The sequence below is a fragment of the Palaemon carinicauda genome, unplaced genomic scaffold (genome assembly GCF_036898095.1).
Source record: "Palaemon carinicauda isolate YSFRI2023 unplaced genomic scaffold, ASM3689809v2 scaffold763, whole genome shotgun sequence".
Classification (NCBI taxonomy): Eukaryota; Metazoa; Arthropoda; class Malacostraca; order Decapoda; family Palaemonidae; genus Palaemon; species Palaemon carinicauda.
The window spans coordinates 9,416-75,000 of record NW_027172053.1 but is presented as its reverse complement, the minus strand read 5'-3'; the positions used below and the strand labels follow the sequence as shown (position 1 = coordinate 75,000).

At 38.3% G+C, this 65,585-nt stretch overlaps 1 long non-coding RNA gene across 3 annotated transcripts; it reads left to right on the top strand.

The window, feature by feature from the left end:
* The first annotated feature begins 5,169 nt into the window (after nt 1-5,169).
* LOC137637457 (uncharacterized) lies at nt 5,170-63,853 on the top strand. Of its 3 annotated transcripts, XR_011043643.1 has the most exons (7): nt 5,170-5,223; nt 24,429-24,594; nt 33,769-33,895; nt 48,535-48,704; nt 51,881-52,046; nt 53,516-63,633; nt 63,758-63,853. It is a non-coding gene; the product is annotated as an uncharacterized lncRNA (long non-coding RNA). The 3 variants fall into 3 exon arrangements; XR_011043641.1 differs by having other exon boundaries at nt 53,516-63,853; XR_011043642.1 differs by lacking the exon at nt 48,535-48,704 and having other exon boundaries at nt 53,516-63,853.
* Nucleotides 63,854-65,585: the final 1,732 nt, after the last annotated feature.

The window sequence follows — 65,585 nt, the reverse complement described above, 5'->3', positions numbered from 1 at the left end:
TAGGGACCTTTGGCTAAGGATAAAAGGGAGTATGGATTCGACTCCTTATCTTGGAGGTTCTCCGACCGTATTCCTTAAAGGATATTTTAAATACCACGGAGATATCTACATTCTGAAAGCCTTGCTGCATTTAAGGACCCCCTTTTCAACTGTATTGTGAAGGATATTGATGGTGTTCTTCCTCCTGATTACAGAAGTTGCTGCCGAAGCTGCAGCCTTGTTTTTGAGACGCCTCCTGTACCCTGATTGAGTGCTCTTCCTATGTGCTGTAGACAGTGTGATTTACTGTACCGTTTTCGTCTCTACACATCGAGACATTCCTGCTGCTCCTGTGAGGGCATCCTGGTTCTGCCTTCATCTTGAAACCTCCGGAGTCGTGAAAATGCTTGATTCTGTTGACAGTACTGACGTGGGTGTCAGTGTTGAAGAACCCGTATGGGAAGTGCTGGAGCAAGAGCGTAGAAGAAATCTGCAGTAAATATGGGATGGAAGTGGAAGAAATAAGAAGTTGGGGGAAAAGGACCCTGAAAAAAGAAATCAAGAAAAGAATTATAGAAAAAATAGAAGAAACTATTGAAGAAAAAAAGAAAATAATGAAAAAAATTAAGATTTATTAAAGGAAATGGCCTTATGCCTTATATCAGAGAAATGTATCTGGATAAGGCATCCCTTGTGATGAAAGCAAGATTAAATATGCTCAACTTAAAAGCAAATTTCAGGGGAAAATATGATGACAATTTGTGTGATTTATGCAAAGAGGAAGAAGACACCACCGAACATTTATTTTTATGCCCAAAGTTAGAACAGCTAAAGAATGTAGAAATAAGTTTAGGTATGCTTAAAAATCCTAGCAGAGATCTGGCTGCATTTATAGATAGGGCAATGAATATAAAAGAAGAGTTTAGGAAGCCCAAACTGATTACCACAACAGGTTGCCAAAACTGATGATAGCAAGGTGTTATCGTATCCAATTTCAAAGTATAAGGGAATAAAAGTAAAGATTGTGAACCTCATTATGATATTAATTTATTTAAGGCACAGATGATATAAACTTAATAATAAGAATAAGCTTAGAGGCTTTGCACCTATCTATAAAGAGATAGTGCCCGCAAACTTATTTTGCGGAGTGAGCAATAAGGAACCAGGAACCAGGAACCAGGCTGCAGACCTCCTCGTGATTTCCAGAGCAGTGGATATGACAGCAGTTTGTGATGAATGGTGGAGCATTCCTCTATAGTTTATTTCGAGCAACCACCTTTGATGTTGAGTCAATAGATACGTGATAACTAATTTAAGTATTTATGTATGTTTAGATTTTTTGAATTGTATAAGCTAGGATTAAGGTCATTTCCCCCTTTTATATAGAATAACTGAAATAATAATACCAATTCCTTAATATCGCAAGAGGGTCTGTCCCTCTCTTTTGTTCTTCTCCTGTACTTCTCTTTCTCCCTATTTCTTTAATCTTTCCCATCCCGAGTACATGCCTTTGAGCTATAAATTGGATTGTATCCAGGGGTACTCTTCCTTTCCCCATATTCCCCACTTCCCTACTATTATTATTATTATTATTATTATTATTATTATTATTATTATTATTATTATTATTATTATTATTATTATTATTATTATTATATCTCCCTCTTGAAGATTTTCTGGGCTTTCTAGAAATAGGTTGTTTTCCTTCCTCCTCCTAATAATTACTGTCTCTTGTTCTATCATATGAATGAGAATGTTTTTAGGTAATTTTTTTTTGTACACCCTAATGTTTTTTTTATATATTTGTTTGTTTAACGTAATATTTCTTGGTTTATAATAAATGTTCAAGTTTTGATAAGTAATTTTTGTTATCCTCAGAGTGTTTTCATTGTGGTTTTCACTGTTTGGAGATCTTGTCCCTTGGCTTTAAGTTCTAACTTTAGTGGCACTGATCATAAAAAGAAAAAGAGCATGTTTCTTTTGCAGCTTATGATTCTTTTACATGGTTGTTTAAAGTTCATAACAATAGGCTATATATAAATAAATAATATATATATATATATATATATATATAAATATATATATATATATATATATATATATAAATATATATATATATATAAATATATATATATATATATATAAATATATATATATATATATATATAAATATATATATATATATATATATAAATATATATATATATATATATATAAATATATATATATATAAATATATATATATATATATATATATAAATATATATATATATATATATATAAATATATATATATATATATAAATATATATATATATATATATATAAATATATATATATAAATATATATATATATATAAATATATATATATATATATATATATATATATAATGTATGTATGTATAAACAAATGCATAAGTTTATAGTCCACAGCCGGATAAAATCTTCAGACATGTCTTTAAATATGTCTAGGGTTTAACCAATTTTCATCATTTTTTTTGCATTTTAATAAAACCAACGTCACCTTATCAAAAATAAAATGCCTACATTTTCTATGGGTTCAATAGCAGCCATGTATATATAACCTTACCAGTTAATGTATATCTAGATCAAAATTAAATTTGAATAACCAACACTCAACTGACCTTTGATCTTCACACCTTCAAGGCTCGTAGGGAAATGCTCTGAAAACCATGGAATTTCCCTCAGCCAATCAGAGGTCTTCAACAGAACCCCTTTGTAAGCCAGTCTCTCATTGGCTTAAACTTTCATTCTTTGGCTAAGGTGTCTAGAAGCTGTCCTCCTATTGGTTAGACACTTCCAGTCAATTTTGATTCCAGGGGTATTACCACAACAAATTATCTTGCGTAGAGTGACATATCAAACAATATATTTGACATAAACTAATAATAAATAAATGAATTAATACGCCAAACTAGAAATTTGTTAAAAAGCAGAATTTAGATTTATAATAAAACGTGAAATTTAAAGAAAAATTGACCTTGGCAAACAAGTAAACAAGGTGGTTGGTTCTTCCAATTGTCATTGCCTAAAACTAGAGAACACTATTTTGATTTTGGAGTGTCCTCCAAGAAAAGTTGCTTACCATAACTAAAGAGTCTCTTCTACCCTTACCAAGAGGAAAGTAGCCACTGAACAATTACATTGCAGTGGTTAAAGGCTTGATTATTGTAATTCTCTGTACTATGAATTGTCCAATACACTACTAAAAAAGCTACAAAATGTGCAAAACCGGGCGGCTAGACTGATAAAAGGCATTAAACTACGGGAGAGAATAACTCCTGCATTGATTTCTTATTTTTATAGTATAGGCCTATTTCATTCACTTCATTTTTTATGTATTTCGATGTATTTGTTATAATTCTTGTCCTTTTAACTGAATTTCATTGATTTAACGTAATCATAACTATTGATATGTTTTATGTTCAATTTTGAGAAATGTTCCCGAAAGCTTAGCAAATATCTTACAATTATTTTCTAAAATATTATTATAATAAATATAAAATTAAGATAAATAAATATTTATTATTCATTCATAGTTGGTGAAAGAGGATAGAAATAAACATTTTCAACATTTTATGTATCGCAATCGCAATATATATATATATATATATGTACATATATATATATATATATATATGTATATATATATGTATATATATATATATATGTACATATATATATATATATATATGTACATATAATATATATATATATATGTACATATATATATATATATATATGTGTGTATATATATATATATGTACATATATATATATGTACATATATATATATATATATATGTACACATATATATATATATATATATGTACATATATATATATATATACACACATATATATATATATATATGTACATATATATATATATATATATGTACATATATATATATATATATATGTACATATATATATATATATACATATATATATACATATATATATATATATGTACATATATATATATATATATGTACATATATATATATATATGTACATATATATATATATATATATGTACATATATATATATATATATATATGTACATATATATATATATATGTACATATATATATATATATATGTATATATATATATATATATGTACATATATATATATATATGTACATATATATATATATATATATGTACATATATATATATATATATATGTACATATATATATATATATATGTACATATATATATATATATATGTACATATATATATATATATATGTGTGTGTGTGTATATATATATATATATGTACATATATATATATATGTACATATATATATATATATATATGTACATATATATATATATATATGTACATATATATATATATATATATGTGTGTGTGTATATATATATATATATATGTACATATATATATATATATATGTATATATATATATATATTTATATGTACATATATATATATATATACATATATATATATATATATATATACATATATATATATATATATATATAATGTCAATAGACATTCATATGACTGTGTAAAATGTTACTCCAGGAAAAATAAGATATATTTTTCAATAGTGGGACTTCTCGTTATTATTTTGTGACGTTGTTGCTGTTTGTAGAAGGATTTATTGTTAATTTGTTCTCATCATTTATATATTTCCTCATTTCCTTTTCTTACTGGGCTATTTTTCCCTGTAGGAGCCTTTGAGCTTATAGCAGCTTGCTTTTCCAACTAAGGTTGTAGCTTGGCTATTGATAATGATAATAATTACTGTAGATCTACGAAAGCCGAGAGGTTTTGCGATTGCGATACATAAAATGTTGAAAATGTTTATTTTTATCCTCTTTCAAACATTTATTTATCTTAACTTTATATTTATTATAATAATATTTTAGAAAATAATTGTAAAATAATAATAGTTTAGTTTTAATATCATTTGTTTCCAATCGCAGTAATCTACGAAAGCCAAGACTTTTGCGATTGCGATAAATAAAATGTTGAAACTATTTTCTATCATCTTTAAAAAATTAAAAATAAATAATAAACATTTATATATTATAATTCTGGATTTTTTCTAACAATATTTTAGAAAAAATTTGTAATATCTTAACAGGATATTTATAATATCAAATTGTATCCAATCGCAGTAGTGTTTACTTTTAGTGTCGTGAGATTTAAACTTGTGTCCTGCAATCGGTTGGATTTTATAGGTAAGTTTAAAATTTAATAAACATTTTGTAAATAGTAAGTGATCACAATGAAGCCTTAATGGTAGAGGTCATATTATTGAACATAATTGAGCCTAAAATTGATATAATAAATGAAATATGATCGAAACTTTCGAAGACTCACATTTTCTCTGAACTTGATGGCCGCCATGAGAGGGGGATGAATAGTTAATATTTTAGTTAATTTATCGCAATAATTACTGTTATTTATTGAAATATATGTCATATTCTTGGTCGGCACCACCAATTTGAGTTTTATGTCTGAAGATGGAGATTAGAATATACTTTAATTAGCGTTCAATGTGATATTGAAAATGCTACTTGGCACCATTTTGTTGTCGGTCTTTTTGAAACTCGTAACTTTTTAGTGTTAAAATATCGAGAGACACGATGTTTATTTGACGTGAAATGTTACATTTATATTATCTTTGTTTTTCTTTTTTAATTGTAAGGCAAAACTATAATTTTATCGATGAAGTGAAATTGCTAGACCACGAGAGCATAAGAACACCTTGTGGGAGGTTTGGCGTTCTAGCCTAATATGAGCCTTTGTAGTTTGTAAAAACAGATCGGTTGTAAAATATCTTAAGTTATGAATGGAAAATCACATTGTACTGCCTTTGGCTTTGTCTAAAGACGGATTTGACCTCCTGCATACATAGGAAATAGGAATTTCCTTCCTATTTTCTAAGCTGAGTAAGCCGTGGCCGTCGTACTACAAAACCTCTGCCTTTCGTTCTGTGAGACCTAAGGTGGCCACTAGATTAGAAATCATGGACACTTGAAATTTCGGTGTTATTTTAGTTTGTTACAGGGTGGTAATTTTGTATATTATTCCATGCTAATGTAACCTAGGAAAAAAACTACTGTTTCTTACAGAAAAAATTACGATCTCTTCAAAAATGACACTCGTTTCCGTCGCAATGAATAGAGTCCTTTCAATACACGTCATCAAACTTCCGGTCCGCCATCTTGGAGGACATACAAAGACGCGTTCAGTGAATAGCTATGGTTGAACTGTTGAATATTTAGCCATTTCATCACATTCACACAATGCCCATTTTTTGCGCTATTGTTGGCTGTGGGAATCGAGGACGAAGAGATGACAAGAGTTTCTACCGCATACCGGCAGTTATTCAGAATCAGGACAAAGATACAGAAGAATTATCGGAGCCTTTGTAGATCAGCGGCCAGGTCCTCCCGCGGACATAGAAAACGGGAATTTCTTCCCGTTTTCTAACCCTTCGTAAGACGTGGCCGTTGTTCTACAACAGAATGTTCTGCCAAAACTCTAGAATAGAACACTGCCTAACCTGAATGTGCCCACCTAACCTTACCTACAACTCGTGTCTCTCCTTAACGGGGGGGCTAACGCCCCCCTGCGACCCCCCGTACATAGCCGTATAATTATTCTTAAACACCTAAACGGGGGGGCTAACGCCCCCCTGCGACCCCCCTTACACTTGCCTATTCTTAATCGGCCGACATCATGCATACATGTGGCCGCGATCACACAAACCAGAAACGGAGAGGGTTGTACTTACATTATTTCCTGTTCAGCTTGCGGGTTTATTCGTAACCTCTACAACGGCGCCCCACACTTATTCCGCACACACGTCGCGACAGAAGTTGTACCAATCAACTAGTGTGTGAGAGGCAAACTTTTTGTACATAGGGAGAATCTGGTTCTGAGAAAAACCATAAATAAAACTTGCTAATATAACGAACACATCTTCGTACGGTAGCTTTGATCGTGAAAAAAAGCTACCGTGGTTAGGGGCGATCTTCTTTCGGCAATAACTATATGAACAACGCCAAAAAAACTTAGATTTTCCACTATTCGCCGATTTTCCATCATACTTGTAGCGCATTTCACCGATATGACATTTTGCACAAATGCCGGAAAAGTCGCCTAAAAGTCCCATTTTATATAAATATTTTGAAAACTCAGCACTTGTTGTAAAGTTCATAATCCTCAACATACTAGGATTGACTGAATTGAAAAAAGATTCACAAGTATCTACACACTGGTTAGTTGCCATCGCGCCACGTTGGTAAAGAATGAGCATTTCCGACCCTCGATGGGTGCTCCCGTTTCCGTATTTGAATTTTAGAAAAAATGAGTTATGATTGGGTGAAAAAGTTAATCCCCAGGTCAAGTGGGGTCCCATTGGGTCGTTTCAAATTGCCGCGGCCGATTAATAATTCAGAATTCCGCCGCTATGGCGCTGTTGATTCGATCAGAACGTCATCTATAGGGAATTCTAGGAACTATGGGAGCGAGAAACTGCGTGGCAAGGTACAGAGCTCGTTCGACTTATAAATTTCACGTCGAATTAGATGGTTTTCAAAATCTTTGTATATCGGTATAGTAAGTACTTACCCTGGATATTTATAACATTCTGAACAGTTAATATTCTATACAAGTTTCCGATAAAGTTGAAAATAAGGCGGCCGCTATCATACATGCAGTTGTCCGCCATCCTACACACATCCCGAATTATCCAAGTGCAGACGTGACTTGTGGTTGACCAGAATATCACGGGCTGATCTACGTGAATTTTCATATCAGGTCAGTCTCGGCTAGGCCCTAAAAGTATCATTATCCCTGTGTAAACATGCTATATCCGATCGCATGGGTGACTTCAAAAGTATCATCGTCAGTTTAGTGTGTACTGTGTGTGGGGGAGGAGGCATCTCAATTTTTAACCATCAAAAGGGGCATCTCAGATTTTCAAAACAAAAATTAAAAGCGCCCATATTGGCTATATTAACAAAGGCTACTTACCTAGGTCTCTCTTTTGCCAAATGCTCATGCCTATATATAATTAAGTGTATATTTATATTTATTTTAATTTGTGTATTAAATTGTGCAGACATACAGGCCTATGTGATGAATAAACATTGATTATAAATAATAATAATAATATCTGAAAGCTGGTTTAATCCGAAGGGGTCTTCAGCTTATATATGAAACATCGAAAAAATAATTAAACTTGCGCATTTAATTGCAAGGAGGCAAAACGATCATCCAAGAGCATTACAATAGAGTTTGTCCGTCATATGTTTATATGTATATGAGAAATTATAGCATTTGTAAACAAACAAAAACACAATGGTTAGGCATGAACTGATAAAGATTTGACATTATAATGCAAAACTTTTACATACATTTTGACAATCAAAAATTATAATGCACAAGGTTAGGCTAAATGATCAATATTAGCATTATAATTATAAACACTCTCTTCATCAGCCCAGTGTTTATCTAATTTTGGACTTAAAAGCATTAAAGGGAAAGACAACAAATTATGGAAGCAGAATATTCAATGGAAATGTATGCCCACTCATGTTCTGGGTTGGCTGACAGTACCAAGTAGTTCACCATATCAATGTATGAAATACAGTACTGGGAAAATCCTCAATATTTTGACTGAATGAATTCTGCATCTGGTATGGATCTAGGCCATCAATTAGATCGAGTTTCTGCTTATCATCACCTGACAATTGTTTGACAAAGTCGCTCTCATTGTCCATATTCGCTGTAGCAGCCCCCATGTTTTGGCTTTGTATGCCCTCCAGCATGGCCGCCGGCGATTCCCAGTGACGTCATTGAAAGCACTCTATAGTTTCAGAAATATATATACATCTATATCCTACAATAATGGGGACCCCCAGTGGGAACTCAGGGTTTAAGGTGGGGAAAACATACTTGGGAAACGAAATATAATTGTTTTCCTATAGTAAATAACGTGAATTAAGCGATTTTGATGTTCATTTCAATGGGAAACAAACAGATCAACCAATTCGGATAACTTTAAGATGCACGGTGTCACTTCTCTTACGAACGAACGATAACATTAGCAATGTTACCAATATACACAGTGTTACCAACGTTGACGTATGGTACACAGAGTTACCAACGGCACGTTGACATTACTAGAGATAGTAATGATAGATATTTCCATAATTTAAGTAATTTCTCCATATAAGTTTTACTCAATATATAAAATGTACAAAAAGGGCACAGAACCTAACAAACCCACCTAACCTAGCCTAGTAGTATGACAGGTCACAAAATAACATTTGATCTACATCTGACGTTGGCAGCACTGGTTACTGTATTTTTCATGACACAATCTTTGTAACGGCGCCTCCAAAGTTTATCCAGATATACTGTTTTGTATTTTCCTCCAGTTATTATAATTTCAAGAAGGTAATGTATAGAGAAGAAAAGGCTTGTTTTACGTTTATATATCGATTCGCCCCCCCTGCGACCCCCTCTTAAGGACACTACCTAACACATCCATCAAACCAAATCCAAAGTGATGGTACTGCTGTATACATTGTTATACTATCACCATTATAATATACTCCATAAATTAATGAAGCTTACCTTAACCTGTTGGTTGATGAAGATGTACTGCTGTATACATTGTTATACTATCACCATTATAATATACTCCATAAATTAATGAAGCTTACCTTAACCTGTTGGTTGATGAAGATGTACTGCTGTATACATTGTTATACTATCACCATTATAATATACTCCATAAATTAATGAAGCTTACCTTAACCTGTTGGTTGATGAAGATGTACTGCTGTATACATTGTTATACTATCACCATTATAATATACTCCATAAATTAATGAAGCTTACCTTAACCTGTTGGTTGATAAAGATGTGCTGCTGTTTTGAGGAAAACGTGAAGCCGTTGCGAAGGTTCCCTGACATGCAGGACAATTTTTATTTTGTAAAATTAAATTGTGTCTCTGGCACAAATCCACTAGTTTTTCAATATAACCCCGAATAAGTAAGAACAATTTCATTGTAACTTAGGAAACAGTCAGGACAAGAAGATGGAATTTAAACTTCTTGTGCAATATCAGATGACGTGCTTGCTACGGCCTCGATGTCTAGGAACGAAATAAAATGGCTGGGTAAGAAAATGTATTGTCGCACTGTGATGGGTGAGAAAATGTATTGTCGCACTGTGATTGGCCAAACGTGAAGACGTCATTGGGAAAGAAAATGTATTGTCGCACTGTGATTGGCCAAACGTGAAGACGTCATTGGGAAAGAAAATGTATTGTCGCACTGTGATTGGCCAAACGTGAAGACGTCATTGGGAAAGAAAATGTATTGTCGCACTGTGATTGGCCAAACGTGAAGACGTCATTGGGAAATATTCATGATGATGGTGAAAGAGGAAATAGAAAACCACATAAGAATGAATGAAGAAGACAATGAATGTCAAGCAGGATTTAAAGGGGGAGGCAGGATAGAGGACAATATCTTTATATTACAGTATTGTGTGGAAGAGAGCTATAGTAACAAGAAACCTCTAATAGTAACTGCGATAGACTTTAGCAAAGCATTTGACTCTGTAAAAAGGGAGGTATTAATAGAAGTTTTAAAAGAATATAAAATTAACACCAAAATCATAAGTGCAATTGCAAATATTTATCAAGGAGATACTACGGGCATTGACTTAGGAGAAGGTATAGAACAAGAAATGGAAGTTACAAGTGGAATTAAACAAGGTTGCACAGGATCAACTTCACTTTTTAAACTGATTACGTATATTATCATGAAGAAAATAGAAGAGGAAGGAAACGGTTTCAGAAATCAGTTAATAAAGATAGAATCATTATTTTTTGAAGATGATGCCTTAATAATTGCACAGGATATACATAATGCTAAGCGTAACATTCAGATATTAGTAGAAACTAGTAAAAAATGTGGGTTGGAAATTAATAAAGAGAAGAGTAATATTATGATTTACAATATGAAAGAAAAGCCAGATAACATAGAGGGAATCAAAGTAGTAGAAAGTTTGACATACTTAGGAATAAAGCTAGACAATAGTAGGAATATATTTAAAACTCAGAAAAGGGTAATGATAGAAAAGGCACAAAAATTAGCTAATCTAACATATTCAGTTATAGAGAAAAGTTGCAATAAAGTGATGATAGGAAAAACGTTCTGGAAAAGTATTGCTTTACCATCTATTTTGTATGGAACAAATGTTATAAATCTAACAGAAACTGAAATAGAGAAACTACAAAGAATAGAGAATGGGGTATATAGGAAGATTTTAGGTGCCACTAAAAGCACAGCTAATACTGCTCTAAGAGGGGAGATAGGTGCATCTTCTATGAAAGCAAGGGTGATGGATGGGAAGCTGCAGTACTTAAATCGTACCCTGAATGGAAAGAAGGAAGTACTGAAAATAATTATCCAGGATATTCAAGAAAAAGAAGGAAGATAGTGGAAACAACCTGCAAAGTATTTGGAAGAATTAAGTTTAGGTATAAGACAAATAAGAAGAATGAACAAGGCAGAAATAAAAACGGACACCAGAAAGTGGGATACTGAAAAGTGGAAAGAAGAAATAGAAAGTAAAGTGAGCCTAGAAATATATAGAACGTGGAAGAAAGAAATTAAGGAAGAGTTAATTTATGACAATACATTTGCTTCAGTGATATTTTTTAGAGCAAGAACTAATACGTTAAAACTAAATATTGTAAATAGACACAATGGAGGGAATATAAACTGTAATTTTTGTGAAAATGAGGAGGAAGATTTGATACATTTTTTGTTATTTTGCCAGGAATATAGAAAAGAAAGGAATAAAGTAATTGAGCTACAACAACCATACGAGGAAGACCCAAAGAAAATAGTAGGATTATTTTTATTTAGTGAAACAAATATAGAAAAGAAAAAAGAAGTATTAAACATAATGTGGAAGAAAAGACAAAGCAGTACAAGAAGATAAGCGTTAGAGGCGCCGTTGTAAAGGCTATGCCTCACCCCGGAACCTGAACCTGAAGAAAATGTATTGTCGCACTGTGATTGGCCAAACGTGAAGACGTCATTGGGAAAGAAAATGTATTGTCGCACTGTGATTGGCCAAACGTGAAGACGTCATTGGGAAAGAAAATGTATTGTCGCACTGTGATTGGCCAAACGTGAAGACGTCATAGTGGAATAGTTTGTCTGCGGATTATAGTAGTTACAGGGCTCATTTGAGCAAAAATAAGACACAGTCAACAATAACAACAGACTTAGAAAAATCTGGGAGGAAGACAAGAGTAGCGTGAGTTTGATCTTCGATATTTCGACTATTATTGATTTTCACTAAATTATCTCACTGGTATACCATTATATACATACATTCTTACATATTCTAGTAAAAATAAATTGAATATCAGTGATATCTTCATGCGGCCCTCTCCTAGACATTAACCAAGGAAAAATATAATATTTTAAGGTATTTATAAAGTATGTTACTGTTAGGGGTATAGAAAAATTGTTGACTGATTGCCGTTGTGCCAGAGTTTATAATAAGTCGAGAGGATGTCCTAACCTAAGGCACGCCCACCTAACCCTATATTGATTGCCAAGTATTTTAGCTTAGTGGATACTCCCTACCTAACCCTACTTCATTTGCCTTGTGTCCTTTATCATAAGGGATTGCTGAAAATGGTAAATATTGGAAATGATAGAAAAAGACATGAATGAGTAGCAAGGGTAGAATGTAAATTGTGTGGGGGCAGAAACTGAAGACCTCTGTCATTTCATTCTTTACTGTCCAGACCTTAGCGACGAGAAAAGGAAAATAATAGAACTACAGGGTTGTTGTGGCCGGTGTGACGGTCTGAACGATCCCCCGCATTCTCCTTGATAATCTGCGCATGCGCGAACATTACCGTTTGCCAGTGCATACGAGGTTGATGATTTATTTTCCTGTAATGTTAGCGTGCGCAGCTCAACATTACCGCTTGTCAGTACATACGTGCTTGATGTTTTATTTTCATGCGAGCGAAGCGAGCTAATGGCGGAAAAGAACCATTATACAATGTCAAGGAGAATTCTGAGACCGGGGGATCGTTCAGACTGTCACACCGGTGTGGTAATGTCCCTGACTGGTAAACTGGAAAGGGAAAACTGAACTGATACTTTAATTTCAAGCCAAATACATGAACCATATGTTTTTCCTGCTCTATCTTGTGTTTTATGCATTTCTGACGTTGATTATTGGGGCAAACCACCCATTCATGAGGTTTTAGACCCCCCTTGTACAAATACAATTACAGTGAACACCAGTCAGAAACTGGGTTTTTTTGGGGTGAGAAAAGGCCAAAAATGAGGGATTTGCAGCAATAAATTTAGTCAGAAATACAAAATAAACGCAAGATAACCAGTTGGAAAAATATATGGTTCATGTAAGTGGATGAAAATTAAAGTACAGTGTATTACAATTTTCTGATTCACTTAACGTCCTTCTAATGGTTTTTGGTTCGCCTTGGCTCACTTTGGTTGCAAATAAATTTAATCTCGCTGCTCCTATGTTCTGGCAAGCGGTACGTAGATGTGCTGTGTGCACCACTCCCCTTGGGGTCACTTTCAGTGATTTTTTTTTTTTACTTTCACATGAGCAACAAAAGCTATACACTGAACGGAGAGCATTTTCATCCTAAGCAATTGCCGATATAGATTAGATTACACTAAATTTCGAAATAGATTTTACTTTCCTCTTGGAGATGGGTTTTCATGATGGTAGTACAGTATAGTTGAAACTGAAAGTTAGGGTGGAAAAAATTGGCTGTTGTATACTGTAACAACATCCGGGAACTTCTGCATAAATATTTGGAAGCTAGTAATTAGTTAACCCTTTTACCCCTAGGCTCTTTGGAAATTTCCAATCCTTAACCCCCAAAGGGTTATTTTTTCCCCCAGCACATTTTGCAGTATATTTTTTTAAAATTGCTCTTACAGCCTTAATTTTTGTCATAGGGAGGTCAGGTTGGTCTCATTCTCTTGGAAAATGCCTGAATTTTCTCAAAAAATTATCAAAAATATGAAAAAAAAAATTTATAGCTTTTCTTTTTGCAAGGACGTACCGGTACGTCCATGGAGGTAAAGGGATGAGTTTTGTGAAATGTACCAGTACGTCCTTTGGGGGTAAAAGGGTTAAAAAACCAGGTAATGATTATGTTATTGTAAATACACAGAAAACTCCCCTAACTGCTTGGAACCAATGGCCTTGGGGTGAAAAATCTACCAAACACTTTAATCGATGGATACATAAGTTATCATAGCCCAGACCCCATTAGATATAGTGAAAAAGGCCAAGCTAGCCAGTACTCATCCATTACTTACAATGAATTCCAGATTCCTAAGTAATTAAAATATCTTATATTAACCCTGAAAACAATGAAACGTGTATTTTTAAACAAATGACTTAGTCGGTGGATATATATATATAGCTTACGTCGCTGACATCACGACAGAAAATTCAAAACTCGCGGCAATCGCAGATTGGGTAGCTAGGTGTACTACTAGCGCCACCACTCGCCAGGTAACTGGAACCATTCCAGGAGTCCTCAGATCTTCTCTGCCGCCATTGCTGGCGACATCATTGGAACATTCGGTCGTTATAACCTTCGATTTTTGCAGTATCTTTGGTGAGGTACTTTTTTTTTCGGTTAATTGGCTTTCGCTTGATTGGATTTACTTACGGATTTTCTTGAACCTCTTTTGATTTGAATTATTTTGACCTTTGCTTGATTGATCTCTCTGGAATTTTCCAAAATGGCTGACCCTTCCCCAGTTTATAGAAAGTGTGTGAAAGGCTGTAAAACCCGCCTTCCTAAGGCCTCTATTGATCCCCACTCTTATTTGTACTAAATGTAGAGGTAAGATTTGTCAATTAGGGGATCGATGTGATGAATGTGTGTTGTTATCTGAGAGCGAGTGGCTGGATTTCGATCGGTACACTCGTAAGTTAGAGAGAGATAGAGTCAGAAGTTCTTCTCGATCTAGAGAATTTTCTTCTCCCCATGTCCCTGAACCTATTCCTTCCCCTGTAGTGGTAGTTCATGAACCTCCTACTGTTACCGATGAGCCTTCACTTAAGGATATGATGAGTGCTATTCAAGCCCTTGGTGTTAGGGTTGAATCGCTTGCTACGGACAGAAACCAGCTTATGTCCGATGTGAATATGCTTAAAAGTGCCAGTGTTAGTGCCAAAAGTGCTGGGAATGTGTTCATTGCTGTGGAGGGTGCGTCTGCTCGTACCTGTCGTTCACCTAGCCTAAGACCTCTTTCAAGCTCCCCAACCCCTGGGAGAAGGAATGTCGATCGGCAAAAAGGAACGAGAGGCGTAACCGCACGAGCAGACGTCCCCTTGAGCATTTCTGTTGACGTTTCATGAAACGCTCACCCTCACCATGGGAAAGGTGATGTTAAGTTTACCTCATCTTCAGATGACATTTTAGTCAGAAAAAAAGATTGTTGGGAGACTGGATGCAGTCCAAGAGAAATCTAGGCAAGTCGGCCTTTTCCTTCCCCCAGCTAGACTAGCTTTCAGGTCAAGTGTGTGGTACGAGACAGGAGAAGTTCTTGGCTTGGGAGTAACTGCCTCTGCCCAGGGGGACTTCTTAAGCCTAGTAGACTCTTCTCGTCAATTAGCCATGAGACGTACTAAAATTTTCTGGACGACTTCGAAACTCGATCATCTTCTCAAGGGCGTCTTCAGAGCCTTCAAAGTTTTCTACTTTCTCGACTGGACTCTGGGAGCCTTGGGTAAGAAAGTTTCTTCTTTTAAGAACAATGATAGTGTTATTCAGATTACTGTATGTCTTGCATGGACAAAGCTGTGAGAGATGGCTCTTAACGAATTAGCAGCTCTTTTTACGGCTGGAGTTCTCAAGAAAAGAGCTCAGATGTGTTCTTTCCTTTCCATGGGGGTCACCCCTTGTCAGAGGTCTGAATTACTGTTTGCGCCGCTCTCTCATTCTCTGTTCCCACAAGATCTTGTGAAAGAGGTTGCTGCATCTTTAGCCCAGAAAAACACCCATGACTTGGTCTCCAAGACAGCTCGGAAAGTACTTCCAACTTACTTTTCTAGCTGTAAACCAAAGGTTGATACTCCTTTGTCTAGATTTATTCCTCCCTTTCGAGGTAGACCCGTCAGTAGGGTTACCTCCAGACCTGATGGGAGAAGAGGAAAAAGGAGGGGATCAAGATCAGGTCGAAGCATAGTCTGCTTTCGACTTCAGACACCAGTAGGGTCCAAACTGAAGAACTTCTGGCAGGCTTGGGAGAGAAGGGGAGCGGACCAGTGGTCGGTTCTTTTGCTGAAGGAGGGATACAAGGTTCCTTTTGTAAAGAAACCCCCTTTAGCTCAAGATTCAGTAACCTCTCTCCCAGATACCGAGAGGACTCAAAGAGACAGCCATTGCTTCTACAAGTGTCCCTCTTGTTGGAAAAAGGGGTCGTAGAGAGAGTACAGGACTTACAGTCTCCAGGGTTTTACAACCGCCTTTTCCTGGTTCCAAAGAACTCGGGGGGGGGGGGGGGTGTTGACCAGTCCTAGATCTAAGCGTTCTCAACGATTTCATTCAGAAAACAAAATTCTCGATGGAGACTTCCAAAACTGTGCTAGCATCAGTAAGGAAAGGCGACTGGATGATTTCTTCAGACCTCTAGGACGCCTATTTTCATATCCCTATACATCTGAGCTTCAAATGTTACCTGAGGTTCGTTTACGGGAAGGAAGTCTTCCAGTTTCGGGCCTTGTGTTTCGGCCTCAGCACCGCTCCTCTTATTTTTACAAAGCTCATGCTAAATGTGGCTAGCTTCCTGCATTCGACAGGTATCAGAGCCTCCCTGTATCTCAACGACTGGTTACTCAGGGCGTCTTCCTTCAATCGCTGTCTGGAGGATCTCAGAATGACATTGATATTAGCAAAGGAACTGGGTCTTCTTTTCAACACAGAGAAGTCCCAACTGATCCCATCCCAGAAGATTCTTTATTTGGGGATGGAGATTCAGAGTCTAGTTTTTCAGACTTTTCCATCACCCACAAGGATAGAACAAGCCCTCCTAAAGATTTGTCTTTTTCTAGAGGAAAGAAATTGTTCAGTGAGACAATGGATGAGTCTGCTGGGAACACTCTCCTCACTGGAGCAGTTCGTCTCCCTAGGAAGACTAAATCTCTGCCCTCTTCAATTTCACCTCAACCACTATTGGGACAAGGAGAAGGGCTTAGAGACAGAAAGTATTCCACTTCCAGACTCTGTCAAGAGTTGCCCACAGTGGTGGAACGACACAACCAAACTTCAGGAGGGCCTCTCGCTAGTGCAAAGGAACCCAGACCTTGTGTTGTGTTCCGACGCTTCGGACTCTGGGTGGGGAAAACTATTAGCAGTCCTATTGGCCCTTCAAGGTTTCGAAAGGTTGATTCTGAAAAAAGTAGTGCAAGTAAACGCAGACAACACCACAGTGTTGGCCTACATTTCCAAACAAGGCGGGACCCACTCGAAGTCCCTTTACGAGACTGCAAGGGAGCTTCTAGTTTGGGCGAAGGAAAGGAACGTCGCCTTACTCGCAAGGTTCATCCAAGGAGAGAGGAACGTGATGGCAGACGGCCTCAGCAGAAGAAACCTAGTCATTCCCACGGAATGGACACTGCATCAGGAGGTTTGCAAGAAACTTTGGCAGATTTGGGGTCGTCCGTCCATAGACCTATTTGCAACCTCGAGAACGAAGAGGCTTCAAACGTACTGCTCTCCAGTATCAGATCTAGAAGCAGTCCACATCGACGCTTTCCTGCTGTACTGGTCTCGCCTAGATTTGTACGCGTTCCCCCCCTTCAAAGTCTTGTACAAAGTCTTACAGAAGTTTGTCTCTCACGAGAGAACCAGATTGACTCAAGTTGCTCCCCTCTGGCCATCAAGAGAATGGTTCACCTAGGTACTTCAATGGATGGTGGATATACTAAGAAGCCTACCAATGCGGATAGATCTTCTCAGACAACCGCACTTGAAAAGGTTCCATCAAAACCTCCAAGCTCAACGTCTTAACTGCCTTCAGACTATCGAAAAACTCAAAAGAGCTAGAGGCTTTTTGAAGGAGGCAGCTCGAGCTATCGCTAGAGCAAGGAGGACCTCTACCATCAAGGTCTACCAGTCAAAAAGAGGTTTTTTGAGATTGGTGCAAAGTCAACTCTGTTTCCTCGTCCAGTACCTCTCTGACCCAAATCGCTGATTTCCTTTTACACCTTAAGAGAAAACGCAAGTTTTCCTCCTCTACCACGGTGTCAATGACCTTAGATGTCAGGATGCCTGAAAACTTTAAATCAATCAATCAATCTTCCTCTACCGTTAAAGGTTATAGGAGCATGCTAGCGGCCATTTTCAGGCACAGGAATTTCAGACCTCTCTAACAACAAAGACCTTCTCAAGTCCTTTGAGACTTCTAAGGAGCGTCAACTAGAACCACCAGCTTGGAATCTGGAGGATGTTGTTCTGAATTTTCTTATGAGTGATAAGTTTGAGCCCTTACACTTAGCCTCTTTTAAAGATCTCACCTTAAAGATGCTTTTCTTAGTAAATCTGGCATCAGCTAAAAGAATCAGTGAGGTTCATGCATTTAGCAAAAATATTGGCTTCAGTAATAGTAAGGCTATATGCTCCTTACAGCTTGGTTTCCTGGCCAAGAATGAGCGTCCTTCCCATCCACGGTCGAAGTCTTTCGAGATTCCGAACCTTTCAGATGTGGTTGGTGAAGAAATGGAGGAGGTCCTGTGCCCTGTAAGAGCACTTAAATTTTATCTAGACAAAACAAAAAAATTACGAGGCAAATCTGAAGCTCTATGGTGTTCGGTCAAGAAGCCCTCCTTACCGATGTCAAAGAACGCCTTATCATATTTTATCAGGCTCTTGATTAGAGAGGCTCACACTCACTGCTGTGAGGCAGACCTTAAACTGCTGAAAGTGAAGACACACGAAGTCAGAGCTGTGGCAACTTCTGTGGGTTTCAAGCAAAATCGATCCTTACAGAGCATTATGGACACAACCTTTTGGAGGAGTAAATCTGTGTTCGCTTCACATTATTTAAAATGTGTCCAGACTCTTTACGAGGACTGTTACACTTTGGGACCATTCGTAGCAGCGAGTGCAGTATTGGGTTAAAGTTCTACCACTACATTCCCCTAATCCTAATACCTTTTTTCTTCTCTTGAAACTATTGTGTTTTTGGTTGTTTGTGGAGACTGGTCGACAGTCTTCCGCAATCATTGATTTTAGCACGCGGTCAACTTGTTTCTTGAGAGTGCCCAGAACAAGGGTATTGGTTGAGGTCCTGTCATAGTGAGGTATTTACACCGTTTTTGACAGCCCCTAGAGGTCTTTCAGCCCCCTGAGTGGATCGCTGGATCTCATAAGGACAGCGGACTAATGAGGCAGAGAATCATAAAAGTCGGCTTCCTTATCAGGTACGAAACCTTAAGTTTGTTTTTATAAAACTCTTGAGTAATATTCCAAAAATGTTTTAGCTGGTCTCTAACCCTCCACCAAGGGTGTTAATCAGCTATATATATATATATCCACCGGCTAAGTCAGAAGTTTTAAAATGATATTTTCATTATAAGATAAATTTTTGAACATACCCGGTGGATATATATAATTAACTCCCTCCCTTCCTCCCCTCTAGAGACCTATGGGCATGGAAGATCTGAGGACTCCTGGAATGGTTCCAGTTACCTGGAGAGTGGTGGCGCTAGTAGTACACCTAGCTACCCAATCTGCGATTGCCGCAAGTTTTGAATTTCTGCTGTGACGTCAGAGACGTAAGCTATATGTATATCCACCGGGTAAGTATGTTCAAAAATTTATTTTATAATGAAAATATCATTTTCCTCCGTCAAAATCCGTTAACATCCCTCAAATCCCTCATGCAACCGCCTTGTGGAGGTTGTGTGGTTAGATGGTTAACAACCCTCACAGGGTGGTACTTGGAATCATTCCCGTTTTCTGTTCCTCAGATTATCTCTGCCGGCCGGATCGACAACATCGTTGGTCCGCCATTTAGAGTTTTTCGGATCGCTTTCCCTTCATCGCCTTTTTGGACTTCGTTTTTGGTGAAGTACACTGTGTTGGGATTTGTCACTATACACAGTCAAATGTCTGCAGTATGCTTCGCTACTTGATTGTAATTCCAACTAGAATCTCCAAGCAAACCTGCATTCAACAGTCTTCACCAGGCTGACCAGTAATGTAGACATGTGCAGGATTATTATTATTATTATTATTATTAAATGCTAAGCTACAACCCTAGTTGGAAAAGCAGGATGCTATAAGCCCAGGGGCCCCAACAGGGAAAATAGCTCAGTGAGGAAAGGAAACAAGGTAAAATAAAATATTTTAAGAATAGTAACAACATTTGAATAAATATTTCCTATATAAACAATAAAAACTTCAACAAAACAAGAGAAAGAGAAACTAGATACAACAGTGTGCCTGAGTGTACCCTCAAGCAAGAGAACTCTTACCCAAGACAGTGGAAGGCCATGGTACAGAGGCTATAGCACTACCCAAGATTAGAGAACAATGGTTTGATTTTGGAGTGTCCTTCTCCTAGAAGAGCTGCTTACCATAGCTAAAGAGTCTCTTCTACCCTTACCAAGAGGAAAGTAGCCACTGAACAATTACATTGCCGTAGTTAACCCCTGGGGTGAAGAAGAATTGTTTAGTAATCTCAGTGTTGTCAGGTGTATGAGGACAGAGGAGAATCTGTAAAGAATAGGCCAGACTATTCGGTGTCTGTGTAGGCAAAGGGAAAGAACCGTAACCAGAGAGAAGGATCCAATATGGTACTGTCTGGCCAGTCAAAGGACCCCCTCACTCTAGCGGTAGTATCTCAACGGGCGGCTGGTGCCCTGGCCAACCTACTACCTACAATATGCAATATTACACCTTTTCTAGTACCTCTACTTGTCTCCCTATTGGAGTTAGTGTCTTGCTGTCATTACGTGTTAAAAGGCATAACAGATCAAGGTATTTTGGGGGCTACTTAAGGGCTATTAAAAAAAACTTAATAAACAAATTTGAAACTTGCTTAAGTATTTTTCATAACATCCAAACCATAAAGCTTTTTTTTTTTTTTTTTTTTTTTTTTTTTTCTGACACAATCCATAATTCTTTGCAACGTCGACCCACGATGGCCCTTCAAAGCAGATTACTCAGTGATGAAGGTTCTATAAGCAAGGGTGTGAATGCTCCAGGTGACTTTCACAACCTCCTGCAAGACGTGACCCTTATTGGACAAGTAGCAGAAGGTTGAGGGCATTGTTACCTGGTTTCAGTCTGCATGAATGAAAAGGTATGAATGGCTCTTTTTCTTTTCTTCATCCTCCCCTCTTATGAGGAAAGCAGCAGCCTGGGTCCTCTGCACAAGCTGACCTCAACCACTGCGGGTAAAGCACACTCCCTTGTGTACCTAGTATTGTGTCAATACTGTTGTGTCCCCATTCCCTGGCGAAGTGGTAGTGGGAAAGTCTTGGTCCAACAGTTTTCCCTTCAAAGTCTCAGAATAACTTTCACCTTGACAGTCACTGCTTATCTCAACACACAGCTTACATAGGCCGCAGACCTTGCATAGCAAGGTTTAGCGAGGTGTAGGAACTACTTATATTTGGTACCAACATATTCGATACAAGGAGCCCCCATGTAAAGCCAAAAAGCCGGATTGGCAGGGACGTCCACCCTCCTAATTGGTGAGTCACCCCTAATAAATAGCGTAGGTTTGAATTTCAGTTACGGAACAAATGATAAGTTCGTAGATGATTTGTATTTTTCCTAACGATACAAACCTATAGCTATTTATACAAACTTACTTGCCAACCCTATCGCCCTTGAAGTCTTACCTCCAAGCAAAGTGAGCCAAATCACAGGTGTGAGTGGTAGCAATCTACCCCCCACTAACTAGCGGGATGGGTAGTTAACCCTCACTAAAATTTTAATGGTTCATCCTTTCAGTTTCACAGAAAGTAATACCTCTAATAAATAGCTAAAGGTTTGTATCGTTAGGAAAAATACAAATTATCTACGGATTTGTCATGTATGCGGCCCACTCTTCACTTGACTATAATGCCACCTGGCCGTATATACCATTGAATAAGAGGAATTACTGTTGCAGCATCTCTGTGGAGTTTTGATTAGTGGCGCTGCAGAAAAGAGTGTGAACAAGTAGCATATGTCACAGTGGTTTTTAATCTATTGGTGCACAAACCAGAAATGCACCACCCTGGAGCTTGTGATCCATTGTCGTGTGATCAGCCTTTTATTCTCCACCAGGAGTAGACTCTTGCACCCGTAAAAGCACATGCTAGGAGAAAACGACGTATTGATGATAAGCCTCCCAGAAGAGCATAGACGCACTTCTCCATCATGCGCACATCCAGTCCCTTTCCTCACACCATTGGAAGATCCTGGATGTGCAAGCAAGAGGCACCCATCAGAACTTCATATCTTCACTTAGCAGTTAGGGGAGGACAGTTTTAAGTGTATGAGGGACACAGCTCACCCTATATGCTCTAGGGCAAGGGCACAGATGCTATTATCCCCACTGAAAGCACCAAGGTTCAGGGGAAAGTACAGACACACTCCCATTAAAAAAGTTTATCGCTCAGATAAGCAGATTACCCCAGAGAGAGTGGCACATAAAGGGGGTGTCCAGTAATCCTTGTAATCCTATTGTTCTGATAACTACATAATTCTGTTAAATTATTAATATTGTTGTAATTTTTCTAGTTTTCTTAAAATATTTCATCTTAATTTTATATTACTTCTATGTTGTTTTTAACTCTTCTAGAAGGCTAAAATTATTGGCTTACAGTACAAAATGCACTCATTGCACAATCTTCACGATGTTTACAACGACCCCGAACCTCTTGGAAGAGGCACCAAGATTGGTAATTGCTAATCCACATCTCCACCCCTTCATTTTAGAGGCAAAAAGGTGAGGGATAGGAAAGCCATGTATTCCTGAAGGAAGAACACGTGTCTGTCTCCAAGAGACACGCTTTTTCGACTTGTGGTACAACGGCCCCACCTCAATCAGTGGCTGAAAAGCAACCGAGGCTTGCCTCCTTAGGGCACTGAATCGCAGGAGCCTGTCGAGTAATGCCCTTGGAGCCAACTTTGAACGAGCCTAAGGAAGAGTAGTCATCTTTCGCTGGGATGGAAGCCTTTTGTATGGAAGCAGCCGCAATGTCAGCCTTGCAGGCGACTTCCTGGATTGACCAGTGGTCCGGTACTATGTCTTATTTTGTGATATCTGGGGATCTAATTGATCCTAAAATGCTCTATATGAGTTAGTTCTTTAGGGGCTGAAAGCAGTGGAGTTTTTAGTGCACCAGTGGGCCTACCTGTGGAGAAACTGGATACTAAAATGCAGGTACGCAGGTATTGTCAAAGTCGCGAGACAAGTTGCATCCAGGTAAACCCAGTATTCTGGAGAAGTACAGTACTCCACTTGAAGTGGAGGAGTGGGATAAGGCGAGTTGGGTCTCCTCCTACAGGAGACCCGCTACCTTTTAGCAGCCCCATCCCACGGCTACGGCTGCAGAACCGATGCAGTTGCAGGAGAGAGTGAGACAACGCTGTAATGGCCCTTGAACCCACAAAGGACCAGTAGAGGTGGTCCAGACCTTTTGCCGAAGACCTCCCAAAAACGGGAGGATGAGGCAGGATATAATGCTCCCCCTGCCTCCTACAGGCAACTACCATTGGCGCTACTGCCAGCACCTTGTTCATTTCTGCTACAGGCGTTTCCAGCTTTCGCCGAAATCATACCCAATACTAAAGGACTTGGTTTTGTATAGCTAGGAAAAATACTAATTAATTTTAGAATTTGTGATATTAAATGTGCAGAATGCATAATATTTTCAACCTTGGAGTCAGAGGACATATGGTACACTGAAGTTATCTGAATAATTTAGAATTTTGTGTTTTTGTATGTATCAAGAGTAAAAATAACCATAACACAAAAAACGTTAAAAGCCTTGTAACAATTATTGTGTTTTAAAGAATTGTGGAAATAAATTTTGACGTGAATTTAAAACCACCTGTGACATCCACAAAGTTTTTCTTTTACTATATTTTGACATATATATCTGGTAGAGACATCATGGCTATAATTTGTCCACTTCGATATGGTTACTCATAACAGTATTTTGTTCTTTGAGATCTCATTATCATTCAGTAATAAATATTTTTCCTGTATAAACAGCTAGTATGTTAATTACAATACAATATACAGTATTGTAAATTGTACTTCATCTATGTTTTGATTTATGCATTAAAGTTTTACTTATATACTTTTCATTCTTTAGGGAGGCAATCATGGCAATGCTTCTACAGTTCATCATCACAATCGGGCCGGATGTTCGTGTCGTAATCAAGACCAACACGATGGCTTCATCCCCCAGTCAGTTTTCTGGCATTCCTCAATCCTGACTTCGTCGTACCATCTTCCTATACTCTAAATGAGGTTAGAATGTGAGTCAATATTGTATTTTAATGTTGTTACTCTTTTAGAATATTTTATTTTTCTCTGTTTCCTTTCCTTACTGGGCTATTTTCCCTGTTGGAGCCCCTGGGATTATAGCATTTTGCTTTTCCAACTAAGGTTGTAGCTTAGCAAGTAATAATAATAATACTGGATTAATGACAAAAGGCCAGAAACTATCATAAGAACCTTTATTGATGGGTGGGTCACATTTTTGGAGCACCATGTAAAATACTTTCTGATAATGGTGAAGAGTTCCTGAATGATAAAATGAGAAGAATGACTGAAATGTGGAATATAAAATTGTTGGCAGCAACAGCAGAATTGCCATGGAGCAATGGATTGTTCGAGAAAATAGTTGGGATCCTAAAAAGAAGTTCGAGGAAGATGTGAGTTGGCCATTAGCTTTGAGATGGGTGGATGTGCAAGAAACTGTTTAGTAAATAATGTAGGACTTTTGCCTAATCAGCTAGTTTTTGTGGTAGAAATCCTGCTCTACCAAACTTAGTAGGGGAAGAGACTTCAAATCCAGCTAGTTGAGAGATAAGTGCAGAAGAAGGGGTACAGTACATTAAATGCAGTACACAAGGCTAGACAGGCTTTCATCAAAAATGAGTCTTGCAGCAAACTAAGAATTGCTTTAAATAGAAAGGTAAGAGAACATAAACTTGTGGAGGTAGTTGTTGGAGATGAAGAGTTTTATAATAGAGAGGATGAAAGAGAATGGTGAAGGCCTGCTGAGGTAGTAGAAGTGTCAGGTTAGACAGTCATAGTAAAACATGGTAGTTCATTGAGAGAGATGTTTAGGATACACATTACAAGATCTCGGGTAAAGTAACAGAAAAAGAAGGATTGTCAGAGGTTAATGGAAATAGGGACAACCGTATGAACGATGTAACATACATGAGACAGAAGTGATTTTTGGGAATAAGAGGGTAGAGAATAGAGAGAGATGATGAAAAAGTGGAGGAAGACTTGACAGAAGAATGACCTAAGTTGAGAAAATGGAACAGGTTAAGAGCAGTAAATAAGGACACTCATCAGATAGAAGAAAGGTCAGTTTTAAGTTTGGCTGGTAAAAGATCTAGTAAATACTCGAGAGGTGCATACAACGTACAGGATTCTTCTATTATTATTATTATTATTATTACTATCCAAGCTACAACCCTAGTTGGAAAAGCAAGATGCTATAAGCCCAAGGGCTCCAACAGGGAAAAATAGCCCAGTGAGGAAAGGAAATAAGGAAATAAATAAATGAAGAGAACAAATTAACAATAAATCATTCTAAAATAAGTAACAACGTCAAAACAGACATGTCATATATAAACTATTAACAACAACAAAAACAAATATGTCATAAGTAAACTATAAAAAGACTCATGTCCGCCTGGTCAACAAAAAAAGCATTTGCTTCAACTTTGAACTTTTGAAGTTCTACTGATTCAACCACCCGATTTGGAAGATCATTCCACAACTTGGTCACAGCTGGAATAAAACTTCTAGAGTACTGCGTAGTATTGAGCAAAGAGTGATAATCCTGACAGATTACAGGAATATTGAAAAAAATTGGGTAGGAAGGAGAGGTTTTGTAAGGTTTTGAGAATAAGCAGGTGTTAGAGGCTAAGGAAAAGGAATTACAGAGTTGCAGAGAAAACAATGTATATGAGGTGGATGATACTGTGCAAAAAGCTATATCCAGAAGGTGGATATTCACTGAGAAGTTTAAAAGGGGTGAAAAGATATGTAAGGCCAGGTTGGTTGCTAGACGCTTAGAAGAAAAAATGCCAAACTGGGAAAAAGATGCTCCCACAAAAAAAGATAAAATGAATTGTTATACGTTAGATGTGAAAACAGCATTTGTTCGCTAATACACCAAGAGACACAAGGATGCAAAGGGAAAGTGAAAGGGAAACACGTGGGTAACACGCGGTAAGCACAAAGGATCGGGGGACACAAAGGGTCGCACAAGGTAAGAGAGAGCGCGGCGAGATGTTGATCACGTCGCGACCAGAAACTTACTGACGAGTCGACGACCTGAGCTAGCATGCTTCCCGACCCCGGGTCGCCTCAGGGCACATATCACACCGCCTGAGGTCGACCCCTTAGAAAACGGAAAGAGGGTAAACTATACAAAAAGCTGGTCGGTTAGGTAGAGTTACCAGTAACTCCTAAGAAGGTAGTTCTAGGTAAGTATGTTAGGAAAAATACAAATTACTTAAAATTTGTGATATTTGCCGGGTGATCAAATACAGAGGAAAGTATATTTGAAACCACCAGTTGAAGGAGATTAGATTGGTTTATGGAAATAGAAGAAGACAGTTTGTGGGTTCAAGGATGCCACAAAAGCATAGTATTGCAAGGTAATGCGTGTGATGAAATTGGTTGGTATATTATGCTCTTATGTGGATGACTTTTGCTATGGGGGGAATAAATGGTTCATACATACATACATATACCAAGGCACTTCCCCCAATTTTGGGGGTTAGCCGACATCAACAAATGAAACAAAAACAAAAAGGGGACCTCTACTCTCTACGTTCCTCCAGCCTGACAAGGGACTCAACCGAGTTCAGCTGGTACTGTTAGGGTGCCACAGCCCACCCTCCCACATTATCCACCACAGATGAAGCTTCATAATGCCGAGTCCCCTACTGCTGCTACCTCCGCGGTCATCTAAGGCATCGGAGGCAGCGGGGGCATATAAAATTTAGAATAGCGCCAACGTTATCCCTGCGTGTCGTAAGAGGCGACTAAGAGGGACGGGACGAGGGGGCTGGGAACTCCCTCTCCTGTATCTACATCCTGTGAGACATCGTATTGCAAGGTAATGCGTGTAATGAAATTGGTAGGTATGTTATGCTCTCATGTGGAGGACTTTTGCTGTGGGGGGAATAAATGGTTCATGGAAAAGACAATTGGAAGGCTAAGAGAGAAATTTCAAGTGGGTGAACAAGAAAGTAAAAGTTTCAAGTACATAAAAGGAGGACAAATATCAATTAATGGAAATATGTCAACTCTGTGAAGGAACCAGAAGCTAGACAATAGACTGGTAACAGAATACTAAGTCAGAAGGAACTAACAGTATAGGTCCGTGGTTGGACAGCTTAATTGGATATCTTTGCATACAATTCCTGAAATATCTTATAACCCTTTTACCCCCAAAGGACGTACTGGTACATTTCACAAAACTCATCCCTTTACCCCCATGGACGTACCGGTACGTCCTTGCAAAAAAATGCTATAGATTTTTTTTTTTTTTCATATTTTTGATAATTTTTTGAAAAAATTCAGGCATTTTCCAAGAGAATGAGACCAACCCGACCTATCTATGTCAAAAATTAAGGCTGTTAGAGCAATTAAAAAAAAATATACTGCAAAATGTGCTGGGGAAAAAATAACCCCTTGGCGGTTAAGGGTTGGAAATTTCCAAAGAGCCTGGAGGTAAAAGGGATAATTGGATATCTTTGCATACAATTCCTGAAATATCTTATAACATGAGTGAACTACGTAAGGCATGAGTAAATAGGCGATATTGGGATTAGTGAAGAAACAAGTAGTTTACATGATGTCACAGTGACGTCAGGTCGCGTGTTGTTGTTAGTGAAGGTTATTGTCGGAGAAGTGGTCATCTGATTGGATTCATTATGTTTGATCTATATTGGTGGTGGGCACGCTCTCTTGTCTGTATTGGTTCATATGTATCTAGTGATGGAATTGCTTTTGTCTTGACAAGCTGACATCAGATAAAGAAGGTACATACTGTACATACAGTTACATACATACATATACCAAAGGCACTTCCCCCAATTTTTGGGGGTAGCCAACATCAACAAATGAAACAAAACAAAAAAGGGGACCTCTACTCTCCACGTTCCTCCAGCCTAACAAGGGACTCAACCGAGTTCAGCTGGTACTGCTAGGGTGACACAGCCCACCCTCCCACATTATCCACCACAGATGAAGCTTCATAATGCTGAATCCCCTACTGCTGCTACCTCCGCGGTCATCAAGGCATCGGAGGCAGCAGCAGGTAAATATGGTAAAAATAGTAAATTTATCATAAGCAAGGGGAAAAATGAGCCGTAATCAGAGAAAGGAATCCAATGTAGTACTGTCTGGCCATTCAAAAGACCCAATAACACCAGCGGTATTATCTCAACGGGAAGCTGGAGCCCTGGCCAAGCGGTCCCTTTTTTTTAGGATTGGTTGAATCCTTTTCCGGTTAGTGCTATATCGATTCCCTACTTCAAGAGACTGATGCTTTATTTTATTTTCATTGTTCATTACTTCTCATGTAATTTATTTCCATATTTCCTTTCCTTATTGGGCTATTTTTCCCTGTTGGAGCCCTTGGACTTATCGCATCCTGCTTTTTCAACCAGGCTTGTAGCTTAGCTAGTAATTAAGGGATTTTGACGAAGGAAAAGGCTATTTCTGGGCTCGACCTGTGTCGCTCCGTGAAATGCTCCTTATAGCACCATTTCTAAGGCATAAATATTGCTAAATATACCAGAGAAAAAAAGGATGCATGGAATGCCAGGAATTAACCCAGCTCACTTACTCTATGAGTGTCGGTATAGTTACTGGGGCGTGATAAAACCACGACCATAGGTCCCGCACCAGTTAGACCTCTCCTTCATCAACATCCCCTGGAACTACGAGGTGCCGACCTACACCCGTCTGCTGCTTTCTACTACGACTGTCCTCCCCTCACCCCTAAACTTCCCCACCCCGCTACCTGCATTCCTCCTTAGCACCAGCGAAGGTTCAGACCTGTTTTGCATTGCTCTGTGTTGTTTTGTGTTTTTTAAGATGTCCGACGTTTTGGAGATCCCTGCTCCCAAGTTGAGTATTGTAATTGTCTGTTTGGGATTTCTAGGTAGCGACACTCGTTAATTCATTTACCTTGTTGGTTTTTTCTCAGCCGCTTGTTCACGTTCCCTTACAGGTGTGTACACGGCCATTTTGGTGTTGCTTCCTCGTGATCTCTTTGTTTGGTCGGACTTTCAATTAGTTCCTCATACTAATAGTAGTCCCTATTTGTGTTCTGGACATCTAATTCAATGTTTTGGCATGATTTAATTTTTTATTAGGCTTTTTGGACTGTGTTTGTTAGCCTACTTGGCCGAGCTGTATGCGGCTTCGGTGGGTAGTCTTTAAAGAAAGTTTTTATGTAATTTTGAGTGTTTTACGGGGAGTCAGAACACGTGTTGTTTTATTTTCGGTCGGCCTTTCCTGATCGGTATTTTACCTAATTTTGGAAGCCTATTTTGTGTTTAGATGTTATAGTTGCTATAATATGGTACAGTTGTTCTGTCATATATCCAAATTGATAAATAAAACTAGCTGTAATGTCTATACATAATCTTCTCATTTAAGATATTTTGTTTTTATCCCTTTCTGAGTGGAGATACCATAACATGGTGAAAGGGTTTGCGTGTTGCCACGATCAGCAAGGCTGTATTAGTCAGGGCCTGCCATAGTAGGTTGGTTTGCTGTGAGCGTTCAGACGAAAATCTCCCATTACCGATCTGCACTGGCCAGCGTTGTGATGAAAACTGGGCGATCGCCAGACGTGAATTGATGTCTTGAGGCCTATGTCTGGTAGTGGACGAGAAATGGCTGCATTTCTTGTTCATTGTATTGTTTTTATCTCTTTAAAGTATTGCATCTGCTGCATCAAAGCAAACTTTTTTTGGTGGGGACTTTGCCGGTACTAATATGCCAGGATGATTTGTTGGTCTTTGTCTTCGAGCTCATTAAATCATTCGAGAAAATCTCTGAAAATCCCACTTGGAACTGTTCATCAATTTCTACTCTCTACCTACTTGAAAAATCCTTTTTAGTTTGTTTCTGTTGTAGGAGGAAAATTCAACCTCCTTAAATGGTTGTTTTGAAGGTATAGCCATAATACCAAAAAAAATACGACCAAGCGAGCAAGTCCAAAACAGAAAGATGTCCTAGAGGGCGCTCGTGTTAGGTGTCGGTGGCGTGGTCCAAGTGTGGTTTCTAGGGCCTCGGTTACGGCCCTTCCCTTTGATGAAGGAATTATCTAAATGGAAGACAGCCTGTGAATAGTGGTTTTCACACGGCCCTGCTGTATACACGACACCCACAAGGTGCTCGCGCGAGGGTAGTAACCTCTGCATTCCATGCTTTTATCTTTCTCTGGTATATTTGGAAGAAGAAAAGTGTATAGAAGGACCCTTTTCACCGGGCGTCACAGGTCTCTCCCCAGAAATAGATTTTTCCTTCGTCAAAATCCCTTATTACATGTCGTTAACTTATTCTAAGAGATAAGACTAGCGCTGTGACTTGTTGCATACAACCTACCTTCATTTTATGAAAACCAATTTTCCTACCAATTTTTTTTTTTAGTCATTACTTTTACCCGTTTTTCAGTTAATATGCTGTTCCCTTACTTCCTTTCCTCACTAGGCTACTTTCCTAGTTAGAGCCCTTATGCTTGTAGCATTCTGCTTTTCAAACTATGGTTTTAGCTTACCTAGTAATATTTATAATAAGCTTCCATGTGAAATACAGTTCTTCATTGTTGTACTATAGAAACCCACATAAGGTTGTGTAAAACGGTATAAAATGGAATGTTTCTGTATATAATACTTGAAGAAAAGTGATGTACAGTCGGAACTTTTTATATGGAATTGATTTAAATGGGTGATACAGTACTTAATCCTTTTACCCCCAGGCTATTTGGAAATTTCCAACCCTTAACCCCCAGTGGTTATTTTTTCCCAGCACATTTTGCAGTATATTTTTTTTTAATTGCTCTAACAGCCTTAATTTTCGTCATAGAGAGGTCAGGTTGGTCTCATTCTCTTGGAATATGTCTGAAGTTTCTCAAAAAATTATCAAAAATATGCAAAATAAAATGTAAATTGCAGGTTTTTGCAAGGACGTACCGGTACGTCCATGGGGGTAAAGGGATGAGTTTTGTGAAACGTACCAGTAAGTCCTTTGGGGGTAAAAGGGTTAATTTATGATCCCGTGAGGCAGGAATTTTCCAAGTGCATCCCATCAGGACTAAGCTGCATTCACTTTTCAAGCCATCTACTTAACTTCCATGCTTGGCTCTTTTCTTTCATCTTCCTGTCCAATGTTTCTTGTCAATGCCTAGTGGCCTCCCTATTTGTAGTTTATGATAGTGTTTGGGTGGATGGATGGAGTGAAGGAAGCTCTGGGTGATAGGAGGATAGATGTGAGCGAGGCAAGAGAGCGTGCTAGAAATAGGAATGAATGGCGAGCGATTGTGACGCAGTTCCGGTAGGCCCTGCTGCTGCCTCCGATGCCTTAGATGACCGCGGAGGTAGCAGCAATAGGGGATTCAGCATTATGAAGCTTCAACTGTGGTGGATAATGTGGGAGGGTGGGCTGTGACACCTTAGCAGTACCATCTGAACTCGGTTGAGTCCCTTGTTAGGCTGGGAAGAACGTAGAGAGTAGAGGTCCCCTTTTTGTTTTTGTTTCTTTGTTGATGTTGGCTACCCCCCAAAATTGGGGGAAGGGCCTTGGTATATGTATGTATGTATGATAGTGTTTATATGTCCAGAACTCTTTAAGGTAAACAGCTTATTTGTTTTAATATTTTGGAATTTCCTTTGGTATAATTTGGTATCCTTGGGTTCAGTTGTCTGGCTTTGGTGTTGCTTTTTTAGTAGTTTTAAATCCCTTCTTTTTGCATCAAGAAGTAATTATCTTTGAGAGATGTTGTACAGCATGCAGGCATTTCCTGTAGGTTGCATGACGGCACCAGATGGGGTCTCGTATAATTGTCCTATTGCATTTTATTTCTTTTTCATAAAGATGCTAAATTCAGCCGCTATGTTTCCTTGATATTCATTGCTAATAACATGTCCTCCATCTTGTGTTTCCTCTGTTTTGAGTCTTCAAGTGGCAAAGCATTTGTTGCTGCTGTATGATGACTATCTTTTTATGCGTTGTTTTAAATTTTGGGAAATTTTAGATGTGTGATTGGGAAAGAAATGTTAACTAGACTGGAGTGTGTCTCCCTAGTGTAATACTGTAACAGACAAATATAATACTGAACTTGGGAGCAGGGACCTCCAAAACGTTTAACATCTTCAAAAACACAAAACAACACAGAGCCATGAAAAACACTTCTGAACCTTCGCTGGTGCTAAGGAGGAATGAGGGAGGGAGCGTGGGGAGGGGTAGGGGTGAGAGGAGGATAGTCGTAGTAGAAGGCAGCAGTCGGGTGTAGATCGTCACCTTGTAGTTCCGGGGGATGTTGAAGAAGGAGAGGTCTAACTGGTGAGGGACGTATGGTCGTGGTTCTAACATGCCCCAGTTACTATACCGATACTCATTAGAGTGAGCGAGCTGGGTTTATTCCTGGCATTCCATGCATCTTTATTTTTCTGGTATATTTAGCAATATTTATGCCTTAAAAATGGTGCTGTAAGGAGCATTTCATGGAGCGACACAGGTCGAGCCCAGAAATAGATTTTTCCTTCGTCAAAATCCCTTTTGTGGGTCTGCATTTGAAGTACATCCCTATCCAACTGCACTGGCCTTGCTCATCATCATTATCTCCTCCTACGCCCATTGACGCAAAGGGCCTCGGTTAGATCTCGCCAATCGTCTCTATCTTGAGCTTTTAATTCAATACTACTCCATTCATCATCTCCTACTTTGCACTTCATAGTCCTCAGCCATGTAGCCTGGGTCTTCCAACTCTTCTAGTGCCTTGTGGAGCCAAGCTGAAAATTTTGTGAACTAATCTCTCTTGGGGAGTGCGAAAAGTGCACCACTAGCCTTACTAACATTTGAAAATATCAGTTTCTACTTCTGTTTTTGTGAAACATGTAAAACAATGTCAATATTATATAGTTTATAGGAGAGTTGTTTACTCTTGAATACATGCCTCACTTAAAAACCATCTTGGCATTGCAAGTCGGGTATTTTTAATGATTCTGTGAATGCACGTGCTGTCACAACCCATAGCACTAATTTGCTTTTAGTTTTTCATAATACTTCTTAGTCATCATTATATCTTATTGTGCCAACATTATATTCACTGTATGGCGGCCTAATTACATACTTAGTCATAAATCTGTACAGAATGGCTCCTGTTCACACGCATTTGTGTAACCTAATCACTAAATTGGAATTTTCTTCTTTCACAGGGTTGCTGCCGTAAAGCTGCTAATCTTCCTTTTGGATCGTTCGAGTGGTCAAGTATTCCCTGTGGAATATATAGTAGAGGATGGATATGAGGAAATGTGTAAACAGAAATAAGAGAATATGAAAATTGTAAGTACTGATGAATTTGGTGATTAGAATATAGGATATTTTAGAATTATTAATTCAGTTATACAGTTAGGGTACGAGTACCAATAGGTACTCAAAATATCATGGATTTTTTTACTCAGACTATGTCCATCTTAATAGCATAATGAATATGATTTTTATACTGGCTATGAAGAAATGGTTATAGTTTCATGTTATGGAAAGAAATTATAGGTATTGCAAACCCATGCTGAAAAAATGGTCATTAAATTTGGTGCGTAGCTATTATTAAGGCATGCCCAATGTGTATGCTCCCCTGTCCAATCGGTACTCTTTCACTCTTATCTCTTAGGTTGTTCTCGCTACACAAGCCTCCTTTGGATATACATACATACTTATACCAAGGCACTTCCCCCAATTTTGGGGGGTAGCCGACATCAACAAAGAAACAAAAACAAAAAGGGGGACCTCTACTCTCTACGTTCCTCCCAGCCTAACAAGGGACTCAACCGAGTTCAGATGGTACTGCTAGGGTGTCACAGCCCACTCTCCCACATTATCCACTGCAGATGAAGCTTCATAATGCTGAATCCCCTACTGCTGCTACCTCCGCGGTCATCTAACGCATCGGAGGCAGCAGCAGGGTCTACCGGAACTGCATCACAATCACTCGCCATTCATTCCTATTTCTAGCACGCTCTCTTGCCTCGCTCACATCTATCCTCCTATCACCCAGAGTTTTAACATGTTTCCATCTTGTAAATGAAATTTATTGCTTGAGTAACATGAATACATAATACAAAATAGGTATACTTGATAATGTATGTGTAGGGGAAGGCTTATACATATGGAAAATGTAGAGAATACAGTCAGAGAAAAAAAATTATTGTATTTTTTTCCAACAAAACATGGTACTGTATTATATCATATTCTTTGAAGTACTGTATCACCTCTATTTTGATTATACACCTAGCAACTATATGAGATTAACTTTTCACACAAACAAAAGTGGTTTTGAAAGAAAAATGAGCAAACTGCTACTTTACTAGAATAAAAGAAATATCCGCATAGTTATTATTATTATTATTACTATCCAAGCTACAACCCTAGTTGGAAAAGCAAGATGCTATAAGCCCAGGGGCTCCAACAGGGAAAAATAGCCCAGTGAGGAAAGGAAATAAGGAAATAAATAAATGAAGAGAAAAATTAACAATAAATCATTCTAAAATAAGTAACAATGTCAAAACAGACATGTCATTTATAAACTATTAACAACATCAAAAACAAATATGTCATAAATAAACTATAAAAAGACTCATGTCCGCCTGGTCAACAAAAAAGCATTTGCTCCAACTTTGAACTTTTGAAGTTCTACTGATTCAACCACTCGATTAGGAAGATCATTCCACAACTTGGTAACAGCTGGAATAAAACTTCTAGAGTACTGCGTAGTATTGAGCCTCGTGATGGAGAAGGCCTGGCTATTAGAATGAACTGCCTGTCTAGTATTACGAACAGGATAGAATTGTCCAGGGAGATCTGAATGTAAAGGATGGTCAGAGTTATGAAAAATCTTATGCAACATGCATAATGAACTAATTGAACGATGGTGCCAGAGATTAATATCTACATCAGGAATAAGAAATTTATTGGACCGTAAGTTTCTGTCCAACAAATTAAGATGGTTTATCTATAGAATGAAAAAATAATAATATTGTTTGACCTGAGAATTCTTTGCCACTTCCCATGGGAATCAATGTGGTATATTAACTAAATACAATGAAAAGCTATTTATACTAGCACATTATGACTGAAATTCTTTGGATAGTTTGAAAATGAACTAGAAAATCTTTTAACTTTGCGAAGTGGGAGACAAGTATTGTTTTTATAATAGATGGCTATAAAAACCCTTATAAACGATAATCTTCCATTTCTGGCATTATGTAAAAGCCAGCACTTTTTTCTTTCAGAAATGACACTTCATAGCCACCTTTTTCTACCTTTATGAGTCTGGCAATGTAGACCTCAAAGGAGGATGTCTTTCTACCTTTGCTAGACGATGTTTCTTTTTCAACTTTTACTCCAACCCAAGAATTTTCTTTGGGCTCCTCAAGGTGAATGTCAAAATCAAAGTTGTCTCTTTCATAATCAAAGCTCTCATCTGAACTACCATGCAAACTCAAGACTTCGTCATTTGATGATTCACTTGTTCTACTAGCTTAGGAAGGCCCTGCTACTGCCTTACTATCTCCATTTAGTTCTGTCTTCAAGTATAGCATCAGAGTTGTCTCTTTCATAATCAAAGCGCTCATGTGAACTACCATGCAAACTCAAGACTTCGTCATTTGATGATTCACTTGTTCTACTAGCATAGGAAGGCCCTGCTACTGCCTTACTATCTCCATTTAGTTCTTTGTCTTCAAGTATAGTATCTTCATCACTTGTATTTTATTCAACTCGTTTCCTCTTTTGCTGCTGTTACAGAACCTTTCTTTCTTGTTGTTTTTGCTAGTTCTCTCTCTTCATCATCTGTATCTGTTTGTACTTTATTCTTCTTTCTTTGCGTTACTGAACCTTTCCTGCCCATTGGTTTCACTGTCTTTTTGCTTGATTCTTTCTTATGTTTTCCTTTCATTATTTTTTCAAATTCCTTAACCATCTTCAGTCATGATATGGAAAACACTGTCCGTCACATTTCTTATCACCTTTGGCCCTTTGCCTCGTTGCCCTCTGGAAAGAATCTAAGGGTCATCATTGCTGGACTTATTGTGGATGGTTTACCTTTAGACCTTTGGGGGGAGGGGGTAGTCGGTGTTTGACTGGAACCTTTATGTGTTCTAGCTGGGCTTTTTGAAACTCCTTTGGAGGGGAGGTAGCAGTAAAAGGTACACTTGATTCTGTAATACATGTGCATAGCCTTTGTCGTCGTCGTCGGCGCCCACTCGTGTCCGAGTATTGGGTTCTGTCGTTAGCCATCAGCCTCCTATGAGAAAGAGATGAAGAAGGGTGGAGGAAACGACAGAATGCCAGTAGCTGGGTATATTGTTTTGGGTGGTCATGGCTTTGCAACGGCCATGCACACACACTTGGCCCACACCGTTTTCACTTTGGCTCAAGACATGAGACAGGCGGCTTCTCCGATGTTGGTTGCATCAGGCTGCCGGGTTCTTGTTATGTCAAGGCCCGCCTTGTTGCCTGCCCGATAGGCATTGCCCTCTTCCGCCGGCGCTGGGAAGCTCCGCCGTTGGGGTCTTGTTTGGTTTGATTTTGGAGTTTTCCTTCTCCTAATAGCCTTTGTATTGCAGTACTAAATCATATAGTGAACCTTTCATGTTGTACATGTGTTTCCTTTCTTTCCTTGTTGTTGCACTACATACAACTGTAACCCACATAAGGCAAATACTTTTCAGTTACCCATAAAAACTAAAAGCAATGAAATGACATATTCTTGATAAACAGCACTGCAGTAGTAATTACTGAATTATATCACTTTAACCCTTTTACCCCCAGGCTATTTGGAAATTTCCAACCCTTATTCCCAGGGGGTTATTTTTTTCCCAGTACATTTTGCAGTATATTTTTTTTTTTAAATTTCTCTAACAGCCTTAATTTTTGTCAGAGAGAGGTCAGGTTGGTCTCATTTTCTTGGAAAATGCCTGAATTTTCTCAAAAAATTATAAGAAATATGAAAAAAAAATTTTATAGCATTTTTTTTTGCAAGGACGTACTGGTATGTCCATGGGGGTAAAGCAGTGTTTCTTAAACTTTTTTTGTGCAGCGGACCCCTTTTATTAAAATTACTCATGTAGCGGACCCTTTATTAATATAATTTTCCTCTTGAGTTTGAAAGTGTTTGCAGGTCATAATATACTGAAATTACAACTGAATTATTTATTAATGGCTTATCTTCAACATAAATGTTCATATTTTGCTTAACATAATTTCCACAACATTGATAATTTTGCTTACAAATTTTCATGAACTTAACAGCAACGCTTCCTCCTCATATCTCACAACCATACTTAATGCGATAAATGATACTGTTTTTGCTGCCTCACTACTGTTGGAATATCTGGCTTCAGTCTGCTGAGTTTCAGTCGCATGAAAATATCAGACAGGTATGCCAGTTTTGTGAGCCACTGGGTGTCATGCATTCGATTATAGAGGTCATGACGTTCATACAAGAAAATTTGTACTTCCTCACGAAGTTCAAAGAGACGGGAAAGAACTTTTCCCCGTGACAGCCAGCGAACCTCTGTATGGTAAAGGAGTTTTGTGTGTTCGCTTCCCATCTCTTCACACAAAACTGTAAATAAGCGGGTGTTCAGTGCTTTCCCTTTGATGAAATTGACAATTTTTACTGCCTCTTCCAGAACTGTTTTAAGACAGGTAGGCATATGTTTCACAGCAAGTTTTTCACGGTGAATGCATCAATGTGTTTCCTTTACCTGTGGTACAATGCTTTTTACCCGACTCACTAGGCCCCTTAGTTTACCAGTCATCGCAGTTGCACCATCTGTGCTGATTCCAACACATCGCGACCAGGAGAGTTCATTTTGGACAATAAAATCGTTAGCTACATTAAAGATAGCCTCTCCTGTTGTGTTTGTAGGAAGAGGATGACAGAAAAGAAATTCATCATGTACTTCCCCACAGTAAATGTACCTAACAAAGCACAAAAGATTTGCCTCGTTCCCTATATCTGTGGACTCGTCCAGCTGTAGTGAAAAATACAGACTCTGCTGTAATTGTGACACCAGCTGAACTTTCACATTTTCAGCCATTGACGTTATCCTTTTCTTGACAATGTCGTTGGACAAAGGTATCTTGTTTATTTCTTTACTAGCCTTTTCTCCAAGCATGATCTCTCATTATCTTGGCTGCTGGTTTGACCAAAGTCTCGCCTATGGAATGCGCCTTTCCTGTTTTTGCAATTAATAACGACACTTTGTATGAAGATTCAGTGGCCTTTGCATTTTCTCCAGGTATAAAAAAAGATGAAGCTTCCTTTTTTCTGTGAATATAAAGTTCATTACATTTTCTTTGAAAAAATTCTATGGGTTTTCCCACATATTCCTTATGTCTGGACTCGAAATGTCTTCTGAGCTTTGAGGGTTTCATAGCCTCATTAGCTAATGTTTCATAGCACAAAACACACTGTAGGATAGGATCCTCACTGTTGCCTTGCCAAAAAAATCCAAGTTTCAAGTAATCACTGCAGTATTTACGCTTCTTTTTGGCTGTTTCTTGGTGTGTTTGCTTGTGCCCTACAGTGGTAACCGAGGCATCTGTACTGCTTTGGTTTGTGTCAGCGGTGTTCCCTTCGTCCATGGCATCTGCGCCTGCATCCAGTAGCTTGAGCTGAGTTGCACTGTTAGCATCGTTTCTTTCTTCTTTAAGGCCAGTGCTGTCTTGGTGGTTGTTCTGGAATTCAGTTTTTTCTTTGTAAGTGAGCTTGTCTTGAGCCACAGATCCATTATCCTGATGCTAAAAAGTAAGCTAGGCTGTCTTCTGACGTTTATCCTGTAAGTAACTTGGCGAGGTCACGAGGTCTAGTATTCGAAATTCTAATCTCAAAAAGGTAGGTAATAACGTTTAACAAATGGCATATAAAAAATCAGTATGTTGTCATAAGCATCCAGATGATTTTCTTACCTATAAAGAGGAGCACAAGCAACTGCCGTGTGTTCCTCACAGCAGCCTTAACGTCAACTGATATGTGGCGGGTGGCCGCACCACCGGGCATCAGTCAGTACAATATTGCCAAAACTTAAACACCACTGCCTTCTATAAAGATGTTCTTTTGTGTTTGTCTTTTTCGGAATTTCGTTGAGGATTTCACCCCAGGGGAGGAAGGCGGCATTACTTAAATTACTTCCATCCCAATGTGACTTAGTCACTGTAAAAAGCCATCAGGATTTGGTGCTACAAAAATAGGAATTTAGGACGTTTTGGCCGAAAATTTGACTGAAATCGATACTAAATATTATCCTGCGGACCCCTTGGAATATTCCACGGACCCCTGGGGGTCCGCGGACCACACTTTAAGTAACACTGGGGTAAAGGGATGGCTTTTGTGAAACGTACCAGTACGTCCTTTTGGGGTAAAAGGGTTGAATAAATCAAACGAGCTACAATAATTTTTCCTACTTAACTTCCTTTTCTATATCATTTAAAGCATCTGCTATTATAGTTGGAGCATATTTCTTTTGTTGCACCTTTCTTTTTATGTTTTGATTTTGACTTGTTTTAGTCACACTCATTTTCTTTCTACTTTTTTTCCCATACTGTATTCTCTTTTAAAAAAAATTTAAGTTAATGTTTTTATGATGAAAAAGTGTGATGACCAATCGGTACGCAGTGCACGATGCCTTTTATGTACGCCCGTACATACAGGACATCACACACTGCGTACAATTTGGTCCAGTCATGGGGTAAATTGACCTGGATATTACTCCAATGGTTTTCATGGAACAGTGGCCCATATTCTCTCTAGCTAGAGAGGTAGCCTTAGGTTGTTGTATTTTGTGGCTTAAGACTCTCTGGCAGGTAATATTATTTTTGAGTACTTATTGGGCATGCGTGTCTTTGCCTTGTCCAGTAGGTATGCACCCTTATTTCCCTCACACTTTTTAATTTACAAAAGTTTTTATGCGTGTTTCTTATGCCCCCAGTCACAAAATCAACCCGCAAATTAAAAAAAACCCAAATATAGTACACGCAAATGAACCATGGTAAAAGAACACAGCATAAGAAACTTTAGATTTTCCTAAGAAAATGCTGTTTTTTTTTCAGATTTCCACCTATTTTGTTTTGGTAACTAGTTGATTACAAAGGGCAGAACCTAGAAACCTACTTATATGTAGAATAATGGTGGATTAATATTAGACAAAAATTAAAAATTAAAGGGGTATTTTTTTCTGTGTAGACATTTTTAAATGCCAAGTGCGTACCTATTGGACTGATGAGTACTTATTGGTACCTCTACCCTATGCTTGACTGAGGTGCAGAATCAATGTTTTTTCATAAGCAAAAACAAACCTTTATACAGTAATTTAAAATGGTTATACAGTACAATACTGTACTCTGGCGTGCAAGCTGGTACGGCGGATGAAGAGTCATTGAGGACCAAGTAGCCATTGTGGCATGCCTTACTCCCCGGTGTGTTGGGCCAACAGGCTCGGCCTTGTAGCCGGGAACCCTCTCTGTCTCCGATCGTGCAGACATTCAGACGTCTGTTGCTGTATTGGGCTTTGAAGTTTTCATTGGTTTGCCGTTAATTGTTTTCTCTCCTCATTCTCTAGTGTTAATTGTTTTCTCTCCTCATTCTTTTGGGTTAATTGTTTTCTCTCCTCATTCTCTAGTGTTAATTGTTTTCTCTCCTCATTCTTTTGGGTTAATTGTTTTCTCGTCATTTTTTGTAATTTTTTTTGTCTTCATTATTTGTGTTGTTTTTTCGCTTCTTTAGAGTTGATTGTTTTCTCTCTTCTTTCTTTTATGTTGTTTTCTTGTGGTTTTTTGCGTTGTTTTCTTTGGTTTTTTGTGTTGTTTTCTCCTCATTTTTTGTGATCAAATTTCTTTCTCTTCATTTTTTGTGTTGTTTTTTCTCGTCCTTGGTGTTAATTGTTTTCTCTCGTCTTTTTTTATGTTGTTTTCTTGTGGTTTTTTGTGTAGTTTTGTTTTTTGTGTTTTCTTTGTTTTTTGTGTTTTTTCTTTGTTTTTTGTGTTTTTCTTTGGATTTTAGTGTTGTTTTCTCTCGTTCTTTTGTATTAGTTTCTTTTGACTTTTAGTATGAGTGTGAAGCAAGTATGTGTTAAGGACTTGTTTTAGCGTGGACGGACGCCTCAGGAGTTGTATGGAAGTCGATCCTCATCTTTAGTTGTCCAGTGTGTAGAAGACATAGAAAACATCAAAGCTCCCCAGGATACACATGTGTTGTTTGTATGGAATTGTCGTCCTCCCAATGGGAGAAATTTCACAGAAGAAAGAAGTCTAAACAAGACCGTTTTTCTATGACTGCTTTGGTGTCGAAGGAGTAGTAGTAGTAGTAGTAGTAGTAGTAGTAGTAGTAGTAGTAGTAGTAGTAGTAGTAGTAGTAGTCTAGATCTCCTACTCTGACCCCGGAAATTTCCCTGACTGAGCCTTTGTCATCGGCTCTGTCACCAGGCCAACTGACAAAGGACAGCGTCCATGTATTCCTCCAGGTTTATTCTGAAGACGTTGATTCTTCTACTCTCCATAGTGAGGTAGGGGATCCTAGGTTAGAGGTTGATCCCTTCACTACCGCTTTGTCTCCGTTCGTTAAGCATACTGCGATTAATGCTCATTGCACAACTGCTTAGAAATACCATGATGTGCCATCGCTTTCGTCACCCTTCATTGCTCTGGACTCTTACAACTAGGTCTTTATTTCTGTCATGGTTTCTTAAAGTGAGTTCTGAGGTTATACATCTCTCAGATTTTTTTGAAGTGTACACCAGAGCGCCAACCATCGCTTTAGCGTCCTCCATCGTTAATCTCGTCAGACTCCATGCCATCGCCTTTCTTTACATCCTACTCTTCTCCATCTTATGCAACAAAGTCTGGCCTTATGCTTATACCATGAGGGCCATGACTTCTTAATGGCCAAGGTATATTCATTATATCCTCACCGACAGTGTCATTAAAAGGGGTTTGTCAAATGAGGGATACTCGCCAAGTTCAACTTAGTGATTTCATCCCCAGGCCAGTGTGCCAGCATCAAGTAGATGGTAGCATGGTGATTCATCAACCAAGGGTGTTGTACAAGTTAGTGAAGCATTTTCGGCTTCCTACAATTCAGGGGAGCCTGAGACGCATCCACCAATTTTCTAGTTAGAGGTGAGTCCGTCAATCCACAAATCGATGGCGCCTTCTGCCGTACTATAGATCAGAGGTGCGACTATCGATCCCCAATCCGATGACACATATACCATGCTACTAATCAGAGGTCTGTCCTCCAATCTGCAGTTTAGCAGTCATTGTTGGTCCCTCTTGGTGCGCCCTCGTCCTTGACATTCTCGTCCTGTGGGAACAAATCATGTACAGTAGTACTATATCTTAAAAGGGCACCTGTCCTCTGCTTGTTTGATTGGAGGATGATGTGTTGCAGGTCAGGCGCAGAACTCCACCTCCTAGATCAGCTCCTAAGAGAAGCGGAAACGTCCCAGTTCCTACGGACATGGAACATGACTGCTTCAGCTGCATGTGGATAGAAGGGATGTCCTGAAACTTTCTCTCCGTTTCCTAGGATGATTCCCCAGGTTCATCCTTCGAGAGGGACTAGGCCCATTAGATCTCATACTCCCCTGACTCCATCTGTTTCTAACGCGGGTTTTCCAGATCCTTGTGTTACGACATCTTCTAGGAGTGAGTGATTTAAAGGGGAGTACCATTTGGTCCCGGTTTATCATGACCCAACCCCAGATGAGGATGATGTTAAGCCAACACTTCCTCTTGCTAAACGATATCCTGATCCTGCCTTTACTGTGGAGTTGTTCTGGCATGATCAGACTTTCTCTCATTCCTGCACCAGAGTTGGGGAGACAATGGAAAGACATTCCTCAATGGTGTAAGAATTGTCGTCCACTAGTGAAGCAAGGGCTAGGGTAGACCTCACTGATTCTCCCTCTCCAGTTATGATTTAAGATCCATCTTCTACCACTGTAGAGGTAGGTTGCTTTGATCCTATGGGCATAGATCCTTAAAAGTTCCGACAGCAGATCCAGGTGAGGAGTTGTCCTTTCTGCTGGTTCTTGGAGTAATGCGAAGGTTAAAGGACTCCCTTAAAGTTGAGAGGTCGTCAAAGTTAATTCCACCAGTGCTTTCTACTTGGAGAAAGTTCTACGTCACAGAAGGGACATATCCTAATTTGCTACCTCTGAGTCCTTGTTTGGTGTTCTTGACCCCTTGGATCACGAGTGAGAAACTTAGCAATTGGCGGTTTTGTCAGCACCTGAGACCGTAAACTTTGAAACAATTTCTATATTAGCCTTGTAGGCATGCTCATGGTTGGATTACTTGTCAAAAAAGACCACGTAGAACTTGTTCGGTTAAGCTAAAGCTCTAGAATTCCTGATTTACCAATGTGCTTTCCTCTGGGGTAACTGGATCCTTAAGAGAAGGGATGCAGTTGTAAGGAAGTTTGTGCATCAAATGGCTTTGAGTGATTCTTTGGCTATTCGGAACACCCTGAGTCTGGTACAAAAGTTAATGCTACAGTACTATAGTTTTTGCTTTTAAGTCAAGTTGGGACCATTATTGAATTACATCTGGAGCTCAAGATATTTTAAATACTTATGTACATAATGTATGGCTAGTGTATCTCGAGTAGATAGGGTTAGGAACGAAGTAGTGAGGGTGTGAACGGGTGTAAGAAATGAGTTAGCAGCTAGAGAGGATATGAATGTGTTGAGGTGGTTTGGCTATGTTGAGAGAATGGAAAATGGCTGTCTGCTAAAGATGGTGATGAATGCAAGAGTAGATGGGAGAAGTACAAGAGAAAGGCCAAGGTTTGGGTGGATGGATGGAGTAAAGGAAGCTCTAGGTGATAGGGGGATAGATGTGAGAGAGGCAAGAGAGCGTGCTAGAAATAGGAATGAATGGCGAGCGATTGTGACGCAGTTCCAGTAGGCCCTGCTGCTTCCTCTGGTGCCTTGGATGACCACGGAGGTAGCAGCAGTAGGGGATTCAGCATTATGAGGCTTCATCTGTGGTGGATAATGTGGGAGGGTAGGCTGTGCCACCCTAGCAGTACCAGCCGAACTCGGTTGAGTCCCTTATCAGGCTGGGAAGAATATGGAGACGAGACGTCCCCTTTTTTGTTTCCTTTGTTTGATGTTGGCTACCCCCCAAAATTGGGGGAAGTACCTTGCTATATGTATGGGATGTACATATGGCCTAAATGGAAGAAGCATACTTTCATGGCAAAAAAAGGCAGCTTGTTCATAATCACAATTTATTCCTTTTGGCTGTAAATCTGATAACAATTCATTTATCATCCAGAACAGTCTAAAGTTTGTTGTTCTGTGCTTATTCGATAGTAGAGCATACAACACAGGAAAAACCCCTCCATATCTTCTTGCCGTAATAACATACACCTGGTAAAACAATGAAGACGTGTAAAAATGCTAACCAGCTTTGCCTTCCAAAAATTATTCTTTCATCTTCTTGACCGTGTTATATGCTTTTGCAAATTACTGTAATAGCATGATTAGGTTTCTATGTTCCATTTCATTTTACTTCAAACTAGTGCCAAAATAGCCTGGCGTCAAAAATGACGTCGCTACCTTAAAAGGTTGTCGCTACCTGAAAAAGGACGTCACTATAACAGGTTGGCGCCAAATAGCCATCTCCAAACAGCCAAAGTCAAAATGGCGGCGCCATTTAAGTCCCCAGGTTCAAGACCTTCTCCATCCCGTTATCCTACAGTAGACTAGAAACGGTTGCATTTGTTGTTTTTGTTGTAGATTAGTATTGACACTTATAGTTTTAAGGATTGTAATATGTTTTGAATATCCATGTAGAGTCCAGTTACGATAAAATAAGGAGTAAGTTTGTATTGTTGGACTTTTGTCAGTAAGATCGATGAAGGGTGTGGGTTTTTACATCCTGCCATACTGCTGTTAAGTTACGCATCAGAGCTCCATTCTTTATCCTGAAAGAGGTACCTTGCCCATTCTTCCTAAACGAGGAATAGTGGAATCTATACAAACCCATTGATTATCATACAGGTATATTATTCCAAACTGACATCTCTTATATGGGATGGTTTCTTCATTTGGCTGATACATATCTATTTACAAGCCAGGTCCTATCAGTTTTCTCATCCCTACGAAAGACAAATAGGAGCTTCCTGGAATCACTGTTTTGCTCCCATATGGGACCAGACAGTTAGACACTTCCAGGGAAGAAGAACCACCAACCAGTTCATTTCTAAGTGGGACTGCCAACCCACCAAGCAGTGAGTCTCCCTATTTACAGAAATTTTTCATAGCTATACAAACCCAGAGTTTTTTAACCTAACTTCCCTCCCCAGTCTTGAACTGAAAGGTCAGAAGTAAAGCTTTCAGACTGGTGAGGGGACTTAGCTTCTTGTCCGCACACTCCAATAGTTTAACCACTCGTTGAACCATTCTTATAACCGTCTGTATGTAGGGCTGAGATAATCCCTTTTAAAGGACTTTTTTTACGAGGGTAAGGATGGAGAAAATTTATGCATTCACATTAATTATATAATGCCACTATATTCAGTCACTCTGTCCTAAAGGACTTAACTCGGTGGTTCCCAAACTTTTTCAGGCTGGTGTCCCCCTGGCTTCCAGATGAACTCCTAGCGACCCCTGCCCCTTGATATACTTTAAACTGCATAACAGATTAATGCATTCTCTTATAATTCTAATGACAATTTTAGTATTTGTAAATTACATACAAGCTTTTTTGCTTGAGTGTTTGACATGTTTTGTCGTAAGATTTTGTAAAAACGAAGGAAAAAAAGTAAACTACTTATTTCTTAAATGCTCTTAAAACAAAGGAAAAAAGTAAACTACTTATTTCTTAAATGATCTTATTGCTCCCCTATTGCCCCCAACCACAGCTTTTGCCTCACCGCCCACAATGTCAGTCTACTTTGGGAACCACCGATTTAGATTCTCTTAGTTCTGTCCAGAAGTACACAGTATTCTAGAAGTTTTATTCCAGCCATGGAATGATATTCCTAATCAAGTACTTGAATCGGTGGAACTTCAAAAGTTCAAACTTTCAGCATATGTTTTTATGTTGAACAGGCTGACTTAAGTTTCTTTTTATAGTTCATGTATGAAAAATCTATTTTAATGTTGTTACTGTTTTTAATACCGTATATTTTATTTCAATTGTTCATTACTTTTTTCTAGCTAATTTATCTCCTTATTTGTTTTCCGTACTGGTGTATTTTTCTGTGTTTGAGCCCTTGGGCTTATAGCATTTTGCTTTTCCAACTAGGGTCGTATCATGGTCTTCCACTGTCTTGGGTTAGAGTTCTCTTGCTTAACGGTACACTTGAGCACACTATCTATCTCATTTCACTTCCACTTGTTTTGTTAAAGTTTTTATAGTTTATATAGGAAATATTTATTTTAATGTTACAGTTCTTAAAATATTTTATTTTTCCTTGTTTCCTTTCCTCACTGGGCTATTTTCCCTGTTGTAGCCCCCGGGCTTATAGCATCCTGCTTTTCCAACTAGGGTTGTAGCTTAGCAGGTAATAACAACAACAACAACAATAACAATAACAATAATAATGATGAGGATAAGCCGTAAGGGAGGCCTAGCCTAACATCTCTATGCCCAGGTAGTTAGAATGTTGAACAGAAATGATGACTTTCACTTCTCTTCAGGACCAAAGTACATTGACATATCCTGGGTCATTAAACCAGTGAGATTGGTCATGCAGGGATTTCCACTCGACTTAATATACGTCTCCTTCTACGGGCACGCTCCTTCTACCTGGTTTCTCTTCCTCTTGTTTTTATGAAGTTGTTATAGTTTATATATGGTAGATCTAATGTAATGTTGTCAATTATCTTTAAACGTTTTATTTTGATTGTTATTACTTCTCTTGGAGTTTATTTATTTCCTTTTTCCTTTTTGCTCTGGGTTATTTTTCCCTGTTGGAACTCTTGGGCCTTATAGCATTATGCTTTTCCAACTAGGGTTGTAGCTTAGCTAGTAATACATACATACATATACCAAGGCACTGCCCCCAATTTTGGGGGGTGGCCGACATCAACAAATGAAACAAAACAAAAAAGGGGACCTCTACTCTCTACGTTCCTTCCAGCCTTAGCTAGTAATAATCATAATAATAATAGTAAAGGTCGATGGCTTGTATATATTACGCATAGGAACAGGTCGCAAGTTTTGTAATCGATATGTATATTTCCTAATCATTCAAACTCGAGACATTCGAGTTCCATTACTTGCCCCAACCACCCCACCAGTCCTAGGTCAAAGGTCAAAGTGAAGGTAGGGCTACCTATCAGGTGGGCAGGGGCCCTGACACCCTGGTGTGTTTACCTCATTGAATGCTTAATGCCCATTTCCAGCTGTGCCAAAGTCAAACTCCTATTTAAGGTCTCTGGTTTGCATGTTAAATAGATACAAATTGGTGAGAAGGTCCTTAACTTATAGACATTTGTAGGTACAAACACAAATTTAAGTGAAATTAGAAATCTCGGATAGTGTATCATATGTTCAGACACTGTAACAAGATAAAGAAATATAGTAATAAAGCAATGTCATAGTTTAATACAGTAAGGCGCAAAATGACCTTTGCATTAAAATTATATTATTTCATATGAAAGGGGACTATTCATTGAGTTTCGTAGCAGGTAATTGTAGGCATGTAAGTCAGGTTAGGCCTACCCTAAGCCAAAATTTAATAAAATTCAACTTAAAGTTTTTTCAACCAATTATTATGTAAGTTGAGGATCTTATGTAATTACTTTTATTTGTAGTACAGCATTGTCTAATTATACTTCGTTTACAATCATTATGCATTTGTTGACCTGATATGGTATTTATTATTGGGGTGTTACAGTAACTCCCTGTATATTTGGTATTTACTTAAAATTGTCTTATAATAATTCTCTCTCTCTTGTTGCAAGGACCATGGACCAGCTGGTATTGCTAAACCGGTGGTACACGAGGTGTTGGGATCCTTGACTGTGTCTGCAGCATACCACTCGAGTATCTGTCTCCCCGGATGAATTTTCAGCCAGTTTGGACGGGAACTTCCTTCCCCCCCAAGGATGAGTCTCCTGTATAACACTTAATGGTTTGTATAATAATTCTCTTGCATCGTTGTTTTATTAATTTGAACTTGCTTTTATCAACAAAGATTCTCTTTAACTCTCATAGCTTTACCTTTGAAATGAAAAAAAGAATTATAGATGAAAATGATCCCATTTAGAAAAAAAGATCCAGCATTTCATTTGATCTCGAAGTGCCAAAATAGCCTGGCCTCAGGAAGGATGTCGCTATCTCAAAAAGGACGTCGGTAAACCAGTTCGGTGCCAAATAGCTGTCTCCAAACAGCTAAAGCCAAAAGGCGGCTCCAAAGAAGTCCCATTCTGTTGTATATGACCCCAGGTTCGAGACCTTCTCCATCCCATTGTCTTGCAGTGGACTAGAAACAGCTACATTTGTTGTTGTAGATTTATACAGGTGTTAAAATTTGTTGTTTTAAGGATTGTAGTTTTAACCCTTTTACCCCCAAAGGACGTACTGGTACGTTTCACAAAAGCCATCCCTTTACCCCCATTGACATACCGGTACGTCCTCGCAAAAAAATGCTATAAAATTTTTTTTTTTTCATATTTTTGATGATTTTTTGAAAAACTTCAGGCATTTTCCAAGAGAATGAGACCAACCTGACCTCTCTATGACAAAAATTAAGGCTGTTAGAGCAATTTAAAAAAAATATACTGCAAAATGTGCTGGGAAAAAAATAGCCCCCTGGGGGTTAAGGGTTGAAAATTTCCAAAGAGCCTGGGGGTAAAAGGGTTAATATCCTTGTCTGAAAGTCAGTTACTGATAAAGTAAGGGGTAAATTTGTGTTGTTGGACTATTTGACAGTAGGATTAATAAATGGTGTGGGTTTATACATCCTGCCATACTGCTTTCAAGTTACACAGAGCTCCATTCTTCATCTTTAAAAGAAGTATCTTCCACCTTCTTCCTAAACGAGGGATGGTGAAATCTATGCAAACCCATTAATCGTCATACAGGTAAATTATTCAAAACTGACATCTGTAGGGGAAGGTTTCTTCATTTGGCAGATACATGTCTCTGTGTACAAGACAGGTTCTATCAGTCTTTTCATCCCTACGAAAGAGAAATAGGAGCTTCCTGGAATCACTGTTTTGCTCCCATATGGGACCAAGGGGTTGGACACTTCCAGGGAAGAAGAAGAACCAACCAGTTCAGTTCTAGGGGGACTAGAAACCCACCAGGTAGTGAGTCTCCCTATTAACAGAAATTATTCATAGCTATACAAACCTGAGTCTTATAACCTAACTCCTCCTCCTCCTCCTCCTCCTCCTCCTCCTCCTCCTCCTCCTCCTCCTCCTCCCCCGTCCTGGACCGAAAGGTCAGAAGTAAAGCTTTCAGACTGGTGAGAGGGCTTGGCTTCTTATCCGTACCCTATCAATAGTTTAAGCACTCGTTAAACCATTCTCACAACAGTATCGTGGGCTGAAACTCTTTACGAGGGGAATTATGGAGAAAATTTATACATTCTCATTAATCATATAATGCTACTACATTCCTGTAGGCCCTGCTGCTTCCTCCGGTGCCTTGGATGACCGTGAAGGTAGCAGCAGTAGGGGAATCAGTGTTATGAAGCTTCATCTGTGGTGGATAACGGGGGAGGGTGGGCTGTGGCACCCCTAGCAGTACCAGCCAAACTCTGTTGAGTCCCTTGTCAGGCTGGGAGGAACGTAGAGAGGAGAGGTCCCCTTTTCTGTTTCATTTGTTTGATGTCGGCTACCCCCCAAAATTGGGGGCATTTGTAAACTCTCATGTTTTGACATAAGATTATGCAAAAACAAAGGAAAATGTAAACTAGCTATTTCTTAAAGGCTCTTATTGCGACCCTATCGTTCTCAGACACAGCATATGTCTCACCGCCCACAATGTCAATCCACTGCCCACTTTGGGAAAAACCAATTTATATTCTCGTAAGGCTTTCCACTATTACACAGTATTCTAGAAGTTTTATTCCAGCTTTGGAATGATATTCCTAATCAGGTAGTTGAATTGGTGGAACTTCAAAAGTTCAAACTTGCAGCATATGTTTTTATGTTGAACAGGCTGTACTTGAGTTTCTTTCTATAGTTTATATAAGAAAGATCTATTTTAATGCTGTTACTGTTTTTAATACAGTATATTTTATTTCAATTCAATACTATTTTAGTTGATTTATCTCCTTTCTTTTCCTTACTGGGGTATTTTTCCATGTTTGAGCCCTTCGGCTAATAGCATCTTGATTTTCCAACTAGGGTCGTATCATGGTCTTCCACTGTCTTGGGTTAGAGTTCTCTTGCTTGAGGGTACACTCAGGCATACTATTCTATCTCATTTCACTTCCACTTGTTTTGTTAAAGTTTTTATAGTTTATATAGGAGATATTTATTCTAATGTTACTGTTCTTAAAATATTCTATATTTCCTTGTTTCCTTTCCTCACTGGGCTATTTTTCCATGTTTGAGCCCGTGGGCTTATAGCATCTTGCTTTTCCAACTAGGGTTGTAGCTTAGCAGGTAATAATAATAATAATGATAACCCCTAAGGGAGGCCTAGCCTAACATCTTTAGTTAGGATGTTGAACAGGAATCATGACTTTTACTTCTCTTCAGGACCAAAATACGTTGATATATCCTGGGTCAGTAAAGCAGTCAGATTGGTCATGCAGGGATTTCCACTCAACTTAGGATAAGTCTCCTTTAACGGGCATGTTCTTTCTATGTGGTTTCTCTTCCACTTTTTTTATGAAGTTGTTATAGTTTATATAAGGTGGATCTAATTTAATGTTGTTAATTATCTTGAAACTTTTTGATTGTTATTACTTCTCTTGGAGTTCATTTCCTTTTTCCTTTCTGTACTGGGCTATTTTTTCCCTGTTGGAGCCCTTGGGCTTATAGCATCATGCTTTTCCAACTAGGTTTGTAGCTTGGCTAGTAATAATAATAACTTCTTTTATTCTTTTGGCATTATATATTGCATAAACTGATGTGGAAACTTCAATGATTTTTATACATACATCTACCAAGGCACTTCCCCCAATATCTTATGTAATTACTTATTTGTAGTACAGCATTTTCTAGTTATACTTAGTTTACAATCATTATGCATTTGTTGACCTGATATGGTATTTATTACTGGGGTGTTACAGTTACTCCCTGTATATTTGGTATTTAAGATTGTCTTAAAATAATTCTCTCTTGTTGCAAGGACCATGAACCGGCTGGTATTACTAAACCGGTGGTACACGAGGTGTTGGGATCCTTGACTGTGTCTGCAGCATACCACTCGAGAGTGTATCCCCGGATAAATTTTCAGCGTTTGAACGGGAACTTCCTTCCTCCCCAAGGATGAGTCTCCTATATAAAGCTTGAAGGTTTGTTTAACACTTCTCTTGCATCTTTGTTTTATCAATTTACACTCACTTTTAACAACAAAGATTCTTTTTAACTCTCATAGCTTTACTTTTGGAATGAAAAATGGAATTATAGATAAAAATTATCCCTGAAAAATTCTCTCTCTCTCTCTCTCTCTCTCTCTCTCTCTCTCTCTCTCTCTCTCTCTCTCTCTCTCTCTCTCTCTCTCTCTCTCTCTCATATATTATAGTTGCATGTAAATTATTTTCATTAACAAATGGTTATCCAACATTCGCTGCATTTGGCTTAAAAATATCCACCCAAAATTTTCCTAACTCTAGCTTGTATTTCATAACCATGGCTTGCATCCTATCTTTTATTGACAGGAAATTAGAGCATGCTTGTTAACTATTATATTTATGAAGTATTTTTGTCAAAATTGTAGAGTATACTATAGCACAGTAGTAAGACCAGTGTTAATGTATGGATTTGAAATGTGGGCTCTTAAGACTCTAAGATGAAAATAGTAATGAAAGCTCGAGAGAAGAAGATGAGAATGCTGAGGTGAACTATGGAAATATCACTGCTTGATAGATTGTAAAATGGCGAAGTAAAAATGGTAGGTGTACTGAAGATCACCGAGGTGATCAGTATGTCCCAACTGAGAAGTAGATACGTGTTGTGGATGGACGGTGGGGAGTGAGGAGGCCTTAGGAGGAACCTTTTAGGGGGAGGAGATCGAGCGGAAGGTAAGAAATTAGACGGCGAGAGGTAAGGTTGAAGGTGATATGGAAAGAAAAGGTTTTAGTGGAAAAGGATGCCTTTGGTAGAAGGCATTGGAGAGGGCGTAGAACCAGCCCCTTAATATAGGGACAGTAGTGGGAAAGAAAAAGAATAGAGTAGAATTGTATATCCAGGAAGGAGATACTGTTGTACTAGAAAATATTTCAATCCAGTGATTTCTTGAGGCTACCGAATGCAGGTTGCAGTACAATCCTCTCTTGCATCTTTGAACTTTGATGTTTTGGTGCCCAGCTGTTCCCCTTTTTTAGCTGTTTATTCCTAGAGTGTCCACCTTACGTTTAAGTAAATTCTTAATAGCCTAGAGACGTGATTGCTTGGACTGTGTCAAGGAAGTCTTTTCCATTTCATGTTGTTTAAAATCTGATATATCACCAAAACTTTTCTATGGTAATTAATGTGAACCTTATCATTAGACATCTTTGTACCCAGCTGTTTGCTTTTTTAACTTGATATTTCTCTGGCGTCCACCTTTCCTTAAAAATAAATCTCTCGATAGCATAAAGATATGATTGTTTGGTCTTTTGAAGACTTATGTCAAGGAAGTTAGGTTAGGTTAGGTTTACCATTCATGATGTGTAAGTTCTTCAATATCAACAGAACTTTTTTATTTTTACTTTTCTGTGGTAGTTCATGTGTACATCAACTTTATAATACAGTGATCTAATTATCTTCTCATATCTTTCAGGTATGCTTGCTCCCCTGTTTCGTATTTTGAAGGGGCCGCGTTCCAGTAGTCGACATTCTCCTTTGGAACTTTTACAAGAACTTCACTCTTTGGAGCAGCTGCACCTTTGGACTAAATCTGCACTTAATAGGAAAAAAAAGAGAAATCAGTCACTTAAGATAAAATGAAATCTGTAATCTTCAAATTATAGGAGCTTGTTGGACGTAATATTTCAGCATTACATTAAAACAATGCAATATATTTATAAGTTTATCGTAATCTTTGGAATGCATGCAGTTCTCTTTGCCAACTATAGTCAATACCTTATGGGGAAGGTATGATGTTAATACTGCATGTAGGTCGTGTATGTTGATAATGTGGACTTTCCAATGCATATAGGATGAGGTACAAAAGCCATTTTAGCAGCTGTTTTGGTAACTTCAAACCATAAAAAAAGGCAGTGTGTCCCCAAGTCAACATGTAGCATAGAGCGTCATATTTACGTTGACCTCCCCCTGTTTTCAATTTGCTTTTCTCCTCCCTCCTAGATATTTTCAAGCTCATTGAGTTATAGTCTGTTGTGTCACGTCCCCTCAATTTTCCGGCACTTGATAAGAAATCTTTAAGATATTCTGTTATTGACTCCATCAGCTTTTGAAATTGACATCTCTCTCTTTGTCAAATACATTTCTTATATGGGGCAGTTGAACCACTAGATCATTTTCCCTAATTGCAAGAATGCTACTAAATTACATGTTCAATTTGTTAAAGTGTAAAACATCCCGTTCACTTGAACTGTTGACTGTCAGATTGTTCTCCCCAAATTCATGTTCAAGAATTTTTCTCCACTTGATAACTTTCATTTGGGCTTTTTGTTATTCTACTTATTCATTATTATCCAAACGGAGAATTTGGTATTCTCTAATATCTCTGAAGAATTTCAGTGAAATTTCAATAGAAAAATGTACACAGATCTCTCCTTATTACCGAGTAGTTTTGAAGTATATTGGTACAGAAATTATATGTTTGTGATACTAAAAACATTTTGCCTGATTATATTTGAACAGCAGAAGTCATCACTAGAGACCCTCCCCTTTTCTTGGTGCTGTGCTCTTGGTCCCTTTTACTAGTGTAGAAATTATATGCTTCCTTGCGATGCTAAAAGCATTTTCCTGATTATATTTGAACAGCAGAAGTCATCATTGCTCCGTTATCCAACGTTCACTTCAGATGAACTTTGAAACATGGATAACTGTCATATAATTGAGGCTTCAGGGTACCTTAAACAACCAAATGTTTTCAATAGCACTAAAGATTTGTTTGTAACATTTTTCAAGAATTTTGTCAATACTTTTGTAAAGGTGTTTAAGGCTGAATTTTACTTTACAAGTGGTATCGGAACGAACATCAACTTTATGTAAATAAAATCTTGGTGTTATCTTTATAACCTTTGCAGTGAAGGATTTTGTTGTTTTTACATTTTTACTGCCAAAATCATGAAACTATGTTAGAGTGAAAGAATTGTGGTTATCTATTTGGACTTATGAGGTATATATGTTTGCTTTGATCTGAAGAAATTTTCAGGTTGAGGAATATGTAGACAGTAATTTCAAACATAATGTAACTTGTCTTCTAAATCATTGGGAAAAGACTATTGACTTGGTGGTATGGGGCCAGAACCATTATAGGTTTATTCATGAATTATATCTTGGGTCAATGTTGAAAGCTGTGAGTAGAGTTACCTCTGTAGGGGAGTAATATGTTATAATAGGATTGCCCCTGTAGAGGAGTTGAAATGGGATTGCCTTTAAATATGAGTAATATATTGTATTAGAATTGTCCTAAGTGGAGTAAATAGGTATTTTTTTGTATTGAATATTTCTGCTAAAATCCCATTTTAGATTTTTTTAATTTGTGAAATGGAGACAAGATTCCAAACTTTTATAATATTAAATTTAACAGATGTGACAGGAGTTAAGTTGAAGGAAGTAAAAAATTCTTTGATTATTGATAACTTAGATGTTTAGTAAAGGTGTGTCTAATGTTCTGTCAAACTAAAGAGAAAATTATTAATCATTTTGTCTGTTTGTAATAGATTCGGTCTCTGACAAGCCATTGAACTCTTCTCTTTGTTTTCCTGGCATTCTTTCACCTGAATACTTCTACAAATTTAACATTATCATTGTTAACTTTTATAGACGCATTCGTTCTCAATTGTTTTGATCATTTATGACCTTATTTCCATCCATTACAATACTTACGGAAGTGCCATGTCCTGGACGGTGAGGTCAGTTGCCTCCACCTCAACCTCTCCCTGCCTCTAAGCCATTTGTATCACTTCATTTGTTTGTATAATTACCCTCAAAGACCACCACAATGCTGTCCATGTACTTTACTCTCTGCTTTCCCCTCTATCCTCCCAGTGAGACATTGTGCTCAATTTTCTCTCCTTATGAATAGCCCAACAAAACTGTTTTGTCTCTCTTATTTCCTTTGCCATCGCTCTCTGCACTCCAAAACTTGCCATTATCTTTTCCTTTGTTACTTTGTCCCTCCAAGATATTCTAAGCATACTCTTGTAAAATATCTCTGCCGCATTTACCTTGTTTCTCAACTGTCATTATTGTCCAGCTTTCCAACCCATCCATAAGGGTGGACCACATATATGTTCTTAAAGCCCTAATTCTTGTTTGTACACTAACTCTATTATATGTCGGCATATTTTTTATATTTTGAAATGCATTTTTTGGCTATCAGGATTCTTTATTTCTCATTTTTTCTCTACCATCTTGAGTCGCCATACTACCCAGATAAACATAGTTGTTTTGATTGTTGTAACTTTTTGGCTGTGTCAGCAATGATCACTGTCATATACTTAATGTTATTTATATTGGCTCCTCCAATACTGATACTGTATCTATTGTGTTTCTCAAGGTATTTTCCCCATATATTATAAATAGGTTTGGAGACAAAACACATCCCTGGTGCATTCCTCTCTCTATTTCTGTCCTCATTGTAAATAGGTCTGGGGACAAAACACAGCCCTGGTGCATTCCTCTCGCTTTCTATCCTCATTGCAAATAGGTCTGGAGACAAAACACATCCCTGGTGCACTCCTCTCTTTATTTCTATCCATGATGTCAGATTGTTATGGATGTTGACTCCAGTATGTTGGAAACGAGTCTGTCTTTTCCATCTATGTTTAATCTTAGTAAGATTAGTATTAGGTGTGTTCCTCACTGTTCTATTTTGTTCACTTTTGGCCTTCATTTCCATTTTCTACTGTACTGTGATTGTTTGGAATTTGTAACTTATCAAAATGGATCTTGTTACTCTTCATGTGGTTATCCCATTTTTAAGTCCACTTTTTAAGAATTTATTTTTTATCTTGGGTCAGTCGACATATTCATTATTAATTTTTGTTATCTGGCCTTCCTGTCACATTGTTTATTAATTTTATAATCATATTTTCAAACTTTTTCATTAGATATAATTCTTCACTATAGTTAAAAGCATTTCTACATTGGCTACAAATTTTTGTGGAGTTACACTTGATGTGATAGTTGTCCACTGTCTTATTTTTGCCTTGTAATTCATACCTGAATTCCTTTTATGTCTTCCTTTGTCCCCTAATTTCCTGGGCCTTCATATAGTTATTTCCATATCTACTGGTTTTCTATAAATTCTTAATCATTTCTGGAATACTGTATAGTCCTAATTTAATCATTTGCTGAAGTGGATATTGCAGAAGTTTTTATCAATTGCTAACTTTTTTCTTTTTTAGCTCTTGCACTGTATATATTATTTCTCTTTCCTGTTGTTTTTTTATAGTTTATGTATGAAAGATCCATTATAATGTTACTGTTTTTAAAACTATTTTATTTTAACTATTCATTACTTTTAGTTTGTTTATTTCCATGTTTTCTTAACTTTCTGGGCTATATTTCCCTGTTGGAACCCTTGGGCTTATAGCATACTGCTTTTCCCACTAGGGTTGTAGCTTAGCTATTAATAATGATATAAGACTTTTTTATCCTGTGCTTTATCCAATTTTCAAGTCAACTTTTAAGAATTTCTTTTTCTCGGGTTGACATATTCATTGGGAATATATGTAATCTATTCTTCCTGCCATGTTCTATATATGAACATTTGTTTAATACACTTCAAACTTTGTCGCTAGACAACTCTTCACTACATATATAAACGTTTCTATGTTGACTATAACTTAGGGGTTTCTATGTTGACTATAACTTAGGGGTTTCTATGTTGACTATAACTTAGGGGTTTCTATGTTGACTATAACTTAGGGGTTTCTATGTTGACTATAACTTAGGGGTTTCTATGTTGACTTGATTTGATGGCTGTCCCCTGTCTTCTTTCTGTCTTGTAATTCAAACCTGAATTCCTTGTGTAATTCATACCTGAATTCCTTGTGTAATTCAAACCTGAATTCCTTGTGTAATTCAAACCTGAATTCCTTGTGTAATTCAAACCTGAATTCCTTGTGTAATTCAAACCTGAATTCCTTGTGTAATTCAAACCTGAATTCCTTGTATGTTCCCCCCCTTATATCGTACAATTCTGCACCCTGTTATTCCCATATCTACTGGTTTTATACAAATTTTTAGAATTTTTCTGGAATACTCTGTTAGTCTTGATTTTCTTTTACCAAATTAGATGTTGTAGACCTTTTTTTAAATTGATGACTTTTCTCTTTTAGCTCAGACCTTTTTTAAATTGATGACTTTTCTCTTTTAGCTCAGACCTTTTTTAAATTGATGACTTTTCTCTTTTAGCTCAGAACTTTTTTAAATTGATGACTTTTCTCTTTTAGCTCAGACCTTTTTTAAATTGATGACTTTTCTCTTTTAGCTCAGACCTTTTTTAAATTGATGACTTTTCTCTTTTAGCTCAGACCTTTTTTAAATTGATGACTTTTTCTCTTTTAGCTCAGACCTTTTTTAAATTGATGACTTTTCTCTTTTAGCACGACAGAACATTGGTCAGAATAGTGCTTACAGTGAGGGAAGTAAAATTAAAATGTGCAGTTGATAGGTTCGATAATGGCAAAAGCATAGATATATTCATTGACAGTTTTATAGCAATTAGAATTTCTTTAATTGTTTTTGTGGTAGAAAACTGGTCCAAAGAAAACTAGTTTATTAGTCTTATATGGGCTGTCTGAGAGTTGGGTAATTTATAATTTGTGTAGAGCCTCAGTGAATTTTTTTTACCATTGGCTCAAAGCGTTTTCAATTTGTCTTGTTGAATAGAGTTTCATGATGAGTAAAATCAAATGGCAGAAGAAGGGATTTTAAGGTAATCACATTTTTGGTGCTTATTATAATTGTTTATTACATAAAGTGTATTTGGAGACAGTCACGGGAATTTGTTCCTATGCAAATTCAAACCATCGTCCAGATAAGGGGTATGTTTTCACCCTAATGCTGAACCGCTGTTTAATAGTTTAACGAGCAGTTAAGCGACAGGTTGGACCAAGGGGGGAGGTGTGTCGCCCCCTTGTCAAAGTCTCTTCACTTTTGGTTTCTGGCCACATCAAACTTTTTTTCTTTTTTCTTTTTCAGGAAGTGAAGGCTGTCTACCGATTGTTATGTGAAGTGTGAGACTCGATTCTGGGAAGATGGACTTTATTATTGTTATCAGTCAATCCCATATGTCGAGTGTTAGTTGTGACCTCTTTGTGGTGGCAGACGCATGCTTTGAGGGGGAAGGAAGAGCTATGCTTTTTCTTCACGCTTATCACGTGCTTCTGCTTTAGCTGCTGCTTTGCTTACTCTGGCTCAATCCCCAGGGAATGTTATAGGAGCAAGGAGCCCTCTGATCTATGTGAGCTCTCAAGTTCTGGTGGCATTTGCCGTTCCTCCTGCATTCGCCCCAACCCTTTAGAGGTTGGAGGCTCTTCTCCATTTGCCTGCCATTGATGATGAGTGTAACCTAAGGAGGTTTTGGTCCTCTAAAGTCTTGCAGGTACAGTAGGCTAATCGTCATTGTTTCTGATGGTGTCTGCAGTGCTTCCCCTCCCTCGGGCAGGGAGGATCATTTCCCCGGTGGCAGGGGGTTACTTGTACATCTATACCCAGTCACCCATCTCCCTCTTTCCCCTGTGCTTCACCTTGACTTCTGCTTTGGGGGTTCTGGGGTTTCGCTCCCCTGTAAATGTGACTCTCCCTCCACGAGACATTATTCCCCAGTGTTGTGGTTCCTGTTATAGCAACCCCTGTGGTTTCTTCCCTTGGGGAAGAGTCGTCTGGGTCTCTCAGACTCTGACTACTGTGCTTTTAGTGCCTGAATGGAGGGTGGGAAACATGCACGTTCTTCCTCGTCGTCCTCTTTGGTTTCTGACTATCAACTTCTTAGATGAAGAAGTAGAGAAAGTCTTGGTAGCTGTATGAAGGGCTCCTTATTGACACTTCAGTTCCCAAGGGCCAATGCAGAGGTCGAGGGTCACGACCTGTCATCTGCCCCATTTGAGCCAGGCTTGGGTCCCTTGCTACCAGAATGATGCTATGGCTCTGTTTTTAGGCCCACAGGGCTGATGTACGTGGCCTGGGTTGTGACTTTTGGTCGCAACTTTGATCCTCGGTCCGACTGTGACTGTCCTTATGTTCTGGACTGCCTCTATAGCCAAGTGGTACTGATGCTTTTCCGGCACAGTGTGTTGCTGCTTACTACCCTCTTCTTCCCATTGTTCCTCTCCCCTTTTCTCTTTTGCCAAGAGTATACGCATCCATTCTTCCAAGAGCCCTTGCTTTGCAGGCATAGGTAAGAGGGAGTTTTGAGTGGATCCGCAAGAGAATCCCATAGGGTGACGACTTTGTGCTTTCAGTGAATCTGAAAGATCCATACTTTACCTGTGCATTAGATCATTATTATGCTTCCCTTCTGTAATGGTTTCATATGCTATTTTCGTGTCTCTGGTCTTCAATCTGGGTACTGCTCCTCAGGAGTTTGTTCAGATGATATTCTGGGTAGTAATTTAGAGACCCCTTTGTGGAATACAGTACATTCAAATGTGGATGTATTCCTCCAGTCGGTGATCCTGTTCTTCATATGTCGGTAGTGACATGATTAACTTTCCGCTTTCGTCATATTGTAATTGTGATAATTGAGGCGAAGTTGAATTTCTTACCCAAGCTGAGGTTAAAACACTTGGCGATGCTGGTAAGTTATATTTGATTACACAAAATAATCTTGGCTACTGTTCTGCACTTGAGGAGCTGGTACGGTACCTCAAAAGCAAGTGTTTTTGCACGAGATCTCTTCAGGTACTTTTTGAAGAATCTGCTTTGTCACCAAGGATTGCCATCCCTCGTGCTGATGGGAATAGGACACTTGGGTAGATCTTGCCTCTTGGCTAAAGAGGAACCCTTGTATGAGAGTCCCACTACTTTGCGTCTTGACATGCAATGGTACGCATATGTGTCACGGGTTGCCGCACACCATAACAACAGGGTTGTCATATTTGTGGTCGGATGAAGCAACTACTTTGAAGTCCTGGAATTAGGAGTTGTTGTAGTGCTACAAGCCTTCCAATAACGTTGAGACTCCCAGTTGGTTGCTGACACACCACCACCATATGTGTAGCTCTACAAGCTGAGAAAGCAAATGCATTTCTGGACATTACATGCCAGGGAGTTGTCAGTTGGGAACATTCCTGGCAAGGAGAATGGTCTGGCAGAATCAATTTAGTTGCCAATGGTTATAGTGATCCCTACATCCAGATATAGCGTATAGGCTTCTGGTTGGTTGGCTCTACGGAAATCGACTGGTTCACCTTACAGCTAGACAATAAGTGGCCTGGGTTTCCCCTTATCCAACCCCATGATCTATTCATAGTTGCCTTCCAACATCCATGGGATCACTTAGATGGCTACACCCTGTCTGCATTAAACCCTATTCCTTATGCTAATCTGTTGTGTGGGATTAGACCAGTACTCGTTGATTTGGGTGGCTCCCAGATGGTCTCATGGGAATGGTTTCCTGCTCTGCTTTGTCGAGATCCCAAACGAACTCTTGGCCCTCAAGTTGGATCATTTCTACACCAGATCGCAGAGTTCCAGTTCTTCCTGGCTGGGAGAAGTGCTCATTTACATGTCAAGACTACCCTCAGACTTGAGCTTGGTCTTCTGATGGCAGGGGATAGAACTCTCCTCAGCCTTGCTGTTTTTAATACCTTGTCCAAGCCTTTGTACAGACCTCGGTCAAGGTTCTGACTCGCAAGACTGTCTTTGCTGGTCGAGGTCGTGAGTAAAATCCCACCCTCATCTTTGAGGAATCTTTCAGGTCTGATGGTGGGGGTGTGTATGCTAGACCATATTCACATCCTTTATTCTGAAGGAGTACCCACAAGCCCCTTGACGCATTTATGCTTGGTCTTGTGGTGGCTGCTGAATTAGTGGTGTAACTAGCCCACGGCCCTTAGGGGACAGTAAGCATCTTGTCTGTAGTAATGTATAGGTGTAAGTCGGGAATGAAGGCTGAATGACTGGCACTTCTCCATTCTTTCTGGTCCTATCTTAAAATCAGTGTTCCGTTCTAGATCTGACTTCATGGCAATGAACTTACTTCTGAGTTCCATTTTTTAGATCTTGAAGTTGTGTCCTCCCTAGATGAGGGTGAGGTTTGTGGAATATATACTCTTACGTCTTCATGTGCCAGGTGTATCATTCTGGACCGAGTTCCCCTTCATGGAGAAAGGATCTATCCTTTGACCACAAATCAGTCATCTTGGACAGGCCTGGTCCTACCACCCAATTCATTCCAATAATGAGTAAGCTTCCTAAAGGATGGTGGTTTTGTATTAGCGTAAAAACAAATCACAATTTTTTAAATTTATTTTGAGTTTTTCCTACCTATACAAACCAGAGTTATATAGATTATATTTCCCTCAGTAACCACACCTCTGTCATTTCACTTATGACTATTGGTTTCCTGATGTCATTTGTATTTTCAACAGTTTTGAATGTTGTTATGACCAATAACCGTGATTTCTTTCCTGGGTTTTCCTCAAATTCCTGCCCATTTCAAAGTCGTCGGTGAAAGTATTTGATAACTTATCTATCGGCCTGCGTTGTGTCCTCTGCATTACATATAATAAGCAGGAAGTAATGTTCATTATTGTAACCATTTCGACCTGCTTTGCATTTTCATTTCTATTGCAATTTCTTTCAATATTTTTTCTTGACAGTTCTTATCAACAAGATCTATTCTACTGGTCATAAACTGGTTAATGAATCTCACTCATTCAAAATAAGGGAATTATTTGTTAAATATCTTTTAAGGTATGGTTACATCTATACCTTTGTTTTATTTTTCTGCACGTTGCTGCTTCCTTACTATGTTCCTAAGGCCTGTAGGAAACTGCTTCACCGAGTACTGCTAATAATGGTTGCTTTTTCTAATTCTGAAGAAGTTTATTAAAGGTTCCTGGACTTGGTAGCCTTTTGCTACTGTTGTTCAGTTTTCAGCTTCTGGACCTTCATTCTCTAGTCTGTCTAAGTGTACTGTTTTTGCCACCTTTCTTACAGCTTGGCTTCCAATCTTTGCTATAGTGCAACTGCACTGTTTTCACTACCTTATAGCTGGGTTTCCAACCTCCTGATGTGTGGTTCAACTGTGCATATTGCTACTGTACTTACAGCTAGGTTGCCAATCTGGACCTCTGACCCCCTAGTGCACTTTTTGCCACCTTTCTAACTAGGTTTTCCAACCTGTGGACTTTTACTCTAGTGCAATTGTTCTACCAGTTGGTTTTCCAATCTCTGGACTTCTTGCAAGAGCCAATTTATATCCCATGGTGGTAACAACACTAAATTTCCTGCTAAGTGAACATCGTTGGAAGAGACTTATTGTTGTGATAAGTCTCTCCTTAAACCCTAATCAGATTCTGTAACACCTGTGACTTTCTCCCTAATGTTGTATTGCTGATAGCTTTTATGTTTTAGCCTCAGTGACTAACTGACCAGATATAATCTTATGTACTTTCAGCCATTGTGTGTAAAATAGAAAATATTACAGCACTAAAGTCCATTTTCAATTTGAGACTGTGCCAGTTGATTAAGGTATGAATTAATGAAGATCAAAAATGAATAACAAATAAAATTGATCTTTGATTAAAGGTACTGCCTTTAGTGCAAGCTGTTTGTTGCTAAATTAAGTATAGACAGTTCAAACTAAATTTGCTTTATATAGTGTAGGCAATATTGAACAAGCTAGTGCTGCAACAAACAGCTTGCACTAAAGGCATTTTTTTAAGGGAGAGTCCTTAATGAATACTGATCTACATGTAAAATAATAAAGTAAAATGTGCAAGAGGATATAATAAAAATCAAAAATACACATGGTAATTTTATTAACATCTCAAATACCTTACAACAGTTAAAATGCCTATAAGCACCTCTTGGGTTGCATGGGGCAGGGAGTGCAGTGTGGCCACCCACCTGAAGAGGAGGAAAAAGGAAGAGGAAGAGTTGATGGAGAGGTATGGGATCCCAGACACTTCTTTTTCATAACCCCCTTCTCTCTCTCTCCCTCCCTACCCCCTTTTCTTATTGACTTGTATGTATGATTCTTTCCCTCAGTGTCTCTCCTCTCTCTCTCTCTCTCTCTCTCTCTCTCACCCAGGTCTCTGTTCCAACAAGTTTTATCCAGACGTTCAGTTCTTTAATTTTGGTCTGGAATACAAGGCCTTTAATATTGCCATGTTAGGTGGTAGAATTGGCTTGCTGGAATATGATGTTTTAGAGTGACCCTTAAATAGTTCAAGTCAGTAAGTTTCAAGTGTCCATCAAAAAGGGCTTAGTCATGTTCCTCATAAAAAAATGGTGAAATAAGTTTCGCATTTAAGAATCATGAACTTTCTCATAGTGAGGTTACTTTGATCCAATTATTTTTGGTACAGAAGTTTTCTAATGAATAAATATCAGAATTTAACCTGTGATATTATTTCTGTAGATTATTCAAATGCAAATCTAGAAATGGTGGTAACAGAAAACACAAGAACATGATTTGGTATATATTTACATGAGAAAATAACAGACTTTACATGGATAAGGAAATATTTAAAATCCTTCATGTTTCCCAAAGGAACAAGAAAGCACTGTCTCTAAGACTTAGCAAGATTGTTTTTTATTATAAAAAGAGAAAATGAAAACCCAACCAAGGCCCACCCCAGGTCCCACCTAGTAACAAATGATTAAAGCAGTTTTCATTCTTTAAAAAAAGGTGTTACTAGGTCCTTGAATGTTTTCATTTTCTCTTTTTTTTTTCTTTTTTTTTTTAGCAATTTATTTTCATACACAGATTCACATAGCATAATTATAAACTGCTTATTTTACTGCTTACATTCTAACCTTAAATATCACTGGTTGAACAATCTTTTAAGAAACTCAAACAAAACTTTAAACTACATTTTTAAAATTTATTTTAAATTTTCTACTAGTCTTAAAATTTCTTTGGTTGCTAAAAAGGCCACATTATATTCAGAAGAGATAAGATACAAAATTTTTATCTAAAATATCATCCTCGGTCAAATGCAAGTAAAAGTCACTTCAATAAAATGGTATCAAAAGACCTTAAAGTATTTCTCGCATTAGCAGTAATTGCTGAAATATTTCTATCCAATTTCCATTAAAAATTGCCCGAAATCCGTAAACACCAAAATGTACAGACAGAGACACAGAACATTTCATGGGTCACACGCATCCATCTCTTGAACCATGAGAATTTTCCAAAGAGAACCATAGCCAATATTTGACCGAATCCTATGCGAACCTCTTACGCTCGACTTGTAACAAATCCTGAATAGAAGAACCATGGTATCGCCAAGTGCCTATCAGAGCTATGTGAGGAAAACATCATCAGCTGAATACAGTATGAAACACTTGTGTAGGCTTGCCATTGTTAATCGGCATTTCAACTCCCTTTCAGTTTTTTAATATGGAATGCTGATGCCCAGGGTATATGAGTCACCTCTGTTCAACAAATAAAGTTTCAGAACCAATTTAAGAAACACATTTCTGAGTATTATGAAGTAAATGAATTCATGACAAATCAATTAAATTGGTTTTGG